Source organism: Oryx dammah, unplaced genomic scaffold (assembly GCF_014754425.2).
Source record: "Oryx dammah isolate SB20612 unplaced genomic scaffold, SCBI_Odam_1.1 HiC_scaffold_19, whole genome shotgun sequence".
NCBI lineage: Eukaryota > Metazoa > Chordata > Mammalia > Artiodactyla > Bovidae > Oryx > Oryx dammah.
The window spans coordinates 36,685,041-36,757,129 of NW_024070203.1; the positions used below are offsets into that span (position 1 = coordinate 36,685,041).

The 72,089-nt window shown below is 41.6% G+C and overlaps 2 protein-coding genes and 1 non-coding gene across 4 annotated transcripts in view; 1 reads left to right on the plus strand and 2 right to left on the minus strand.

Annotated features, from left to right (window-relative positions):
* Nucleotides 1–2,913: 2,913 nt before the first annotated feature.
* Nucleotides 2,914–12,916, minus strand: LOC120878598 (cytochrome P450 7A1). The gene is made up of 6 exons (XM_040261265.1): nucleotides 12,756–12,916; nucleotides 10,356–10,596; nucleotides 8,585–9,162; nucleotides 6,812–6,942; nucleotides 5,204–5,379; nucleotides 2,914–4,389 (listed from the first exon to the last, which is right to left on the minus strand). The coding sequence occupies exons 1-6, from the start codon at nucleotides 12,833–12,835 to the stop codon at nucleotides 4,090–4,092; spliced, it is 1,506 nt and encodes a 501-aa protein (XP_040117199.1). The 5' UTR covers nucleotides 12,836–12,916; the 3' UTR covers nucleotides 2,914–4,089.
* On the minus strand, nucleotides 9,688–9,760 carry TRNAG-CCC. Its single transcript has one exon. It is a non-coding gene; the product is annotated as a tRNA-Gly (tRNA).
* A 49,748-nt stretch (nucleotides 12,917–62,664) lies between the features above and the next one.
* Nucleotides 62,665–72,089, plus strand: part of LOC120878600 (syndecan binding protein) — a 31,568-nt gene continuing 22,143 nt past the window's right edge. The window contains exon 1 of one of the 2 annotated variants that reach the window (XM_040261267.1): nucleotides 62,665–62,777. The gene's annotated coding sequence lies outside the window, so the exon portion shown is untranslated. The remainder of the gene's footprint in view (nucleotides 62,778–72,089) is intronic. The other variant, XM_040261268.1, reaches the window with a different exon arrangement.

Below are 72,089 nucleotides of genomic sequence, written 5' to 3' on the forward strand. Positions count from 1 at the left end.
AAGTAATGTCTCTGCTTTTTAATATGCTGTCTAGATTGGTCATAAATTTTCTTCCAAGGAGTAAACATCTTTTAATTTCATGGCTGCAGTCACCATCTACAGTGATTTTGGAGCCCCCCAAAATAAAGTCTGTCACTATATCCACTGTTTCCCCATCTATTTGCCATGAAGTGATGGGACGAGATGCCATGATCTCAGTTTTCTGAATGTTGAGCTTTAAGCCAACTTTTTCACTCTCCTCTTTCACTTTCATCAAGAGGCTCTTTAGTTCTTCACTTTCTGCCATAAGGGTGGTGTCATCTGCATATCTGAGGTTATTGATATTTCTCCTGGCAATCTTAATTCCAGCTTGTGTTTCTTCCAGCCCAGCATTTCTCATGATGTACCATGCATAGAAGTTAAATAAGCAGTGTGACAATATAAGGCCTTGATGTACTCCTTTTCCTATTTGAAACCAGTGTGTTGTTCCATCTCCAGTTCTAACTGTTGCTTCCTGACCTGCATACACATTTATACCAGTTAGTCAAGATGTAAATGCAAAGGGGAAGTTCTTGAAGGAAATGAAAAGTGCTGTTCCAGTGAACACAGGAACAATAAGACAGTGAAACAGCCTTATTGCTGATATGGAGAAGGTTTTAGTGGCCTGGATAGAAGGTCAAACCAGCCACAACATTCCCTTGCTGCTGCTACTGCTGCTAAGTCGCTTCAGTTGTGTCTGACTCTGTGCGACCCCATAAACGGCAGCTCACCTTAATCAGAGCCTAATCCAGAGCAAGGTCCTAACTCTATTCAGTTCTGTGAAGGCTGAGAGAGGTGTGGAAGCTAGACAAGAAAAGTTTGAAGCCAGCAGAGGTTGGGTCATGAGATTTAAGGAAAGAAGTCATCTGCATAACATTGAAGTGCAAAATGAAGCAGCAAGTGCTGATGTAGAAACTGCAGCAAGTTACCCAGATCTAGCTAATCATAATAATCATAAAGGTGGCTACACTAAGCAACAGGTTTTCAGTGTAGAAGGAACAGCCTTGTGTTGGAAGAAGATGCCATCTCAGGGTTTCCTGGTTAGAGGGGAGAAGTCAATGCATGACTTCAAAACTTCGAAGGACAGCCTGACTCTCTCATCAGGGGCTAATGCAGCTGGTGACTTTAAGTTGAAGCCAATGCTCCTTTACCATTTTGAAAATCCCAGGGCACGTAAGAATTATGCTCAATATACTCTGACTGAGCTCCATAGATGGGACAGAAAAGCCTGGATGACAATACGTATGTTTACAACATGGTTTACTGACTATCCTAAGCCCACTGTTGAGACTTACCACAGTGAAAAAAAAGAGCTGTTTCAAAATATTACTGCTCTTTGACAATGCACCTGGTCACCCAAGAGCTCTGCTGGAGATGAACTATTAGGTAATTGCTCTTCCCATGCCTGCTAACACAACATCTATTTTGCAACCCATGGATCAAGCAGTAATTTTGACTTTCAAGTGTTATTCTTTAAGAAATATGTATTTCATAAGAAATATATATTGCCATAGACAGTGATTCTTCTGCTAGAGCCAGGTAAAGTGATTTGAAAATCTTAGGGAAAGGATTCATTACTCAAGATGCCATTAAAGAACATTCATAAAAAAAAAAAAAAAAGAACATTCATATTTCATGAGAAGAGGTCAAAAATATCAATATTAACAGGAGTTTGGAGAAAGTTGATTCCAAACCCTAATAGATAACTTTGAGAAGCTCAAGACTTCAGTGGAGGAAATAACTGCAGATGTGGTGGAAATAGTGGGGGGAACTAGAAATGGAGTCTGGAGATGTGAGTGAGTTGCTGCCTCCTCAGGATAAAACTTTAACATATGATGAGTTCTTCTGATAAGGGAAGAAAGATTCCATCTGGAGATGGAATCTACTCCTGGTGGAGATGCCGTGAAAGTAGCTGAAATGACGACGAAGAACTGAGAATATGTAAACTTAGTTGCTAAGGCAGTGGCAGGGTTTGAGAGGCCTCCCTGCAATTCTGAAAGAAGTTTTCAAACCATCAGATGATGATTAGCACTTTTTAGCAATTAAGTCTTTTTAATTAAGATATGTACATTGTTTGTTCAGATATAATGCTATTGCACATTTAATAGACTAAAATATACTGTAAAAACATAACTTTTATATTCACTCAGAAACCAAAAAATTCATGTGACTTGCATTATTGGGTTGGTCTGGAACCAAAGGAGATCCAACCAGTCCATTCTAAAGGAGATTGGTCCTGGTGTTCTTGGGAAGGAATGATGCTGAAGCTGAAACTCCAGTACTCTGGCCACCTCATGCAAAGAGTTGACTCATTGGAAAAGACTCTGATGCTGGGAGGGATTGAGGGCAGGAGGAGAAGGGGACGACAGAGGATGAGATGGCTGGATGGCATCACCGACTCGATGGACGTGAGTCTAAGTGAACTCCGGGAGTTGATGATGGACAGGGAGGCCTGGCGTGCTGCGATTCATGGGGTCGCAAAGAGTCGGACACAACTGAGCAACTGAACTGAACTGAACTGGAACCAAACCCATTATATCTCCAGGATGTGTCTATATGAAATATATTAGGGAATCATATTAGAAATTTAGTCTAAAACAAATTTTTTGTAAAAGGGGATTTTGTTAATCTTGGGCCACATGTAAATGAGTTTAATTTTCTTGATATGAAAAATAACTTACACAGGAGATAATCCCATGGTTTATTATTAGTAAACTCAATTACTAATAAATGAAATAAATAGAAAGATTTAAAATCTTTAATGAATTTTATAAAGTATGGAGGAGATTTTTGAGTGAATAATTATTTTGCTTTTCTTATGAGATGAAAAATGAGCAAAATTGTTGTAACTTAGTAGGTGATCACTTTAAACATTTGGAATACTTAAAAATTTAAAACAAAAATTCACACTTTTATTTCTGAAAAGTGAATCATTTCAACATTAGCAAACATTACAATATATCTTGGTATTTGTAGTGCAAGGAAAAAGTTAAATATAATTTACAATATATACATAGAGAAATATCAGTAAAGTATTACAGTTCATAACTCCAGTACTTAAAATATTTCACTAAAGCACTGTTGTACACAGTAGCTGAACACTGTGCTATAGCCTAAACTATATTTCCTTCAATTACAACTTATTTAAAGATAAAAAGTTTTCAAATAAAACACAATGCCAATTTAATGAATTCTTTGCAATTTCATATCCAAAACTTTCAGATGGTCATTATCATCCAATTTTAATTTTAAAATATATCACATGAGAGTTACATTGTTTTCTTAGGTGCATGTTAATAATATCAGAATAAAACCTGCCTTTTCTGGAAAAAAATCTTCCAATTAATATGAAATCTAATAAAAGTGTAGGTAAAATGATTGAAACCTGACACAGATACTAGAGTTTCCAGCAAAAATAAATTAAATATAAAGAGAATATAGTAAAAGCATCTTTAATGTTCTCAAGACATTAAGACAGTCATTTTAAAAGCCATGAATACTAGATATAAGGAAAGCTGAAAAAAATTTTTATTAAAAGGCATGATATAATCCTTTAAAATATCCTCTGTAATATACATCTATACCCAAAGAGCCCCATATCTGATCAGAAAGTCATGCATTTTCACTAAAACGTGAATGTGTACCTTTTGCATAACCATAGGAGGTTTATATAAAAATAAAGCAGTTTCCTTAGGAAAACAAAAAAAGAAGAACTTTTGCCAAATATTCTGGGAAAAAACAAGCAAACAAACAAAAAAAGACTTTTTCCTCTGAAAATAATGAAGTTCAGTCCCTGGCAATGTGAACACTCACAGACTTATTCACATGAAAACAAATTATTGTGCTTCTAGAAACTAGTTTGTTTTGTTTTGTTTTCACTTGCAGAGTCTGAATCAGCATCTGGAAACCGTCACCAAAATGTTAAGATTCACAAGCAAGCACTGGTGAGCAGAACGAGCCTGCTGCACTGTTCCACTGCCACTAAACACGCCTGTCCACAGGGCACTGGTGAGTGGTGGTGCGCCGCAGACTTGTAGCAGCATCAGGGGGCCTCTTTCTCCAAGCATATGTTCACGAATGTTTGAATTTATATCTAAACTCAATATCATGTAATGGTGGTAAAATGCCCAAGCCTGCCCGGGATTGGTCCAAAGGAGGACATTTGACACAGCTCTCCACAAGCTCTAGTTTGAAATAGGAAAGCATCAGGATCAAAAACTGCTTGATTTCCTGGACAGCGAATAATCTTCCAGGACATATAGTGACTCCTGACCCAAAGGGCATGTAGTAATACTTTAACTTGAGTCCATTACTGTAGAAGGTGGTCTTTGTCTTCCCATTTTCATCAAGATAGCGATCATATTTAAAAGTCTGCAATAAACATACAAAGGAAACAAATGCATAAGCTAGTTTAAAAAGAATCTTTTTCTGAATCTGGAAGTTCCAAAGGGTAATTTTCTTTTGTAATCCAATCTATGAATAACATAGCAAATACCCCACCTTGAATCAGAAAGTAATAAGAAATAGGAATTTAAAGAGAACTGAGGGGAATGGGAGAGCTTTATACCTCCCATCCCACCTGGGTGACTAGTTCCTCCCTCCCTTAGGCAGAACGAGAAAGAAGGATTTAGACCAGAAATTAGAGGAGTCAGTATATTAGCCTCTAATTTCCTAGACTTGGGAAGAGGCACTTTTTAAGGAAGGAAGGAGGCAGCTTTATTATTGCAACTGCAGATGTAATATATTAGAGATTGTTGTTGTTGATATTTAGTCACTAAGTCACATCTCACTCTTCTGAAACACCACGGATTGTAGCCCCAAAGGCTCCTCTGCCCATGGGATTTCCCAGGCATGAGTACTGGAGTGGGTTGCCATTTCCTCCTCCAGGGGATCTTCCTGATCCAGGGACTGAGCCTGCCTCTCCTGCACTGGCAGGTGGATTCTTTACGGCTGAGCCACCAGGGAAGCCTCTAGTAGAGATATGACGGCAAATACCAAGAGTAAAAATTAAAATTTCAGCCATCATCCAAATTCTCCAAAATATAATATGAATATTTGGCGTTAATAAAAGAGAGAATCCCTGTGATTTCAATGATCAAATGAATTCTGCAGTGGTAAATTTCCTTTTTATTTCAGTCTGGGTACATATCACTGGGACACTGAACTTTGAAAAACAGTCACTTACCAAAGGGTCTGGGTAGATTTCTGGATCTAAATGCATTAACTGTGGATAAAGAGCTATGATGTCATCTTTGCGGATATTATAGGAACCATCCTGGAGGTGCAAAGTGAAGTCCTCTTTAGCCGTACGGATGTTGAGGGAAGCACTGGAAAGTCTCAGAGACTCCTTGATGATACTGTCTAAAGATTTTAAGAGGAATAAAGGAGGAGAGAAAAGGAAGAAGAAAGAACAAAGTATTTATAAAGGCCATGTAATCTAGAGTCTGATATACCCCTAGCAACCAGTAACACAAACCTAAACAGACTAGGGGAAGCTGGCCAGATCCAAATTTCTCAAACTTTTTTATGTGCTGTGATCAATGATTCAGTTGTGCCTAGTATATTTTTAATCTGATAATCTGAGTTATAATCTCTTGATATAATCTTGATCATCAATGGAAACTAGACTTTCATAATTTTACAGAAAAATAATCTTATTTCTACATGATACTAGACATCTAATAATTGCAAGTAATCAGTAAATAACTTTTATGTGAATTATTCAAAGTTTATCACTTTTGATATTTAATATACTAACATTTTTATATGGAAATATTTGTTCAAGATGCAGCTTCACTTCGGTGTTTATGTTGCTGTTGCTGCTGCTAAGTCGCTTCAGTCATGTCCAATTCTGTGTGACCCCAGAGATGGCAGCCTACCAGGCTCCTCCATCCCTGGGATTCAGTGTTTATAAGAACCTGAACTTATCATTACACTGCCTGGGGTTGTGTGAGTACACCCTGCATTCTCGTAGGGACATAAAGGGACACAAAGAACATGCTGAGAATAGCTTAAATATGATGAGACCTTCCAGTCTCTGTCCTTTTAATTGTCATGCTTTAAGTGCTCATCACACAATTGTGCATAAAATCATAGCATGTTAGCACTTGATTTCACAAATGAGAAAATAAGGCCCCCAAAGAGTCGGACACAACTGAGGGACTGAACTGAACTGAAAGTGAAATGACATGTCCGAGGTTTCCACAGCAAATCAGAGCCCTCCCATGGGGCCCGTGCTTCTTGCCTCCCTGTCCCTTCTGCTAGGACACACTGCCCCTGAAAGCATACACTGGTTTCTTGCCTCTAAAGAAACATAACAAAAGCAAGAGAAAACTTTTTCTTACTTAAAAACATAGTACCTCGGTATTTCTATAAAATCCAGAGAATCAAACATTTTTCAATGAAATAACCGTCCACCCCATCTTCCAGCCCATGCAGCTAATTGTGGTTTCATGGTGGTACCTTTTCCCCTTTCGTTTCATGCACACGAATAATGTACTAACTATCAGAAGAGTGGTAAAAGCAGTAACAAGCGAGGAAGAGCTTGAGAGTATAGGGTCAAGAGCTCCATGTCAGGCTGTCACTGGTTCCTCCATCCCATCCCAGGCTGTGATGTAACCTCTAAATGCCTGTCTCTTCACTTGTTATATAGAAACAGTACTAGTCTCCAGGCATAGGGTTGCTGGAGGGTCAGATTGGACATAACACCTGCAACAAGTAAGTGTGTGATGTGAGCTGACGACCGCTGGTAGGAGGACACAGGAATTAACATGTAACACGCACACAAGCAGACCTAGCACGGGCATGTTGTCCAGCTGTGTCTGATTCAGATGAACAGGACTGTCTTCAAAGCTAACTTTCTGACCAGCGTTCTCTAGTGTTTTATTTACTTCTTCAGTGGCCACTTTCATTGCCTCTGGGTCTCTATGAAAAGTTAAGAGAAAAGAAAAGATGTTCAGAGCATAAGCTTTTTCTCTACCAAAAAGTCTGCAAAAAGACATTTCCCCCTTTTAATCAGATACAGATCAAGATACAGAGAAGGTGATAAAGGGGCATTCCCATTTATTTTTTACTCTTTTATAGTTGTGCCTTTTAAATATTTTTATAGTTACTCCAGGTCTTAGTTGGGGCATGTGAACTCTTAGTTGTGAACTCTTAGTCCCTGACCAAGGATCGAATCTGGGCCCCCTGCACTGAGGAGTATGGAGTCTTAGCCCTGAACCACCAGGGAAATCCCTATAGTTTTTTAAGTCCTTGGATATCAGCAAGAACTGATGGAAGGATCTCGCTACGTAAAAGTAAATCTTTGGCCAGACTTAAATAAGTGATTCTAATAAGGATTAAATGATCAAAGTAGTCATTTCATGGCAAGTGAGAAATTTGCCTCCAAGATAACGATTCTACGTACTAGCTAAACTGCCAAAGGAATTTAAATTTACTCTTAAAATCCCTATGATTCCACATAAAGCAGCTTTTCCACTTGTATGGTAATTTATTCCTCTGACACTTGGACCTCTGAAATGAATGTGACTTCATTTTAGGGCACTGACATTCACTGGATCCTCAGCTCAAGGTGAGGTGTCCATGGAACAGGATCGCAGTTAACTAAGTCTCAGAAACATCTGATTGATGTCTTTGCATGACTATCAGGAAATGGCTACTATTACTATAGGATATAAAATTGCTGTTGTAACCTTGCTGTTAATATATGAATTTACTCCAGACAGAGCTTTCCGAAGTAAACATTTTATAAGACATTTAATCTTTGAGACAGATGAGTTTTTTATCTGAAATTAAAAAAAAATATTTTAAAGACATAAAATTAGCAGCTCTCAACAGAACTTTGGCATTCCCAATCCAATTGAATAGTAATTTTGTGTCTGTGCAACATCCAGTTTAACTGGCATAATTCAATAAAACATTTGAATGTCAAATTCCCAAAAGACTAACCTTTGGGAAAGAAATCACGTTATGCAAAGTTTATGTTGCATCCAAGTTTTTTTAATATACAGTGTTTAAAAGGCAAAATCTAGCTAAATTCCATCAATAACAGTATATTATGATTGATTCATAGGTATTAGAGTTGGTCAAATAGTATTACAGCAACCACTAACTGAGTGAAAAAGCAGTTAATGTAGGCAGGCTGAAGTGGCTTAGCAAGCATGCACGCACTGTCCTTTTTGCTGACAGTACATCAGCAATCACATAGGGATATTTTTATGATTATAAAGACCAAATTCATGCACTTAAAGAGGCGTCGTGAAGAACAACCTGGCCTTAAGGAGAAGGGCTCTGGGTGCAGACAGCCTCATTGACCCTGTACCAGTATGTTCCTTTCCCCAGGACGATCAGTCTCTGCTTCTATAAGATGCGTTTAGCAGTCACAGCTGTTTTTAGAGGATCGGATGAGCCGATGTAACTATTGAACATTTACAAGGGTAAATGCCACATTCATGACTGACAGCATGAGAAGGTACCATGAGTCTTTTTTTTTTTTTTTAGTTACAATGGTTGAATTTCTGCTTCCAACTAAAATAAAGAAATAAATGGATAATCTGCTAATTACCTAATCATTTGAAACAAGCTCCAGAAAGTAGCTGGAATGGTGTTTGCTTGTGATGCCCAGAGGACTGCGAGGAGTGACTTGGCTCTCTCTGTGTCGTCCAAGGTGGCAAATGTGTCATTCAGAAACCTGACCAGCTCTGAGATGTGGTCTCTTTCTCTGAGCTTCTGGAGCCTCAAGCCCTCCGTCAACTTCTCCCGGGCGTAGTGTCCTGTCTTGAACACATGGATGGGGAAGCCAGCCACCAGGGCGGGAAAGATTTTGTCAAATTGCTTGAAGTTGTCCAGGCTGTTTTGAATGAGTGCCTTTTGGGCATCTTGCCCTGCGAGATCACGGCCAAAGAGCGTCAAGTAGCCAGCTTCGAACATGACCCGGTAGCAGAAGGAGTACATCCCCTCGGTCACCCAGGCAGGGGTGGGGGGCTGTGGTGACCCCTGGGGTCTCAGGACAAGCTGGAGGTTTCCCATCATGGCTTCTGTGAGGGAGCTCAAGGCATCACCCTGCAGGGTCTTGATGATAGTTTTGCTTATGTTATCAGTGGTGTTTCCATCACTCGGGTCAATGCTTCTGTGTCCAAATGCCTGATGAGAAATGAAATGTGGGGGAAAAAAGAAATTAAGCCTGACCCAGGACTAGTAAATGAGGATGGCATGGCAACCCACTCCAGTACTCTTGCCTGGAGAATCCCGTAGACAGAGGAGCCTGGCAGGCTACGGTCCATAGGGTCACGCGACTGAAGTGACTTAGCAGCAGGACTAGTAAACAGCGTGATTCTTTCATGATTCTCTACTTGTTAAAAAAGGGGAGGAGAAGGGAACAAGCCTTCCCACCTGAAATTTCATAGCAGTTATATTTGAAATACCACTTCAAATAAATGGCCAAATCACATCCTTCAAGGCCAACTTTAAGTCCCAGATTATCAGTGAAACTTCCTTCACAACTACTCTGCTCTTCTCTTTCTTATTTTTCTATGCTTCTGCATTTATCTGCATGTTAATTTGGTGTTAATCAAGAGTGTTTCTTTAAAATGTTTATTTATTTATTTGGCTGCACTGGGTCTTAGTTAGGGTACTTGGGAACTCTTAGTTGAGGTATTTGTGACCTAGTTCCCTGACTAGGGATCGAACCCAGGCCCTCTGCATTGGGAGTGCAGAGTCTTAGTCACTGGACCACCAGGGAACTCCAAAGAATTTTTTTTTTTAATCATTGGTTCTCTTTCATATTCCTTGTAGATATATCTTAACCAGATTTTAAGTTACTTAGGGGCAGAGACCAGGTCTAATATTTCTTTGCAGAAACTCAGTTAATATTGATTTATTTTTCTCTGTAAAAGAGCCTTTTAAAGTGATGCCAAAATATCTGGACAATTCCTTAACAAAATTAAACAATTGTGTGGCATGGGTGTGGTAAAACAACTATTGAATGTTAAGTTCCCACATGTGCTCTGGGTGTTGTGTAGAAATTATTGACATGAGTGAGTTTTAAAACTGTCTTGTACAGTACCATCTAGTCCAGTAAAACATTTAGTTTTTATTTCACCCTCCTAAACTGGTTAGAAAATGACAAATCTATACCTATTTCAACTTTTTAAATGGTTAGTACCAAGAGATTATGTCCAATTTGGTTTATTGTGTTTCTAAGAATCTTCATGTAAGGGTAGGTCTCTTCAACATCTCTGTCTTTAAATTGGAGTACATCAGAATGATTAAATAGATTGACATAGAAAGGTAGAAAATAAACAAGTCTAATGTTATGTAAATGCAAATCTGGTTACCTTTGCAGAAGCAGTAAAGTGAAATTTTTTCCAATCAAAGTATTTTCCATGGCACAGTACTTTATGATATGACAAGGGATTTGTGATGAAGTGGACATAGTTTCCCATCAGTCTGCAGGTGAAAACATGACCGTGTTTCCTTTGATTCGCTCTGAGGAACTCGAGAGGATTAGCACCAAACTGCAGAGCACAACCCAGATACGGAATCAGTCCGTTCTCCAGAGGTGGTTCGCCCATCTGCCTGTGAGAAACAAGAGATGGTAAATATGGAAAACTGTACATAGTTCTTTGTTTATGTTTATTTATATTAAGTTTACTACCACTGATGTGAAATTTCAAACTCTATTGATATTTTTTTGGTTGGTGAGGCCCTGCTCCTTTACTAAAATAATGAGTCATCTTAACTTAGTAACATGATATGTTGGTTAAAATGATAGATAAATCCATCTATCCATCCATCCATCCATCCATCCATGCATCCATTCAGCAAACACATATGTGTGCACACGTGTATTTGTGTACGGTATGCTCAATCATGTCCAACTCTTTTGCAACTCCATGGACTGTAGTCCGCCAGGCTCCTCTGTCCATGAAGTTTCCCAGGCAAGAACACTAGAGTGGGTTGCCATTTCCATCTCCAGGAGAATCTTCCCGACCCAGAGAATCAAACCCGCATCTCTTGCATCTCCTGCATTGGCAGGGGGATTCTTTACCCCTGCACCACCTGAGAAGCCCTTACTGAATGTCTAATATATGCTGCTCATTCTTCCCAATCATGAGGATAAAAGGGTCAACCAAGGCCAACAAGAATTTTGCTCTCAGTGTAGAAATGAAATTACATTGTAGTGTTTATATTTGTTTCTAAGCATTGTTTGCCTGAGTATCTCAAAATGTTTTATTTTATTGTCTTCTCTAAAGGTATATAGCATACTGAATGACAGAAAGGATTGCAGAATTGAAGTTTTTAAAAATCTTCATAGTTTAAACATTTTATTATTCTGTAATGATAGTTGAAGAGGGAATCTGAGAAATCACATTATAGAATGAAATTGAATAAGATAGGTATTGACATGGTTGTTGATTATAATTTAGTGCTCTTTCTTATAATCTAGCATTATAATTTAATGCTCATGCTATTTTAAATGTTTTCATTTAATCAAATAAACATTTATTTTCCAACAGAAACCACTCTCCCTCTTTGTAGAATAATACAGCATAAAATAATGATTTTTATTTTCATAGTTTGCAGGTAAGTAGTTTAATTAAAAATAGAAATTACCAAGCCTGAATTAAAATCCCGAAAAGGAAAAAAAAAAAAAAACTGTTAAAAGGTGGACAACCCATAGCAGCCTACATAGCTGAAGATATACAGTGGGTAATTCTGTTTTGGAGACTGACATAGTCGAGAATATTTATATGCCCTCCCCCAAATGCTCTTTGAACTAATCAGAAGTTAAATAATTATGGTAGATGTATCTGACTTTATTGTATTTCTTCAACCAGTTGTAAATGATGCACACAAATAAGTGATGTCTCATGTGTTTGGCAGTTTCCCAATTCACCATGATTGATTATCATTAGTAATAGTAATAGATTCTTAACCCTGATGTTAAGGGGACATGGGTTTGATCCCTGGTCTGGGAATATCCCACCTACTGCAGAGCAACTAAGTCCATGTGCCGCAACTACTGAGCCTGTGCTCTGGCACAGCGAGTCACAACCTCTGAGTCCACACATCACAACTCCTGAAGCCCGTGCAGTCTTAGCACCTAGAGCCTGTGCTCCACAACAACCACAGCGATGAGAAGCTTGAGCACTGCAACCGAGAGTAGCCCCCGCTCACCGCAACTAGGGAAAGCCCTCGCAGCAACAAAGACCGAGGGAGGCTAAAACTGAAGAGTAAATACAAGAAAGCTTAAAAAAAAGAATAGGATGATCACTGCAGGCACTTGTCCAGCCTAGCCCGAGTGTATATAGTGCACAAGAACTAGCTGAAAAGAGAACATTTGTTTAGTTGGAGCATCTATTTAATCTACAAGATAGCAACTGCAGATCCCACTTACCACGTCTATCCTTACTCATCCACACTTTATATGCACACATGGGCACACAGACATACGCACACACACAGATCTTACAAAGTTTCTGTCAGTGATGTTTAACAAGTTTGTCCATTTTTACATTAAGACTAATATATTTCAATACTAAAAAGGAAACATTGCCATTATATCTCTTGTGAGATATAATAAAAATGATACTTTCTTTTTTTTTTAATTTAAAAATATTAAGGAAGAAAATGCCAGCATTTGTAAGTACAGAAAACCAACTGTATGGTATAACAATGAAAGTTAAATAACTTTAAATGAATGAACAAAAATGCAATTTAAAGATAAAACTTACCTTCTTCTTATTCCAAGAAGTAGGTATAAACAACAGCACACTACTATAACAATCCCCCAGATCAAAGAGAGGCTCATCATTTTGCAAATATAATGTGAAACCTCGGAGGAGGAGCGTCTGCGATGAGAAAGGTAAGGATGTAACAACAGACTCCAGCTAGACTTTTTATACATGGTAAGATGCTTCACTTGAGTGATCAAAGCAAACAATTAACCATCCCTATTAGGTAAAAAAAATAAAATAAAATAACTGGCCTTGAACTAAGTCCACAAGTATCAGAAGAGGTTCCAAAACAATCAGAGGCCTGCCATACTTGATAAGTTGAAGGTCACTCAAACATATGTTGATTTAACATTCAGACCTGGGAATGACAGCCAGTATTACAAATTTAGTACACTTATGAAAAGAAAATAAACCTGTTCAAGATGAACATATCAAATAGAGATGTAAAATATAATAAGGCAAAGAAAAGTAAGTACAAGTTATCTTTAAGCTAATGATTTGATCTTGTTACCTTCAAAAAGAAATCAATTTAAATGATTTACGAGAGAGAGAGCCGTAAAGTTCAAAGGAAAGAGAACTGAGTGAAACATTTCTGCTGCTTCACGTTTCAGTGCTTTTACAAAAGCACGGGTATTTTACTATATATAGTAACCTGTTACTTACCTATCACCCTCAAGAAAGAAAGTATCCCACAAAAATTCATCCTCCAGCTACACACAGTCTAGTGTTTTAAGTCTTTATTAAATTTATGACAATATTCCTTCTGTTTTATGTTCTAGCTTTTTGGCATGTGGGATCTTATCTCCTGGACCAGGGACTGAATCCACACCCCCTTGCTCTGGAAGGCGAAGTCTCAACCACTGGACCAGCAGGCAAGTTCCCCACAACACAGTTTATCTTAAAGCATCAAAACTTTATCCACCACTTTTTTCTAACTGAAAATAGGTTTATTAATTTTTCTGATTGTTAAAGGAGTATAGCTTAATTTCAAATAATTCAAGACTAACTGAAACATATCTTAGTAGAAAGGGAAAGTCAATTCATAATTTTCCTCTGCCACATCTCCCCACGCAGAACTGTTACCTGTTTGGTGTGTGTATCCTCCCAGACTTCATTTCTTTGCGCACTTATGAGGTAAATGAACATCTATTCTGTACCAAGAACTCTTTAGAGGTATTCTGACTACAGGTATTAATAAGATGGGCTGATTCCCTGCTTTAATGAAGGCACTATTTTAGTCAAGAGATAGATAATAAAATATAAGACATAAAATAAGGCAAAGTGCAGAGAGCTATCAGGGCATGAGAGCAACTGCAGGCGTGGTGACTTGCTCCTCTGAGATCAAGGGATTAGCCAAGGCAAAGCTAGAAGGACGAGAAACCCAAGAAGAAAGAGCAAATGTGGTAGTCCTGAGTTAAGGATGAGCTTGATCTACCTAAGAGCCAGAAAGGATGTAGGACACACTGGAGCAGAGTGAATGAGGGGAAGCTTGGTGATGTAAGTCAAGAGCTCGGTCACGTACAGGACGCTTGAGAGAAGCGAAAGAGAGTTTGGAGGGTGGCAGATCAAAACAGTGTCTTCAGCTACACAGACTGCTGTGTTGTCAGGTTAACAGCTGAACTTGAGTTTGAAACACGGGAGAACAGTCAAAGGTGGAAATAGGAATCACAAGTCATCAGTCTGAATGGTGTTTAGAGCCCAGAGACTATATCATATCACCTTGGGAGACAATGTGAAATTGAAAGTTGTGAGTCGCTCAGTCATGTCAGACTCTTAGCAACCCTATGGACTGTAGCCTGCCAGGTTCCCCTATCCTTGGAATGTTCCAGGCAACAACACTGGAGTGGGCTGCCATTCCCTCCTCCAAGGGATCTTCCTGACCCAGGGTTCAAACCCAGGTCCCCTACATTGCAGGCAGATTCTTTATCATCTGAGCCACAGGAAAGTCCAGGGAGACAATGAAGCCCAAGAAAAGAGTAGAATCCAACACCAGACCCCAGAGCAGTCCATTTCTTGGGATCAGTCAGAGAGCAATGAAGAGAAGATGGGGAAGAAACAGTAGGAATAAAACCGAGAGAATACAGTCACAGGAAGAGGAAGATGCCCTTGAAGAAAGATGAGTACATCACAGGCTACTCTAAGGTCAAGGAGGAGGACAGGGAAAGGACCACTGGATTTGAACACGAGGAGATAGTTGGTGAGTCACACATAGACATACATGCAAAGATGGGATTCCATTAAAGACTTTATATAGCACAAAAAAATGAATATCGTGAATGTTTCCCATGACAACACACATCTGTATGTATTACATTTATATATGTAAGATTTCTTCATTTTTGTTCTGTGTGTATAGTCTGCCATTGACTAAATGTACTATTATTTAGTTAACTGATTCTCTACTGGTGGGTACTTGGTTTCCAGTTCTTGGCTACAGAATCCATAGATTCATTTCATGCTTTTTTGCCTCCTTGAACAGAAACTACAAATATTTTCTCATGGGGGATTTGTGATCATAGTTATGAATATCCACCGTTCTGTGGCAGTACATAGACTTTTCAGTCCATTTAGATATTTTTAGGGCATTACACCCATTAAATACATTTAGACTGGTGTGCCTTTTTGAATTCCTGTGTCTGTTTTCTATGTGACTCATTAAAGGTGAAACCTTTACATTAGCTGGCCTGTCACAACAGCATGTCAAAATCAGAGTAAACAGCAACCTAAGAGCCAACCAGTTTAACCCTTGGGAGTTACCTCTCAAGCAAACAAATGACAAATGTGGAAAAAATGGCACTTGGGGCCTCTAGAAATTATCTGAAGTTTCCAGTGCATTTATAATTTTGTCAAAATTAGAATGTTTTCAAAATGCTAAAGGAGAAGTACATTCACAACTCCAAGAAAATGTTCTTAAGCCTTGTCTTCCCCATCCCCTCTCAGCACACCATGAAACTCCATTCAAGTATAACCTGGATCCCCTTTAGCCTCATCTATTCTTCCTACTTCTTCTCTCACTGTCCCTCTTCTAGACAAAAGAGCCCAGGACACATACCCCTCCTTTTCTTCAGTGGGCTGAGGAAAAGCAGAGACACAGATGTCCATGTTCGTATTTTTCTTTGTGGTTTACATCTTCCTTCTAGGATGTCACTTCTTTCTACTGTCCTGTCCACACGAGGATCCGTCCCACCCCTAACACACTGTCTCTAATCTGCCGAGTGGTGACTGAGATGCCCCTTATGTCATCCCAACTATTCACGGGTTGCAGGTAAATACCTGCAAGGTCTCCTGAAGAGTCAAGCACATTACGTTTCAGGCTTGGGTGCCACAGCATCTCAGTGCGGCTAGCACAGTGATCGGAGTATCAGAAAAAAAGCAAATGCCAGCCGAATTGGAAAGTCATTTACTTATTTTTTTATTCTCTGCTATGTTTCAAACTGTGAATTTTTATTACAAACACACACACACACACATGCTGAGCATGTGTGTCCCACATGGGCTCTGACCTATGGGGTTTCCATAGCAACAAGATAAAAGGTAAGTGCTCTGATCCACAAAGGAGGATGCTTGAGCTGCCAGAAGGCCTAGCATGAACCAAGCTTATATAAACACTCTAATCCCTCTGTAGTCTATCAATTTCCTCTGAATTTATATGGTAGTGAAGGGTCCACACTGATGTTCAGAGGAAGAGCTGATTCTGAGCCTCAGAGAACACAGAGCCCGAGTCTAACACCCCATCCCATGAACAGGAACATACAAAACTTGGGAACTCAGACTAGAGGAAGAGAAAGTAGAGAGAACTGCTCAAGCTATCTGCTTATGTAACCTGATGGCGTAACTGGTTCCTTCTATTGAGAAACGCTGTAAACATAGTTTACATATGTGTGATTGTTCAAAATAAAATAAACTGTCAATATGATTAAACAATTGAGTCAAACCAGTTGTTTTCTTGAATTCACAACTAAGACTAATTCAACAGTGGAATGTGAGTATGTCAAGGCTGAATATTGTCACCCTGCTTATTTAACTTATATGCAAAGTACATCATAAGAAATGCTGGGCTGGATGAAGCACAAGCTGGAATCAAGATTGCTGGGAGAAATATCAATAACCTCAGATATGCAGATGACACCACTCTTATGGCAGAAAGCGAGAAGGAACTAAAGAGCCTCTTGATGAAAGTGAAAGAAGAGAGTGAAAAAGCTGGCTTAAAACTCAACATTCAGAAAACTAAGATCATGGCATCCGGTCCCATCACTTCATGGCAAATAGGGAAACAATGGAAACAGTGGCAGACTTTATTTTGGGGGGCTCCAAAATCACTGTATATGGTGACTGCAGCCATGAAATTAAAAGATGCTTGCTCCTTGGAAGAAAAGTTATGACCAACCTAGATAGCATATTAAAAAGCAGAGACATTACTTTGCCAACAAAGGTCCGTCCAGTCAAAGCTATGGTTTTTCCAGTAGTCATGTATGGATGTGAGAGTTGGACTATAAAGAAAACTGAGCATCAAAGAATTGATGCTTTTGAACTGTGGTGTTGGAGGAGACTCTTGAGAGTCCCTTGGACTGCAAGGAGATCCAACCAGTCCATCCTAAAAGGAATCAGTCCTGAATATTCATTGGAAGGACTGATGCTAAAGCTGAAACTCCAATACTGTGGCCACCTGATGTGAAGAACTGACATTGGAAAAGACTCTGATGCTGGGAAAGATTGAAGGCAGGAGGAGAAGGGGACAACAGAGAATCAGATGGTTGGATGGCATCACTGACTCAATGGGGATGAGTTTGAGTGAACTCCAGGAGTTGGTGATGGACAGGGAGGCTTGGTGTGCTGCAGTCCATGGGGTCATAAAGAGTCAGACACAACTGAACTGAACTGAAGGTTCATGGTAGCCTAAACAAGAGGTTTGTGGGAGTTTTTTTTTCAGGAACGTGTATCCAATTTGAGTTGGAGCCTGTAAAACCCTGGTTGGGACCACAGACCCTCCAACTGCACAGGCTCAAATGTCTGATCATGACCTTGTGACCTGAGATGGCCCAAAACATCAGAGCATCCCACGGAGAAGCAAGCAGCTCAGTTGTACCTGCACAACCAGGACGACTTCACCTTTTTCTTATCCTCAGTCACCTTTTCCCACCCTCCACACCCCAAGGGTTATGCCATAAATAGCCCAAGCCCCTCCCCTCTGGGCAGGTGGGACTGAGGTTTCCTATATGGCTGTCTTGCAGTGCTTTCTTGCAGAAAGCACTTGAATAAGTGCTTTCTCTGAGGGTAAACCTCAGTGTCTCAGCATTTGGCTTGCTGCGAGCTGGGCGAACAAACCTGGTTCTAATACTGTGTTTTTAACTTTTTCGGACAAACTATTTTCCAAAGTGGCTGTGCCACTGTACATTCCCACCAGCAAGGTAAGAGGGTTCCAGTTTCTTTGTGTCCTTGTCAACTGTTACTTTTGTCTCCATGTTTTTAAGTACAACCACCCTGTTTGGTGTGAAATAATACCTTATTCTGGGTTTGATTTGTGTTTCCCTAATGAGTAAAAATGTTTTCATGTGATTATTGGCCCTTTGTAAATCTTTGGAACATGTTTACTCAAACCGTTTGCTCATTTTTTTTACTCAGTATTTGTCTTTTTCTTGTTCACTTTTAAGAGTTCTTTTCATATTCTGGATGCTATACCCTTATCAGACATGATTTTCAAACATTTCCTCCCATTCTGCTGCTTGTCTTTTCATTTTCTTGATAATATCTTTGGATGAACAAAGGTGTTTAATTTTGTTGAAGTTCCATTTACCTATCTTTTAAAAAAATATTTATTTGGCTCTTCTGGGTCTTAGGTGCAGTATGTGGGATCTAGCTTCCTGACCAGGGTTTGAACCCAGACACCTGCACTGGGAGTGCGGAATCTTAGCAACTGGACCAACAGGGAGGTTGTACCTGTCTTTTATTGGTCACTTTGGGTGTCATATCTAAGAAGCATTGCCAAATCCTAGACTTAAGGCTGTGTTTTCTCCTAAGAGTTATATGGTTTTAGCTCTTATACATAGGCACTTGTAGGGAAAGAGCAAATCAGCCAAGTTGGCAGTGGTCACTCTCTCTCTTGCTGCAGCCTCCCACCCCACAGTTTGTGAATATATGATTATGTAACAGCTGAGGTCACTGACAGCATTGCACATGCTTGTCACAATGTACCCACTTGGCCATGGCCACTTTTGTTCTGTCAGCATATATGAGCTCCACCTGGAAAGCCCTTGAGGCTGCATTATGTCTGCATCCGCTGGATCACCCATGAGGATATACAGCGTGTCTGCTGCTATGGCTGTTGTACCAGCCATTAGAGAATGAACAAGTCTTCATACGGCTCCTCCCATCATCTTCCAGCTTCTTCCTATCCACTTTCTAGCTCGTGCCTTGCCTACCCTGAATTCATCGAACCAGTAAGATACAGCAAGACAGTTTTTGATCCATTCTGTGTTATTTTTTCAATATGGTATGAGGTTGGGGAAAATCTCATGGACAGAGGAATCTGGTGGGCTGCAGTCCATGACTTCACAAAGAGTTGGGCATGACTGAGCGACTAACACTTACTTAACACTTACTATGAGGTTGAGGAAGTGTGGCATGCTGCAGTCCATGGGGTCGCAAAGAGTCGGGCATGACTGAGCAACTGAACTGAGGATCCAACTTCACTCTCTTGTATGTGGATATTCAGTGTCCACCACCATTTGGGGAAGTGAATCTCTTGGCTTCCTTTTTGAAAGCCAATTGACCATACAGTTAAGTATTTATTGCTGAACTCCTTTTTTCCCTTGATCAGTAGGTTTATCCTTGGGCTTCCCAGGTGGAGCTAATGGTAAAGAATCCACCTGCCAATGCAGGAGTACAAGAGACAAGGGTTCTATCCCTGGGTTGGGAAGATCCCTTGGAGAAGGGAACAGCTACCCACTCCAGTATTCTTGCCTAGGAAATCCCGTGGACAGAGGAGCCTGGTGGGTTTACAGCCCATGCGGTCGAAAAGAGTCAGACATGACTGAGCATGAGCCTATACACAGGTCTATCCCTATGCCAGGATCAAAGTCTTTTATTTAGTTAGTTAGCTATGCTGGGTCTTCATGTAGCATGCAGGATCTTTAGTTGCAGCATGTGAGATCTAGTTCCCTGACCAGGGATCGTACTCCTGCATTGGGAGTGCTGTGTCTCAGCCACTGGACCACCAGGGAAGTCCCAAGCACAATCTTGATTACTGTAGGCTTGTACTCAGTTTTGAAATCAGGAAATGTTGAGTCCTTCCACTTTGTTCTTTTTAAAGATGTTTTGGCTATTCTGTGTCTTTTAAATTTGTATATGAATTTTAGAATGAAGTTGTAAATTTCTTCAAAAAAAAATAAAAAAACCTGGGATTTTGATAGGGAATGCATTCACTCTATCAAGTTAGAAAGTATTGTTATCTTACCAAAATTAAGTCTTCTGACCCATTAAATGGGTTATCTTCTCATTTATTTCCGTCTTTAAATTTCTTTCAATGATGTTTTGCAGCTTTTACAAATCTTGCACTCTTTTGTTAAATTTATTCCTAAGAGTACATCATGCAAAATGCCAGGCTGGATGAAGCACAAGCTGGAATCAAGATTGCTGGGAGAAATATCAATAACCTCAGATATGCAAATGACACCACCCTTATGGCAGAAAGTGAAGAGGAACTAAAGAGCCTCTTGATGAAAGTGAAAGAGGAGAGTGAACAAGCTGGCTTAAAACTCAACATTCAAATAACGAAGATCATGGCATCCAGTCCCATCACTTCATGGCAAATAGATGGGGAAACAATGGAAACAATGACAGACTATTTTCTTGGGCTCCAAAATGACTGCATATGGTGACTGAAGCCATGAAATTAAAAGACACTTGCTCCTTGGAAGAAAAGCTATGACCAGCCTAGACAGCATATTAAAAAGTAGAGACATTACTTTGCCAACAAATGTCCATCTAGTCAAAGCTATGGTTTTTCCAATAGTCATGTATGGATGTGAGAGTTGAAGTATAAAGAAAGCTGAGTGCCAAAGAATTGATGCTTTTGAACTGTGGTTTTGGAGAAGACTCTTGAGAGTCCCAAGAATTGCAAGGAGGTCCAACCAGTCAATCCTAAAGGAAATCAGTCCTAAATATTCATTGGAAGGATTGGTGGTGAAGCTGAAACTCCAGCTGATGTAACCACCTGATGTGAAGAACTAACTCATTGGAAAAGACCCTGATGCTGGGAAAGATCGAAGGCAGGAGGAGAAGGGGACGACAGAGGATGAGATGGTTGGATGGCATCACTGAGTCAATAAACATGAGTTTAAGTAAACTCTGGGAGTTGGTGATGGACAGGGAGGCCTGGCATGCTGCAGTCCATGGGGTCCAAAAGAGTCAGACACGACTAAGTGACTGAAGTTATTTTATTCTTATTGATGCAATTTACAAGGAATTTTTTTCTCAATTTCATTTATAAATTGTTCATTGTTAATATATAGAAATAAGCTGATTTAGCGGTATTGGTTTCACATTTTCTGAACTTGTTTATTAGCACTCAGAGGTTTTTTTGTGGATTCTTTAGGCTTTTCAGTGTATACAAGAGTATTGTTATTTTAGTCGATAAGTCATGTCCAACTCTTTTGCAGCCCCATGGGCTATAGCCTGCCAGGCTCCTCTGTCCATGAGATTTCCTAGGCAAGAATACTGGAGTGGGTTGCCATTTACTTCTCCAGTTGATCTTCCCGACCCAGGGATCAAACCTGTGTCTCCTACATTACAGGCAAGTTTTTTACCGCTGAGTCACCAGGGAAATGTATACAAGATTATGTCTTTTGAAAAGAGAGAGTTTTCTGTTCAAATGTGCATGTCTTTCCTTTCTTTTTCTTGCCCAGCTGCTCTGTATGTAGCTTCCAGTTGCATGTTGAGTGGTAATGATCTCAGGTGAACTCAGCCCACTGCTGCTTAAAGCTGGAGGTTTCAGTTCCCAGCCAGAGATTAAGGTCAGGTAGAGGTGGTGAGAGCACCAAATCCTAACCACTAGACGAGTGATCAGTGACAAGACCCTGACCTTTCGGCTTTGCAGAAAAGAATTCCCACAAAGACAGAAAGCAGTGAAACCAAAGAAGCATTCATTAGAAGGTAAAAGAGTACCTGTGGGTAGACACATGGGCGGGCTCAGAGCGAGAGTCTGCCCTCGTGGTGGTGGCAGTCAGGTTTCTGGGGCATCTGTTCTGGGTTTCCTTTGGCCAACCATTTTTATTTGCCTGGTACTGAGTCCATATTTCAAACATCTCAGGATCCTCCCTTATATGAATGCAATCTCTCAGCCAAGATGTATTCCTATGAAGAGGCCTATGGGTAGACTTAGCACCATGCCACTTCTGACCTCCAAGGAGTTTTCTAGTCAGGAAGTTTTCCTTGATTTTGAGAATGAGAAATGTGTGGTCTCATCTTTCAGCTGGCTAGGGTCCAGCCTCCTGGGCTCCACAGATATTTTGGAGTTCCTGTCCACATGGAAAGAACTCAAATTGCTTTCCCTGGGAGGAGTGGGGGGAATCTACTTCTGATTTCTTGAGACTTACTTTCTGGCCTAACATATATCTGTCCTAGAGAATGGTGCACACGTACTTGAGGGCACTTTGTATTCTGTTGCTGCCGTGTGACCTGCCCTTTGTACATCTATCAAGTCTAGTTTGCTTATACTGGTGTTCAAGTCTTCTATCCTTGTTGGCCTCCTATCTCACTGTTCTATTATTGAAAATTAGGCATCAAAGGCTCTATAATTGTTGAATCGCCTATTTCTCTCAGATTCTGTCAGTTTTGATTCATGTGTTTTGTAACTTTTAGGTGTATTTATACTTACAACTGTTTTTTCTAGATGGATTAACCCTTTTATCATCCTAGCAATACCATTTACCTTACATGTGCTTGATTTTTCCTCTATTAGTGTGTATTTTTAAGAAATGTTAAAAAAAAATAATAAAATAAATAAATAAATAAAATGTTAAACATGTCCCAACCATAGCACAAACCATAAGGTTTGTGAAAAATTATAAAAAATGAAAATGAATTATGAAAATTTTGAAACATGAAAAATTAGATTTGTGTTAGTTAGGAGTTCATTAATTTTTTCAGTAATGTATGCTTGCTTGTGCTAGAAATCTGTGGCCTCGTGTTTTAAAAACCTAATGCTTATATTGCCCTCTAGTGGAGAACTGTGTGAACTGACACTTCCTCTGTAGTTAAGGAGACCAGAAGAAGCAACACTAACTCTCACCTGAGAGAACTCTGAGCTAGAATTGTAGAAAGCACCGCATAAACCCAATTTACAGAAAGAAAGCCCAGTCTCACACCCCACATTTTGGAGCCAGCAAAACCTAGGCTTGGAGATCCTCCATTCTGTTGTTGTAAGCCAAGGCACTGGTATTCTCAAAAACAAGGTGGTAAGACCATGAAGGTGCAGGACTCTGGAGAAGCTCCAAACCCAGAGATGCCGGGACTAGTCCTCATGAGCTTCTCTGTCTCTGTAGCCTGTGGACAGAGATGAGAAATCCAGCAGTGCATCAGCCTGCCAGTCACTCATGCTGATCAGCCTGTGGTCCTGGATCTCTGTGTAATGTGTTTTCACCTCTGACTCAAGATTTTCCCTTTGAAACTTTGGTTCTCAGCATGTTTTTAGGGTTTTTTCCTTCCTTGAGTTTGTGGCTTCTGTTCTTTCACTGATTTTTGGAAAATTCTTGGCCGTTATATCTTCAAGTAGTCTTCTGCCCTCTCTCACTCTTTCTCTGGAATTCCAGTTACATGTATGTTAGCTTGTCAACCCATTTGTTGTTCAGTCGCTCAGTCGTGTCCGACTCTTTCCAACCCCATGGGCTGTAGCACACCAGGCTTCCCTGTCCTTCACCATCTCCCAGAGCTTGCTCAAACTCATGTCCATTGAGTCAGTGATGCAGCCCTGGAAGGTGGAAAAGGGAGAAGGGAAGAGGAGGGAGAGCTTTCTCTCCTGACAGGAGAGGGAGGCTCTGTGCTGCCCTGGTTGTGTTGTGGGTGACGTCACTGTTGGCCTGTATGTATTTGTAGGGCTGTGGAAAGATTCCACTGAAGATAGTCACTATTCTTCTATGCATGCATGCTAAGTCACTTCAGTGCTATCCAGCTCTTTTTGACCCCGTGGACTGCAGCACGCCAGCCTTCCCTGTCCTTCACTCTCTCCCGGAGCTTGCTCAAACTCATGTCCGTCGAGTCGGTGATGGCATCCAACCATCTTGTCTTCTGTCTTCCCCTTCTCCTCCTGCCCTCAACCTTTCCCAGCGTCAGATTCTTTTCTAATGAGTTGGCTCCTCGCATCAGGTGGCTAAAGTATTGGAGCCTCAGCATCAGTCCTTCCAATAAATATTCAGGGTTGGTTTCCTTTAGGATTGACTGATTTGACCTCCTTGCAATTCAAAGGACTTTTTATTGTTAACCCATAGTTAACAATAACTTTACCGTAACAAGAACATTTTATTTTTAACCCATAGTTGTTCCTTATTTTTTTCTCTTTATGTTTGTATGATCCCTACTGACTTATTTTCAAGTCCGTTGATTTCCTTCTCTAGTTTTCAGGCTGCCAGTAAGCTTATCGAAGAAATTCTTCATCTCTGACCTCATGTTTGTTTCTAGCATCTCCACTTGACTGTTTTATGGTTTCTGTCTTTCTAATGAAAGTTCCCTTTTTCTAATGAAATTCCCCCTTTTCGAATGAAATTCCCCATCTGTTGATGTCTGCTCTCCTTTTATGCCTCTAGATCTGTTAACATTTCTTTCGTGGTTATTTTAAATTCCCTATCAGCGCCAACATCTTGGTCATCTCTGAGTCTGGATCTTTTGAACGCTTTATTTCTTGAAGATGGTTGATTTTTTTTCCCTTTTTGTAGAATCTATTTATGATGAGATTTAAATTCATCCATGTTAGATAGCAGGAACTAAAAACTCACTGTGAGAAAAGAAAGAATCTGTACTGCGGATTGGGCTTCAGTAGGAAGGTTTGGATGTTTCTGGTCAAGAGCTGACTCTGCTTGAATTTGTGACTGAGGCAGAAAATGGAAAATTAGAATGGTGAGGAGGAACCAGAATTTCTCTCTGCAAGCTGGAGCATGCAACCAAAGCATATATACCCAGGACCATTTTCTTACTATCTTTTTCTAGGCATCCAATTGCAATACATTAGTAACTGACCCTCAGAAAGCTGCATCCTAAGAGAAACAACTAACAAAAAATTGCGTAGTTGGACATTAAAAAATTTTTTTTTATTTTATCTAGTATTTTAGGGGTTTTAGTGGAAATGAGAAATTCTTTAAGAGATCAGCAGTACAGTTTCTCTGATATTTTACTAAGTGCTCCCCAGATAATGGAAGAACAAGGGGGAAATTTTCTTCCCTCACCTCAAACTAAACAAGAGGGTTTCAAAGAACTGCTCCAGGAGCCTTCATGTGCCCCCTGGCATTTGGGGGACACAGCTAAGAGACTTGCTGGAGCCAGGGGGCTGACAGAGAAGAGAGCCTCACAGCAAGCAGCCTGTACCTCCAGCATTGGGCAGAGAAAGTCTCCAGCTAAGTCACCTTGACAAGGACACGCCCAGAAGGATGGCCTCGAAGAGAGACAGGGACTCCAGAGGAAGGGTGCAAGTGGGTTAAGACTTCAGAAACCGGAGCTGAAGGTGGTTACAAATAGGGGCTTCCTGGTAGGAGATCCCCCCAGGAACAGGGGCTCTGAGATTAGACAAAGCACATCATCAGAAGTAAAGTGAAAGTCACTCAGTTGTGTCCACTTCTTTGTGACTCCTTGGTCTGTAGCCCGCCAGCCTCCTCTGTCCTTGGGATTCTCCAGGCAAGAATACTGGAGTTGGTTGCCATTTCGTGCTCCGGGGGGCCTGGGGGTGTGGAGGCATGGAAATGGACTTCAGGAGGTCGGGACACCAGATAACCACCATTCCAGTCTATAAAGTCCACCCATAACTCACCCTGCCTGGTCAGGGGTGGGGCGGCAGTGGGGTGGGTGCTGAACTAGCAACAAACATCCAGTGAGGTGGGTGGGGGTCAGGGAGGAGAAAGAAGACTGCCACTGCACCCCTCTTTTCCACTGCAGGTTTCCAAACTTAGGTCAGACATTTTCAGATGGAAGAGGAGAGGCTTAAATTGCACACAAAAATGTCAAACTGAAATCTACAACTAAGAGAGGAACTGTGGGTCTACTGGCAGATGTCCGCAATTCAGGAAAAAAAAGTGAGCTATTTTAAACTATCATTCCTAATATTTGTGCTTACTCGCTCAGGTGTGTTGCATGCTTTGCAAACCCATGGACTCCACCCCACCAGGCTCCTCTGTCCAAGGGGATTCTCTAGGCAAGAATACTGGAATGGGTTGCCATGCCCTCCTCCAGGGGATCTTCCCGACCCAGGAATTGAACCCATGTCTCTTTAGTCTTCTGCACTGGCAGGGAGGTTCTTTATCACTAGTGCCACCTGGGAAGACCTACTAGAAGACAGATTTCTTCCATTTTCTAAAAGATGTGGTCCGAATCATCAAGCAAGTGTGAGTTTTCATGACTTAGAGCATGCTATAATGACTCAGCAACACAACTTGTATTTTTTTTCCTCCTTTGCTATAATTTACATGAATCTCCTCTCAGGAAGGGAATAGTCTCAGATTGTGTGGAATTCAGATGGTAAATAATCTGCCTGCGATGCAGTAGACCTGGGTCAGGAAGATCCCCTGGAGAAGGGAATGACTACCTACTCCAGTATTCTTGCCTGGAGAAGTCCATGGACAGAGGAGCCTGGTGGGCTACAGTCCATGGGGTCACAAAGAGTCGGACACGGCCGAGCAGCGAATCACACACGCACTGTTCTCCTCAGTGACAGTTTATGTGGTCTACCTTTCTTCCCCAAATGAAGGAAGTACTGTGACTTGGCAGATCATCAAGAAACCTTAGCTAGTGAAGTGGTTTCTAAATCTTCCTTATCTTAGTCTAATTTTCAGCATTTATTGATTGGAAATTGTCGGGTGTATTTGGGGCATGATACATCCTTGTATTTAGCCATTAGCCATGATAAATCCTTGTATTTAGCCATTAGTGAAAGTGAAAGACAGCCATTATCTGGTTCAGCTGCAACAGTGAAATAATTATATGCAAGGGCAGGGCTGTCATGCATGGGTGGTTTACCCTGCTGCTTAAATATCACCATTTGAGTTTTAAAACTGGTTACTAATTAGGCAATGTATCCACCCTGTCTTTAGGTTTGTTTAATGAATAACTTTATGGACTCTCTGTATTATATTGATTTTTTAAACAGCAGTAGATGACGTTATTTTATTTTGGTTTAAACTGGACATTTTAAGCCAATGAGCCCAGTGATATTATTTCTGGCTCGAATAGTGTTGATCCACATATCGAATTCTCCTTTCTAGGTGTCTGATTTTCCTTCAGCTGTTAGGGAGGTATTTCCCATAGCTTCTCAGGCTATGATCTTCAAAGCAATTTTGATAATGATATTAATTGCTTTCATTAAATCATCATTCCTTGTTCTTGGGATCAATTGTAAGAACTGCTCAGTAGTGGTATGATGCAGCCCCCACTGCCCCTTAGGCTTGGAGCAAGGCAGATATTTTTCAGAAGTTGCATTGATGGAATGACAGGGTTCCCAAATTGAGCCAGTCAGATCTCCTGTAGGATTAGCTGTGAATCACCAGCAAAAGTCAAAAATCGAAGACGTCTTATTGCAGGGAGGAAGCCAGTTCTGACTCCCTGTTGGAGCTGTTTCTTTGACTTGCTTTTCATTGCTTTTGTTATTATAATCATACAGAATGGTTTGCCTCAGAATCCTGCCCCTCTGCCTGACTGTTAAACTAAAGTGCCTTTCTTCAGAACTTTGTCCACCTGTGGATGGCAGGAAGGAAGAATTAACACATCCCCTGCCTGAGGCTTGCCATTCTAGGAGACATTTGCAAGATTAATAGGCTTTTTCTTTGCTTCCTCACTTCCCGTCATCTCTAATATATAAAAAAAAAATGGTATTCAGACCCTGATAAAATAGTTATTTTGAGGCAGCAGGCTGCCATCTTCTCAGTCTGCTGGTTCCCAGGTTAAAGTCCCTTCCTTGCCTCAACACCTCATCTCTCAGAGTCATTGGCCTATCATGGGGCAAACAGAGCGAGCTTGGCCTCAGTCACACTCTGGCTAGAAGAAAATCAGGACTGATGCTTCTAAGAGTGTGGGAAATTCATGGGCAGATCTCCAATCTTCATATACAGTGGGCCTCTGATATCAGACCCTAGAACTGAGATAGTTTTAATTGTTGTTTAGTTATTAAGTCATGTCTGACTCTTTGCAACCCACTGGACTATAGCCTGCCAAGGCTCCTCTGTCCATAGGATTTCCCAGGCAAGAATACTGGAGTGGGTTGCCGTTTCCTTCTTCAGGGGATCTTCCTGACAAGGGATCGAACACGTGTCTCCTGCATTGGCAGGCGGATTCTTACCACGGAGCCACCTGGGAAGTCCTGCTCTTGATTATCTGGCTTTTACCTCTGCTTCCTTGTGACATGCATATTTAGCGTGCTGTGACGCACTGACACACCGCTGTCTAGTTCATCACTTCAGAGATTCTTTGTACCTGGTCCACCACAGGCATTGATTGGGCACAGGTGTTATGCTGGACAACTTAACCCACAGGGATAACTAAGCACTGAAAACTCTGACTCACTGCATTGTGACCTTGTGCACAGCTGCAGCCCTGCCCAGAGGTTTCCACAGTCCCCTCCCTACCCCTACCCCCCTTACCCCAGCCCTTCTCCAGCCCTGCATCCATTCCCACAGCCAAGTCAGAGTTTATTCCTTAGGCTTCCCTCATGGCTCAGCTGGTAAAGAATCCGCCTGCTATGCGGGAGACCTGGGTTCAATCCCTGGGTTGGGAAGATCCCCTGGAGAAGGGAAAGGCTACCCACTCCAGCATTCTAGTCTGGAGATTCCATGGATGGTATAGTCCATGGGATCGCGAAGGACATGGCTGAGCGACTTTCACGTTCACACATTCTTATTCTGTTGTTTGTTTGCTTGTTTGTTTTATTGTGCTGGGTCTTCGTTGCTGCTCAGACTTTTCTCTAGTTGCAGCAAGCAGGGGCTCCTCTCCCGTTGTGGTGCACAGTTTTCTCATTCTGGTGGCTTCTCTAATTTCGAGGCACAGGCTTTAGGTGAGGAGGCTTCAATAGCTGCAGCCCATGGGCTCAGTAGTAGTGGCTCCTGGGCTCTCGAGCACAGGCTCAGTAGTTGGGGTACATGGACTTAGTTGCTCCATGACATATGGAGTCTTCCCAGATCAGGGATCGAACCCGTGTCTCCTGCATTTGAAGACGGATTCCTATCTACTACACCACCATGGACATCCCCTGGTTCCAGTTTTGCATGTTTCCCTGGCCCACAGAATTTTTAAGGATTCAGTTCAGTTCAGTCACTCAGCTGTGTCCAACTCTTTGCTACTCCATGGACTGCAGAACACCAGGCTTCCCTGTCTATCACCAACTCCCAGAGCTTGCTCAAACTCATGTCCATTGAGTTGGTGATGCCATCTGGACATCTCATGCTCTGTCATCCCCTTCTCCTGCCTTCAGTCTTTCTCAGCATTGGGGTCTTTTCCAGTGAGTCAGTTCTTCGCATCAGGTGGCCAAAGTATTGGAGTTTCAGCTTCAGCATCAGTCCTTCCAATGCATATTCAGGACTGATTTCCTTTAGGATGGACTGGTTGGATCTCCTTGCAGTCCAAGGGACTCTCAAGAGTCTTCTCCAAAACCACAGTTCAAAAGTGTCAATTCTTTGGCACTCAGCTTTCTTTATAGTCCAACTCTCACATTCATACATGACTACTGGAAAAACCATAGCTTTGACTAGAAGGACCTTTGTTGACAAAATAATGTCTCTGCTTTTTAACATGCTGCCTAGGCTGGTCATACCTTTTCTTCCAAGAAGCAAATGTCTTTTAACTTCATGGCTGCAATCACCACCTGCAGTGATTTTGAAGCCCCCAAAAATAAAGTCTGTCATTGTTTCTATTATTTCCCCATCTATTCGCCATGAAGTGATGGGACCAGATGCCATGATCTTCGTTTTCTGAATGCTGAGTTTTAAGCCAGTTTTTTCACTCTCTTTCACTTTTATCAAGAGGCTCTTTAGTTCTTCTTCACTTTCTGCCATAAGAGTGGTATTATTGGTATTTCTCCTGGCAGTCTTGATTCCAGCTTGTGCTTCATCCAACCTGGTATTTCTGATGATGTACTTGTGCATATAAGTTAAATAAGCAGGGTGACATTATATAGCCTTGATGTACTCCTTTCCCAATTTGGAACCAGTCTGTTGTTCCATGTCCAGTTCTAACTGTTGCTTCTTGACCTGCATACAGATTTCTCAGGAGGCAGGTCAGGTGGTCTGGTATTACCATCTCTTTCAGAATTGTCCACAGTTTGTTGTGAGCTACACAGTTAAAGGCTTTGGCATAATCAGTGAAGCAGAAGTATATGTTTTTCTGAAATTCTCTCTTTTTTATGATCCAACAGATGTAAGCAATTTGACCTCTGGTTCCTCTGCCTTTTCTAAATCCAGCTTGAACATCTGGAAGTTCATGGTTCACGTGCTGTTGAAGCCTGGCTTGGAGAATTTTGAGCATTACTTTGCTAGCGTGTGAGAGGAGTACAATTGTGTGGTAGTTTGAGCATTCTTTGGCATTGCCTTTCTTTGGGATTGGAATGAAAACTGACCTCTTCCAGTTCTGTGGCCACTGCTGAGTTTTCCAAATTTGCTGGCATATTGAGTGCAGCACTTACACAGTATCATCTTCTATGATTTGAAGTACCTCAACTGGAATTCCATCATCTCCACTAGCTTTGTTCATAGTGATGCTTCCTGAGGCCCACTTGACTTCACATTCCAGGATGTCTGGCTCTAGGTGAGTGATCACACCATCATGATTATCTGGATCATAGAGATCTTTTTTGTACAGGTCTTCTGTGTATTCTCGCCACCTCTTCTTAATATCTTCTGCTTCTGTTAGGTCCATACCATTTCTGTCATTTATTGTGCCCGTCTTTGCATGAAATGTTCCCTTGATATCTCTGATTTTCTTGAAGAGGTCTCTAGTTTTTCCCATTCTATTGTTTTCCTCTATTTCTTTGCATTGATCACTGAGGAAGGCTTTCTTAGGAGTTTCAAAGAAGAACAAGGAGAGATAAGAAAGCCTCCCTCAGTGATCAATGCAAAGAAATAGAGGAAAACAACAGAATGGGAAAAACTGAGACCTCTTCAAGAAAATCAGAGATACCAAGGGAACATTTCATACAAAGATGGGCACAATAAATGACATAAATGGTATGGACCTAACAGAAGCAGAAGATAATAAGAAGAGGTGGCAAGAATACACTCTTCTTTGAAACTCCTAATTCAAATGGGTATATCTTTCTTTTTATCTTTTGCCTTTCATTACTTTTCTTTTCTTTTCTCAGGTATTTGTAAGGCCTCCTCAGACAACCATTTTGCCTTTTTGCGTTTCTTTTTCTTGGGGATGGTCTTGATCCCTGTCTCCTATACAGTGTCATGAACCTCCATCCATAGTTCTTCAGGCACTCTGTCTATCAGATCTAATCCCTTGAATCTATTCTCACTTCCACTGTATAATTGTAAGGGATTTGATTTAGTTCATACCTGAGTGGTCTAGTGGCTTTCTGTACTTTCTTCAGTTTCAGTCTGAATTTGGCTAAGGAGTTCGTGATCTGAGCCACAGTCAGCCTCCAATCTTGTTTTTGCTGACTGTATAGAGCTTCTCCATCTTTGGCTGCAAAGAATATAATCAATCTGATTTTTATATTGGCCATCTGGTGATGTCCATGTGTAGAGTCTTCTCTTGTGTTGTTGGAAGAGGGTGTTTGCTATGACCAGTACATTCTCTTGGCAAAACTCTGTTAGCCTTGCCCGGCTTCATTTTGTCCTCCAAGGCCAAATTTGTCTGTTACTCGAAGTATCTCGACTTCCTACTTTTCCATTCCAGTCCCCTATGATGAAAAGGACATCTTTTTTTTTTTTTTTTTACTTTATTTTACCTTACAATACTGTATTGGTTTTGCCATACATTGACATGAATCCACCATGGATGTATACAAGCTCCCAATCCTGAATCCCCCTCCCATCTCCCACCCCATATCATCTCTCTGGATCATCCCCATGCACCAGCCCCAAGCATCCTGTATCCTGTATCGAACATAGACTGGCACTTCGTTTCTTACATGATGGTATACATGTTTCAAAGCCATTCTCCCAAATCATCCCACCCTCTCCCTCTCCCTCAGAGTCCAAAAGTCCGTTCTATACATTTGTGTCTCTTTTGCTGTCTTGCATAAAGGGTCATCATTGCCATCTTTCTAAATTCCGTATATATGTGTCAGTATACTGTATTGATGTTTTTCTTTCTGGCTTATTTCACTCTGTATAATCAGCTCCAGTTTCATCCATCTCATTAGAACTGATTCAAATGTATTCTTTTTAATGGCTGAGTAATACTCCATTGTGTATATGTACCACAGCTTTCTTATCCATTCATCTGCTGATGGACATCTAGGTTGTTTCCATGTCCTGGCTATTATAAACAGTGCTGCGATGAACATTGGGGTACATGTGTCTCTTTCAGTTCTGGTTTCCTTGGTGTGTATGCCCAGCAGTGGGATTGCTGGGTCATAAGGCAGCTCTATTTGCAATTTTTTAAGGAATCTTCACACTGTTTTCCATAGTGGCTGTACTAGTTTGCATTCCCACCAACAGTGTAAGAGGGTTCCCTTTTCTCCACATCCTCTCCAGCATTTATTGCTTGTAGACTTTTGGATCGCAGCCATTCTGACTGGTGTGAAATGGTACCTCACTGTGGTCTTGATTTGCATTTCTCTGATAATGAGTGATGTTGAGCATCTTTTTATGTGTTTGTTAGCTATCCGTATGTCTTCTTTGGAGAAATGCCTATTTAGTTCTTTAGGACATCTTTTTAAAGGATTGGCTGCAATGAATTTACCGCTCCACATGAAAGTGAAAGTGGAGAGTGAAAAAGTTGGCTTAAAGCTCAACATTCAGAAAACGAAGATCATGGCATCTGGTCCCATCACTTCATGGCAAATAGATGGGGAAACAGTGGAAACAGTGTCAGACTTTATTTTTGGGGGCTCCAAAATCAGTGCAGATGGTGACTGCAGCCATGAAATTAAAAGACGCTTATTCTTTGGAAGAAAAGTTATGACCAACCTAGAGAGCATATTCAAAAGCAGAGACATTGCTTTGCCAACTAAGGTCCCTTTAAGTCAAGGCTATGGTTTTTCCAGTGGTCATGTATGGATGTGAGAGTTGGACTGTGAAGAAGGCTGAGCGCCGAAGAATTGATGCTTTTGAACTGTGGTGTTGGAGAAGACTCTTGAGAGTCCCTTGGACTGCAAGCAGATCCAACCAGTCCACTCTGAAGGAGATCAGCCCTGGGATTTCTTTGGAGGGAATGATGCTAAAGCTGAAACTCCAGTACTTTGGCCACCTCATGTGAAGAGTAGACTCATTGGAAAAGACTCTGATGCTGGGAGGGACTGGGGGCAGGAGGAGAAGGGGACGACCAAGGATAAGATGGCTAGATGGCATCACTGACTTGATGGATGTGAGTCTGAGTGAACTCTGGGAGTTGGTGATGGACAGGGAGGCCTGGCGTGTTGTGATTCATGGGGTCACAATGAGTCGGACACGACTGAGTGACAGAACTTAACTGAACTGGTGGCATCCCTGTTATACAGCACTAGTTTAAAGTTGAAAACTAATTTCTTTACAGATTCTATCACTCTGAGTTATATTGGTAAACATTTAGCAAATAGTTTGCCTTGCTGGGAGAAATTTATTTATAGTCAAATATTGCTGGATATATTCTGGTATACTTTCTCACTCTGTTCACACACCAGTCATCTAGACATCGCTTTAAAGTTGAATGTGTAGACACCAATTACCAATGTTACTTGTTTCAGTGCATTGATTCCTCTTATCAGTTACTTCAAAGAAAAGTTTGATCACTTCTCTGTAGGTGGGTTTGCTACCATACAGCTCAGCCTCTTCCCACTGGGAGGGAACCTCCTAAACATATTTCCAGGCATTTTTAGTACATAATTAAGAGTCCTTCGTTCCTTCTCCACATAGAGGCCACCCAATGAGGGGAGACCGGTACAAACCCATGCCTCTTGGCAGGTTTCTCCTGCATTGACAGGCAGGTTCTTTAAACAGTAGTGCCTCCTGGGAAACCTGGTAGAAACCTAGTCTTTTCTAAATATAAGGGTTTAATCAGATAGTTATACTATAACTTATCAGTAAAGGAAAAAGTCTCTTCTAGATATAACACAAGGAAGTCCAGCCTTGAAGAGGAGTTGCTATTATCAAATGCAAGAAGATTAGGAAAACATACTGAAAAAAGAAAGTAATATTAAATGATCAATTTAAAAGATTGCCAGTGGTTGTCCAGTGGTTGGTACTCTACAATTACACTGCAGAGGGTGTGGGTTCCATTCTTTGCTGGGGCATGAAAATCCTGCATGCTACTCTGTGTGGCAAAAAAAATTTTAATTGCCAAATCTTAAGATATTTTCACCATATATTCTTTCTTCTTATTATTCAGTATTGCTGCTGCTGCTGCTGCTGCTAAGTCACTTCAGTTGTGTCCGACTCTGTGCGACCCCATAGACGGCAGCCCACCAGGCTCCCCCGTCCCTGGGATTCTTGACTATTACTTTTGCACTTTGGCGCATAGTTCCTAGATAATTCATTTGGACAAAGGTAAGTTTCCCTTTTTACCTAAATCTTTTTGGTACATAGTAAGTTGTGAACTTATATTCTGGTTTATTCAGTCAATTGCTATCAAATTGTTTCCCTGGTTTATGTAAACCAAAATGCATAAGGACTAAACAAAGTGATTTTAATCCAGATAATGAATAATAAAAATCAAGTCCATCAGCTTTGTTAAAAATAGTATCTGTCAATGTTTGGAATGTGTTTTGTTTTTATATTCAATTGATATAGAAAAAATAGCACACTAAGGTAATTTAAAATGCTTATTTATATTTCTTTTTTACCCAAGTGTTTCAGTTGACCCTTGAATAACCAGAGTTTGAACAGCGTGGGGTTCACTCATATGCAGATTCTTTTCAATAACTATACGAAAATAAGCATGGAGATGCTTCCCAGGTGCCTCAGTGGTAAAGAATCTGCCTACCAATGCAGAAGACGTGAATTTGATCTCTGGGTGAGGAAGATGCCCTGGAGGAGGAAATGGCAACCTCCTCCAGTATTCTTGCCTGGAGAATCCCATGGAGAGAGGAGCCTGGTGGGCTACAGTTTATGGGGTCCCGAAAGAGTCGGACATGATACAAAAGGTTAAAAATTATGTTATTCTATTTATTGGACACACATAGTTTAGGCAAATTCATAGAGACAAAGTAGAGCAGTAGTTTCTAGAGACTAAAGAACAGAGATAATATATAGTTATTGTTCAGTTGGGCTGATGAGAAAATTCTGGAGATGGATGATGCTGCTTGCACAACACTGGGAATGCATTTACTCCCTCTGAATTGTATACACTAAAAAATGGTTAAAATGATAATTCCATGTTATACATATCTTACTACAATAAAAACATCGAAGAATAAAAGTCGGACACAGCTTATCGACTAAACAACAAAAACAGTGTGCAAGACTTGAAGTGGATGGCCTATCCTTACAAAGGCATAAGGTTCAGTTCAGTTCAGTTGCTCAGTCGTGTCCGACTCTTTGCGACCCATGAATCGCAGCACGCCAGGCCTCCCTGTCCATCACCAACTTCCGGAGTTCACTCAGACTCACGGCCATCGAGTCCGTGATGCCATCCAGCCATCTCATCCTGGGTCGTCCCCTTCTCCTCCTGCCCCCAATCCCTCCCAGCATCAGAGTCTTTTCCAATGAGTCAACTCTTCTCATGAGGTGGCCAAAGTACTGGAGTTTCAGCTTTAGCATCATTCCTTCCAAAGAAATCCCAGGGCTGATCTTTGGCCACCTCATGAGAAGAGGCATAAGGTAAGTGATGTTTAATATTTTATTACTGGTTTATAACTTTGTTTTCAAAGAATTCCATTACGATGCAGTATGCCTCTCTCTCATAACTGGAAGGACTGCATTTCAGCCTACCATCGCAAGTGTTTTTTAAAGTGTAACATTTCCAGTGCTATATTATGAAATATGACTGTAATACTGGGAGGCATGAAATTTTTATAATGATTCATTCATTAGTGTACAAGCTGAGCTACTGTGAAGCTTTCCTATTGAAGCAGTCATATTGGTGCTTCTTCCTTGAATCATTATACTTGTAAATAATGTGACAAAGAGACATTTATCTTTTATTTGTGACGTCTAGTGTTAGTAATACATATACCATACGGTGTTTTCTATCGTATAAGACAGTGTTGATATAGATACTGGCAGTTGGTTCATTTTCTAAGCATAGGACGTAAACTTACTGTACTTATAAATAGAGTACAGGATACTTCCCTGGTGGTCCAGTGGTTAAGACTCTGCACTTCCACTACAGGGAGGGCTGGTTCAATCTCTGGTCAGAGAACTAAGATCTTGAATGCCTCAAGGCACAGCCAAAAAATATTAAAAAATAAATGTTAAAAAAATACAGTTCAGTTCAGTTGCTCAGTCACGTCCAACTCTTTGTGACTCTATGGACCACAGCATGCCAGGCCTCCCTGTCCATCACCAACTCCTGGAATTTACTCAAACTCATCTCCATTGAGTCGGTGATGCCATCCAACCATCATCCTCTGTCGTCCCCTTCTCCTTCTGCCTTCAATCTTTCCTAGCACCAGGGTCTTTTCAAATGAGTCAGCTCTTCACATCAGATGACCAAAGTATTGAAGTTTTAGGTTCAACATCAGTCCTTCCAATGAACACTCAGGTCTGATCTTTAGGATGGACTGATTGGATCTCCTTGCAGTCAAAGGGACTCTTAAGAGTCTTCTCCAACACCACAGTTCAAAAGCATCAATTCTTCGGTGTGGGGGGCACTCCGCAGAAAGAGAGAGGCAGTGGAACTTCCCTCAGCAAAGCTGAGGGGTCCCGAGGAGAGGTAAGTCTGCTGTCCACCAACCCAGCCCCTCGGCGAGCAAGAGACAATCAGACGCGACAGGGGTTCCGTCTAAGCAGTTCCGGTTTATTGTTATAAGCTCTTGGTTTATAAAGGCAAGCAGGGAGGGGTTTGTGAGGGACTTTCCATAGTTGCACCAATCACATTAAAGGTCAAATCATCATGTGCCATCATTATAACAGGAGTCTATGGTGATCACGCGCTGTCTACATGCACAGAAATCAAGAAAACCAATCAAGAGTTTTGACAGACAACTTAGGCCGCGCCCTCATCTCTTCCGCCAGGCGCCATCTTAGCTCTAAACCGCAAAGCTAGCCCTTCTTTTTTAAGGTTTCCCATTTAGGGCCCCACACTTCGGAGCTCAGCCTTCTTCACAGTCCAACTCTCACATCCATACATGACTACTGGAAAAACCACAGCCTTGACGAGACGGACCTTTGTTGGCAAAGTGATGTCTCTGCTTTTTAATATGCTGTCTAGGTTGGTCATAACTTTCCTTCCAAGGAGTAAGCATCTTTTAATTTCATGGCTGCAGTCCCCATCTGCAGTGACTTTGGAGCCCCCAAAAATACAGTACAGCATTATAAATGTGTTTTTCCTTCCTTATGATTTTCTTAGCACTGTCTCTAGCTTTATTGTAAGAGTACAATATGTCAATATGTAACACATTTGTTTATATTATTGGTAAGTCTCCCCGTCCAGAGAAGGCAATGGCACCCCACTCCAGTACTCTTGCCTGGAAAATCCCATGGACGGAGGAGCCTGGTAGGCTGCAGTCCATGGGGTCGCGAAGAGTCGGACATGACTGAACGACTTCACTTTCACTTTTCACTTTCATGCATTGGAGGAGGAAATGGAAACCCACTCCTGTGTACTTGCCTGGAGGATCCCAGGGATGGTGGAGCCTGGTGGGCTGCTGTCTATGGGGTCGCACAGAGTCGGACACAACTGAAGCAACTTAGCAGCAGCAGCAAGGCTCCCCGTCAATAGCAGGCTATTAGTTGTCAAGTTTTGGGGGTATCAGAAGTTATATGCAGATTTTTTGACTCAATGAGGACCCCTCCCAACATTGTTCAGAAGGTCAACTGTATTTATAAGGGTGATTGTAAAGTTTCAAATGAAGGAAGTATGTTTGTTTTTATTATTATTCTGTTGTGAATTTCCACATTTTTGCATTCTGGTCAGAAAATGTGATCTTCTGTGAACTCTGCTTTTAGGGCTCTTTTTGAAATTTTCAGTGTGACCTAATAATATATTATCAGTTTTTGGTGAGTACTTCATGTGGATTTCACAATTAAGTACTATATATTTTTATACGTTAAGAGTAGGTTTTGGTTTGACAGAAAAAAACAAAATTCTGTAAAGCAATTATCCTTTAATTAAAAATAAATAAATTTATAAAAAATAATTTCTGTATCCCTTTTTAAGGAAGAATTATTACCTATACAAAAAATTTTAATATCCTTTCTGTTCTCAGTTTGATATTTTCATTTCTGAGTTATAATAAACTTTCCTACTATGGTTGAGGATTTGTCAGTTTCTCCTCATGATTCTGTCAGTTTTTTCCTTTTCTTTGTTGTTCACTGTATGTTTGAGGTTGTGATGATAGGCATACACAGTTAGCCCTCAGTGTCTGCGGGATTTGCAGATACTGTAGAACCAACTAGCCTGGAATCAAAAATATTTGAAGAAAAAATTTCCAGAAAAGTTCCAAAAAGCAAAACTTGAGTTTGCATGCCTCATATCACTTACATTGTATTTGCAACTATTTACATATGCAGATGACACCACCGTCATGGCAGAAAATGAGGAACTAAAAAGCCTCTTGATGAAAGTGAAAGTGGATAGTGAAAAAGTTGGCTTAAAGCTCAGCATTCAGAAAACGAAGATCATGGCATCTGGTCCCATCACTTCATGGCAAATAGACAGGGAAACAGTGGAAACAGTGTCAAGACTTTATTTTTCTGGGCTCCAAAATCACTGCAGATGGTGACTGCATCCATGAAATTAAAAGACGCTTACTCCTTGGAAGAAAAGTTATGACCAATCTAGAGAGCACATTCAAAAGCAGAGACATTACTTTGCCAACTAAGGTCCCTTTAAGTCAAGGCTATGGTTTTTCCATTGATCATGTATGGATGCAAGAGTTGGACTGTGAAGAAGGCTGAGCACCGAAGAATTGATGCTTTTGAACTGTGGTGTTGGAGAAGACTCTTGAGAGTCCCTTGGACTGCAAGGAGATCCAACCAGTCCATTCTGAAGGAGATCAGCCCTGGGATTTCTTTGGAGGGAATGATGCTAAAGCTGAAACTCCAGTACTTTGGCCACCTCATGTGAAGAGTAGACTCATTGGAAAAGACTCTGATGCTGGGAGGGATTGAGGGCAGGAGAAGAAGGGGACGACAGAGGATGAGATGGCTGGATGGCATCACGGACTCGATGGACATGAGTCTGAGTGAACTCTGGGAGTTGGTGATGGACAGGGAGGCCTGGCGTGCTGCGGTTCATGGGGTCGCAAAGAGTCGGACACGACTGAGCGACTGAACTGAACTGAACTGAACATAGCATTTATGTTTTATCAGGTATTATAAGTAATTTAGAGGTGATTATGACAACCCACTCTAGTACTCTTGCCTGGAAAATCACACGGACCGAGGAGCCTGGTTAGGCTACAGTCCATGGGGTCACAGAGAGTCGGACACGACTAAGCGACTTCACTTTCTTTTCACTTTCGATAGTATATAAGGGGGCTTCCAGGTGGCACAGTGGTAAAGGAGTCCACCTGCCAATGCAGGAGATGAGGGTTTGATACCTGGGTTGGGGGTCCCTCCTCCCTGGAGAAGGAATGGGCAATCCACTCCAGCATTCTTGCCTGGGAAATCCCATGGACAGTGGAGCCTGGCAGGCTACAGTCCATGGTCTCGCCAAAAAGTCAGATACAGCTGAGCAACTGAGCACACACAAAGTATATTAGAGGAGGTATGTAGGTTATATGCAAATACTATGTCATTTATATGGGACTCGTAATTTTATATGGAATCTACCTGCATTGCAGGAGATCCGGGTTCAATTCCTGGGTGAGCAGTATCCTCTGGAGAAGGAAATGGCAACTCACTCCAGTATTCTTGCCTGTACTCCAGTATTCTTGCATGGACAGAAGAGCCTGCTGGGCTACTGTCCATGGGGTTGCAAAGAGTCAGACATGACTGAACAACTAAACCACCACATGTCATTTTATATGGGACCTGAATATCCACGGATTTTGGCATTTATGAGGGATCTTGGAACCTAGAGGGATAAATGAAGAGCTTCATGATTAAGGAATGACTCTCTCATTAATAAAGCCTTCTGCTGTGTAGTCTAATTAGTTTTATGTTTATGTTATCTTCTATATATTAGTATCTGTCTTGAATATCTTTTCCATTCTTGTAATTTAAAATTTTTTAGTGTGTAGTTTTTAAACACCAAAGAGCTGAAGTTTTTTTTTTTTTATTTCAGTATGAATACATTTTTTAAATGGAATGAAATTATCCTTTTCATGTTCATTTTGCTTTCTTATATCTGTCCATCCTACTTTTTGTTTTCCAGTTATCATTTTCTTATTTCTTATTCCCTTCATACTTCTGTTGGCTTGAGGTTTCTTTCTCTATATATTTAATTTTCATTCTCTTGTGGCATAGAAGATACACATGTATATGTGCACATATATGTATTTGAAATTACATATATTTGAAATAATGTATATATTATTCAAATTATATACAAGGAGAATATATACATAGAAGCAAATCTTCTATGTCCTAATAGTTCTGTAGTCCAGTTCTTATACCTAGAAATAACCTGCTCTCTCAGATAATCAGTTACATTCTAATAGCTAATATATATTAACTGTTAGGGATTAATGCTTCAGTGTCAGTGTGCTCTTTTGCTTCTCATATTCACTTATTTGGGCTTGGAGTTGCTGTGAAAATGAACTTGCCTTCTCATCTGCCTGTCTTCAGGGCTAACATCTCCTTCAGGGCTTTTTTTTCTGGTGGAGCAAAAATCCACCTCAGCACCTGGGCGCACTGTCTAAGTGCTTCTGAGTGGAGGGAGGAGTTGTTCCCCTAGGACCCGCCTCAGTGAGCTCCCAGCAGCAGAGTTGCAGGCTGAATCCCATGAGGCCATGGGGAGTGTGGTGTCCAAGGCAGGAAGCTAAACAATCTCTTGTTTCTTGAGGCCACGTGTGCTAGGGTGGCACTGTAGACAGAATAATGACCTCCCAAAGATGTCCATGTTCTAGTCCCTAGAACTTGAAAACATGTTGACTTACATGGCAAAAGGGACTTGGCAGGGGCAATTAACATTGATCATGAGATGCGAAGGCTGTCCCGTAATCCCAGAGTCCTTGTAAGAGGGAGGGGAAAAGTAGATGCAGAGTTTGGAGGGATGCACTTTGGAGATGAAGGGTCCCTGGGCCAAGAGGAGGAAATGAACTCACTCCTAGAACCTCTAGGAGGGCCACAACTTTGCCAACACCTTGACTTCAGCCCATAAAACCCACCTGTGACTGCTGATCTCCAGAACCTCAAGATGATATATTTGTCCTGGGTAAGTCACTAAGGGCTCCCCTGGCTCAGCGATAAAGAATCCGCCTGCCAGTGCAGGAGACATGGGTTTGATCCTGGGGTTGGGAAGATCCCCTGGAAGAGGAAATGGCAACCCACTCCAGTATTCTTTCCTGGAGAATCCCATGGACAGAGGAGCCTGGTGGGCTACAGTCCATGGGGTCTCAGTCAGACACGACTTAGTGCCTGAACAGTAACAACAACCCTCACTAAGGTTGTTCTACTTTGCTATAGCAGTAGTGGGGGAACAAAGGCAGGTGGTGTCTTTCCCCAGCAATAGTGACTGTCAGGTGTGAGTTTCCTCTTCTCCAAGCTATCTTCAGTGAAGGGCCGTCCCAGCCAAGCCCACCAAAATTCTCTAGGTCTGCTTCCTGCTTCCCTGCCCAGACTCAAGAGAAGGGACAGGCACCAGTCACCTCGCAGGTAGGGAGTGGGTAGGGGGGAGGTTTGCATTTCTGTGGCACAACGCGGTTGTGTTTTGTTGGCTTCTGGGAAGGCAAAATGGTCCAGGCATGGAACGGAGGCTGGTGAAAAGTGAAATATATATTGTTCAGAAACATGGCGGAAACACAGCAAGGAAAAGAAGGGTCCTCTACCCTGATGGAACTGCGCCTGTGCACCAGGAGGAAGGCGTGGCTCGACGCCTCACCCCCCTGCTCTGGCTGCTCCCCTCGAGACTCTTGGCTGTGGCTCTCAGGGGAAGGACATCTCTAGGATTATGACACTACAGTTCTGCACCCCAGCTCTTACATCTAGAAGCAACATGCACTTTCAGATGTTTGAGTACTTCCCAAGCACAAGTTGTTGGCTGGAGACTGGGTGAATTCAGTCTCAGGACTCAAACCTCACCAGCCCCTTCGCGTCTCTCTAGGACTCTGTATCCCCCCAGTCCCTGCTCTAACTTTTAGTGACTCTCTTTGTGTGTGTTAGTCGCTCAGTCATGCCCGACTCTTTGCAACCCCATAGACTATAGCCCACCGGGCTCCTCTGTCGAAGGAATTCTCTAAACAAAAATACTCAAGTGGGTTGCCATGCCTGCCTCCAGGGGATCTTCCCAACCCAAGAATGGAATCTGGGTCTTTTGTGTTACAGGCGGATTCTTTACTCTCTGAGCCACCAGGGAAGCCCTGACTATTTGGGTAGCCCCATTTTACATAGCTAGCCCTGAAATTTTATCTACATCATCCTTTTTGATTCTGGAAGATCTCCATAGCTTCACATCTTAGAGAACTAGACTATAGAGTCCTCTCTTCCAAGAAATCTAACTTCTTTAACCAGAACTGGTTCTTCCTCCTTGTGTAAGAAAAATCTGCTTCTTCAAGATGACTTTTACATCCCTGGCTGTGACTGTAACGCAAGCGGCAATGTCTGTGTGTGTAGTCGTTCAGTCTGACTCTCGGTGACCTCACAGATTTTTTACCATCTGAGCCAAAACTTAAACAAATATGGCTTTTGGTGGTATACCCATATTGGGGCTTGAATCCTTGTCCTGTGACTTACTGTGAATTTATATCACTAAACTTACACATCATTCTTACTATCTCTACTGATAGAAATCAAGTTTTACTTACCTTTGACAGTTTCTGGAGTACTGAAAATTCTCAATACATTTAAAATATTTTGAAATAGTACTGTAAAGAACGCTAATTGCCTGTCAGTATGCATTCTTCCTTCTTCTTTAATATTGAAACCCCAGGAATTGTGCATAGCTAAAGGATGCTATTTCTTAGACCCTTCTTCAACTAGATGTAGCCAGTGAGATACAATATAAGTGATCTCTGAAGCTTCTCAGAAGGTCTCTGCTGGGTAAATGTGCCTCAATGGCATACTGACCATTTTGAATTAAAATTATTTAAGAAATGGGCAACACAAGAGGAACACTCTGACCCTCCCTTCTGTCTCCCCCAAAGCAAGAAATAGATCTCTCCTGTGAAAGATCCTCTCCCTACATCTGGAGATCGAAGGATACTTCTTGTCTACTTCTTCAATTCACTACCCGAAGCCTAGACCAGGTTTAAGTCTTCACAAATTGGGCACCCCGAATCAAGTTTCTTTGTCCTGTCAACTCTTCACAGATTTGTTTCTTTGTCTAAAAAGTATAAAAGCTGCCTGCTTTGATGACTTCTTAGGTCCTATTTCTAGGAAGCCTCTGTGCAGATGATTAAAATATTTTTCTTTTTCTCCCATTAATGTGTCTTGTGCCAATGTTATTATTGTGCCAAGTTCCAGCCACAAGAACTTGGAAAGAAGGGGAAATATCCCCCTCCCCAACAGTTCATTAAAAAAACGGGGAGCTTTCTGGTGCATAGGCTGTTCTTCTTCTTGCTGTCTGGGATGGGGATGTGATGGCTAGAGTGCAGTAGGAATTTTATGTTATGAGACACTCTTCTGAATTTCTTTTTTTTTTTTTAATTTATTTTTTAACAACAAAAACATTTTGTATTGGGGTAAAGCAAATTAACAATGTTGTAGTAGTTTCAGGTGAACAGTGAAGGGACTCAGCCATACATATGTATGTATTCATTCTTGCCCCAACCTCCCTCCCATCTAGGCTGGCATATAACACTGAGCAGAGTTTCATGTGCTTTGTTGGTTATCCATTTTAAATATAGGAGTGTGTGTACAACCTACCCAGTTATCCCTTCTATCCATAACTATCTATTGATAGTCCCTAACTATCCCTTCCCCCTGGCAACCATAAGTTCATTTTCTAAAGTCTGTGAGTCTCTTTCTGTTTTGTAAGTTCATTTGTATCATTTCTTTTTAGATTCCACATATAAGGGATGTCATATGATATTTCTCCTTCTCTGTCTGACTTACTTCATTCAGTATGATGTTCTCCAGGTCCATCCATGTTGTTGCAAGTGGCATGATTTCCTTCTTTTTAATGACTGAGTAATATTCCATTGTATATATGCACCACATCTTCTTTATCCATTCCTCTGTTGACAGACATTCAGGTTGGTACCATGTCTTGGCTACTGTAAACAGTCTGCAATGAACATTGGGGTGCGTGCATCTTTTCAGGCCAAGTTTTTCTCTGGATATATGCCCAGGAGTGGGATTGCAGGGTTATATGGTAGCTCTATTTTTAGTATTTTAGTTTGTTTTAAGGAGCCTCTATACTGTTCTCTATAGTGGCTGTACCAGTTTACATTCCCACCAACAGTGCAGGAGGGTTCCCCTCTCCTAACACCCTCTCCAGCATTTGTTGTTTGTGGATTCTGGATTTCTTTTATGTGAGAAAAACTTTATGTCTGTCTTATTTAAGCTACTTTATTTTAGATTTCTTTTTACAGCTAAACACAATACTACTAAATCAAGCCTATTTTTTCTTGCTTGTTAGAACAAAGAAGAAAAACATGGAGGATTGAGAAAACAGGGATGAAAAAAGCAAAACAATCTTAGGCTTTTAGGGGTGGTGTTTTCCATAAAGTCTTTCAAAGAACAAAATGTTGTGCCATCACATGTGTTTCGTGAATGGGAGTTAGGCCATGCACAGTTGATAAATGGGAGTGATGTCGGTGTAATGATGCTGATATGGGATTTCCAAGAGATTAGGAGCAAACTTTCTCCACAGTTAGAAAGCAAGCCATAGCAGTATACAGACTCCTCATAATATAAAGAAATGCTACTGCAGTACCTTTCTTCAGTGAAAACGAGGACTGGGTTAGTGGCTTCAAGAACTGCTCTACATTTCCCAATATTAAGCTATTTGGTAAAACCATGAAGACAAACAAGGAAGTTGCAAAAGAATTTTCCTTTGTGTTGGGGGAGAAAAAAAGATAAAGATTCCTAGATTAGATTTCCGATTTTGAGAAACTGGTCTCTTAGAAACACATGCCCCTATATCTCACAGTGGAAAATGCAAGCCCCCAAGTTCAAAGGCTGCCTAAGGGGACTTCCTGGTGCTTGGGTGGTTAAGACTCCACGCTGCCAATGCAGGAGGCACAGCTTTGGTCCCTGATTGTGTTAGGGCAAGCACACTGGTTGGAACCGCCCACCCTGGCCAGGTGCCATAGTAACCATTTGCATGAGTTGTTTTATGACAGGAGATCCTGATAAGGAATACAGAACTAATAAGCCACCACCAACCGGACGAGTTCGGAAAGGTCTAAAGGAGACACTGAGTGTCCGTCCACTTCCCAGAATCCCTCTCGCTAGCATCCATCCATGCGCCACCAGGAAAGTCTCTGAATTAGAATGATTGGCCAAAGACCACCTGGAAACTAATCCCATCACCAAAAAACCCAAGACTGCGAGCCACGCGGCAGAGCAGTTCTCCTGGGTTCCCTCACCCTACTGCCCTCATCAAAGGGCACCCAGGTGCCCTTTCCCAATAAAATCTCTTGCTTTGTCAGCACATGTGTCTCCTTGGACAATTGATTTCCAAGTGTTAGACAAGAGCCCAGCTTCGGGCCCTGGAAGGGGTCCTCCTTCCTGCAACAATTAAGATCCTGATGCTGCATGCTGTGGTTAGTTGCTCAGCTGTGTCCGACTCTTTGCGACCATATGGACTGTAGCCCTCCAGGCTCCTGTCCATGGGGATTCTCCAGGCAAGACTACTGGAGTGGGTCGCCATGCCCTCCTCCTGTATCACAGAGTTCACCCAAAATTCACCTGTAATTGGGTAACTGGTAACATCTGTGTTAGCTAATTGCTTTTATCCAAAGGAGAAATAAGGTATCTCTTATCTCTCTGACAAGCATGTTGCTACAACTTGGGGCCAGATGCCTAAGTGAAACTCCCAGGAGACCTGGAGATAGGCGTGCTGCATTGGTGTGGCCAAAAAAAAAAAAAAAACTACTAAGGAGGGGCGGGAACGCTGCATAGGGCAGGCTCTAGTGGAGGTTGACTGAGCATTTTCTTTTAATAGATGTTTATTGTTTTTGTTGTTGCTCCTGTTACAAAGTTGGGTGGTGTGGTCTGCCCCAACCCTGTTTATTCCATGTGCCCTGTAATTTTTAGTGTATGCATTTGGAGAATGAAAAGCTTTAAGTGAATGCATATATGACTTTATAAAGAGCTGGTTGTTTAAAGGAAACAGTAAGAATAGCATCAGGGCAAACTAGAAGCAAAAATACACTCCTCTTTCACATCTTAACACCAATGCTTCAGTAAGGGTTGGCTTTCCAACCTGCCTCTTTGCATAATTTTATTTTCTTTTGTCATTGAGAATAAAATCTTGAAAAATGGAAAGCTTTAAATGTTTTTCCTTTCATGCTCTTCTTATCAGGAAGCTTCTCATGTAGCTCTTCCAAAGAGGAGCCTGAGGGGATTCAGGAGTTGGGGGTACAGGAGACCAAGCAGGTGAGGACCAGATGATGGGGATGGAGAGTCCCCAGGCTGACAGGGGAGCAGATTAGTCAGATGGAGCTCAGGAAGGGAGGTTCCAGGGGAAATGGGGTGGAGAGGATATGATGCATGTGGAAAGGTGACGTCAGTAGGTCTGTTGCAGCTCTGTTGGGGAAACTAGGAAGAATTAGCCGTAAGACCATGCAAAGCCAGTTCTAACTTGATTCAGAAACAAGAAACAAGACAGTTCTTGCACCTCCCACAAGGCAGAGCAGGTCACCTATCCTGCCTCAGCTCGTGGTATTTAAGAATAAGAAAACAGCTGAGTAATATTCCATCGTGTATATGTAACACATCCTCTTTATCCATACCTCTGCTGATGGACATCTAGGTTGTTTGGCTATCATCAATAGCACTGCAATGAACATTGGGGTGCATATGTCTTTTTGAATTATAGTTTTCTCCAGGTTTATGGCCAGGAGTGGTACTGCTTGATCATATGGTAGGCTCTGGTTTTCGTTTTTTTTTTTTTTTCTTAAGGAACCTCCATACTGCTCTCCATAGTGACTGTATCAATTTACATTCCCACCAACTGAACTGAACTGAACAACAGCAAGAGGGTTCCACTTTCTCCACACTCTCTCCAGCATTTATTGTTTGTAGATTTTTCCGATGATGGCCATTCTGACCAGTGTGAAGTGATGCCTTACTGTAGTTTTGATTTGCAATTCTACAAACAAACTAACACAACATTGTAAAGCAACTATACTCCAATAAAATACTATACTAATAATAAAAGAATAAGAAAACAGGATGTCATCCTCTTACTTTTCAAGAGTTCTAGTAACAACCCTGAACTTCAAATAGATTTACTTGCAGCGTTATTGTTGTTCAGTCACCCAGTCATGTCCGACTCTTTGAGACCCCATGGACTGCAGCATGTCAGGCCTCTCTGTCCCTCACCATCTCCCGGAGTGTGCCCAAGTTCATGTCCATTGAATTGGTGATGCCATCCACCCATCTCATCCTCTGATGCCCTCTTCTTCTGCTCTCGGTCTTTCCCAGCATCAGGGACTTATCCAGTGAGTCTGCTGTTTGCGTCAGATGACCAAAATACTGGAGTTTCAACTTCAGCATGAGTCCTTCCAATGAGTATTCAGGATACTGAATTTCCCTTAGGATTGACTGCTTTGATCTCCTTGCTGTCCAAGGGACTCTCAGAAGTCTTCTCCAGCACCATAGTTTGAAGGCATCAATTCTTTGGCACTCTGCCTTCTTTATGGTCCGACTCTCACAACCGTACGTGACCACTGGGAAGACTTGACTGTATGGACCTTTGTTGGCAGAGTAGTGTCCTGCTTTGTCATAGCGTTCCTGCCAAGAAGCAAACATCTGATTTCATGGCTGCAGTCACCATCCGCAGTGATTTTAGAGGTCAAAAAGAGGAAATCTGTCACTATTGCCACCTTTTCCACCTCTATTTGCCATGATCTTGGTTTTTTTACTATTTAGTTTTAAGCCAGCTCTTTCACTCTCCTTCTTCACCCTCAATAGGAGGCTCTTTAGTCCCTCCTCTCTTTCTGCCATTAGCATGGTATCATCCACATGTCTGAGGTGGTTGTTTCTCCCGCCTATTTTGATTCTAGCTTGTAACTCATCCAGTGCAGCAATTCTGATGATGTGCTCAGCATACAGATTAAACAAACAGATGACAGCAGACAGCTGTTCTTTCTCAATCTTGAACCAATCAGTTATTCCATACGGGATTCTAACTGTTGCTTCTTGACCCGCATACAGGTTTCTCTGGAGACAGGTAAGATGGTCTGGTATTCCCATCTCTTTAAGAGCTTTCCACAGTTTATTATGATCCACAGAGTCAAAGGGTTTGGCGTAGTTGATGAAACAGGGGTAGATTTTTTTTTACCTGCAGTAAGCACATGAAATTCTTCCTGCTTTTGTGCTAGTGACTGTTATGCCCAGAGTCCGAGTCCCCAAAACTGAGAGAATAAGACGTCCACAGCAATGCAAAAGCATAAAGGGGTTTATTACAACCTCGAGCCAGGGCCTAGGTTTCATCCAGCACAGTGGAATCTGACAAAGGCCCTGAGCTCTGAATCACATATACTTTTATACAGACGGTTCTTTGTTTCTGTAACAGCATAGCTGATTGGTTAAACCATACGCGCGTGCGGGACTTTTAAACCTCGCATCCCTATCTGGATTGGCTCGGGTCTGGCACAGGCGGGGGCTATGGGGATTTTTCTGATTGGTCGAGCTACACTGCCTGCGGGAGTTCCCAGAGCCTCAGCTTTTCTCCGGCCTAGCCTCCCCCTGAGTCTGTCCTGGATTCTGTTTGGTCCTAACAGTGACCAAGCACAGAGGGGCGCTAGACCTCCCACAATCCTGGTCGGAGAGCCTCATCATTGTACCTTCCTATGGGTGTAAAATTCCAGTCGTTCATGTTGCTCACCTTAGTATCATTATCCAGACCTTTGGCTTCAGATAACAACAGGGGCTTCCCTGGTGGCTCAGTGGTAAAGAATTTGCCTGCAATTCAGGAGACTCAGGTTCAGTCCCTGGGTCTGGAAGATCCTCTGGAGAAGGGAATGGCAACCCACTCCAGTATTCTTGCCTGGAGAATCCCATGGACAGAGAAACCTGGTGGGCTACAGTCCATCAGGTCCTAAAGAGTTGGACACGACTGTGCAAACACACACAACAGCAGAGCACCTCTTTCTCCCAGTTTCCTATGTCAGGTCTGACACCTCAGAGTCCCCTGCTGACCTGATCTACCTCTCTTACAGATGTTAGGTCTACAATCATGTACCCACCTCCCCTCACTCCACGGCCCTAGAGGGTGACCTGCTTAGAGTCAGTCTCCAGAGACTGAGGAAAGGAGGAAAGGAGAACTCCTGAAAACTAGGCAGGGCAATGATAAGAAATTCTGTCTCTCCCCGGTCTTGTGATTTTGCCTTTCATTGCACAAGCCATTTGCTTCCTCCCTCGTGGTTTTGAGTTCATTGCATAACTTTCTGAAGGCAGTTTTCAGTAACAACAAAGAATGCAAGCTTAAGATGAAAGTGTAATAGTTAGAGTGCAAATAAACCAGCTAGGTGACCTCTGTTCATGAGGTTGCTGGGGAGCTGAAAGGAACACTGAGCCTGCAAAGAAGACTGTCTCAACTTCCTCTTCTCCTGACAGCTGAATATTCTACCAAGACCGATTATTATAGAAATCTTTAGTTCTGAGTTGTTAAAATGTGGACAACAACTTGGCTTCTAGAAATAGGAAACTACGGTACATTCTAGAATTCCATAATACTTTTCTGTTCCTCTGGCATTGTGCCAGGCATCAAAGACCATTTAAAGCATAGCTCCAGCCCTTAGGAAGTAATGATTAACACAGAAGAAACCACAGGGAAGAAAAGCAAAGGCCTCTTCTATAAAATACAGTAAGGTGCCTGTCCAAAGGTCAGATGAATACAATTGCCTATTATTCACACACTCCGGAAGCTAAAGGAGTGATAGAAACTCTGGTAATTTTCCATAGGACCAGGCTTCAGAAGTTATCCATTTTCCTGGCTACGTAAACACAGCTAATTGGGTTGATTCTGATCATCTGGAACACTTTTGGCCACGTGTAACTTGGAACCGAGCATTTGGCATCCTTTCTAAGGGTGTGTGTATTCACAGCTTGGTGAGGAATCTCAAATAGAATTCCACAGTTAAAATCAAATACATCTTTTAGCAAACTGAAAAAGTACTCCTGTGTGGAAGAGAAACAGCCAGTGATCAGTGGAACCCAGGGCAACCCAAATGTCCACGTGGCACATCTCCTGTGGAAAATGGGTGTATTCAGAGACGTCAGTGATTTCATGTTCTTAACGCAACCTGATGTACCTAAGTACTCCAGATACTATTAAAAATTAAGCTGAATAGAAGTGGCCACAAAATATGGTAGTTAGTGTTCATATACTAGTTTTGAATATTGATGTGCAAAGAGCTGCATCCTTTCATCAGGATGATTCTTTCAAATCTCTTTAAGTTTTATGTATTATTGATCACTTTTTAATATTTTGTGTTATAAAAATCCTGTATCAATGGGGGTAAGATACATTTAAATTTCTTGCCTTGTAGTTATTAATAATATCATCATGGTCAGTGTAAGAAGGTAGAAAATAGAACCTTGAAAATAACCCAATGGACAATTGAAACTCCCTATTTTTAAAGTCACATGTGATTTTACCTTTGTTTTAAAGTTTTTAAGCAGCCCCACAAATTATTTTGTGGAGGAAAGAAATCTCTAAACATTGTAAAATGTGTTTTAATTTTTAGGAAAGCAGAACTCAACATACACCTTTGAAAGGGGGGCTGAATGCCATACTGTAAGTTAATTTTACTTACATTTGCAAGTTATATTTAACTCAGTGGCATGTCAACCAACTATGTTTTTATCAAATGTTAAGAGACATGGCTCGTGACTATGATGGAATTTTTGTTACAGATAATCACTTAACTGTGGGCAAAAGAACCTCTGATGAAACAACTGTAAAAATAGCTTTGTAAAAATGGTAAACACCTAGGGGAATGGTAATTTAGCATCATTTACACAGGAATGTTCTATTATCAGATAACCACTTTCACTAAATGCAAATGTGAAAAATAATATTTACCAAGGAATAATTATTCACATTTCACCAAAGTTTAGGCTTAACTAAATGATTTCTTTCAATGTTCTTTTTATATATGAAGCCCCCCATAGGCATTTAAAAAGTGATCAAGTTGACAAAATAATCATTAACATTTTTTTTTTTTTTTGGCAAGGACATATTCCCTTTTAAAGTGAGATCTTCTAGAAGGTATATAGACAAATTTGTCCCAGGAAAGTCAGCTGGGGAGTGTGCTGAGTGGCAGTTTCACTCCTCAACAAAGCATTGTTCATAACCTTGTTGATGTAATATAAAACCCTGCAGAGGGAAGCGTATCCGGAATGAAGGCTAATGTCACAAGTTTAGGACAGTCTGGTCTGTCATGTGGCTAGGATTTTTAAAAGGAAGAGGAAGTTACATAATTCAGTAGAGCAAGTGGCCTGCAAGGGTTCGACTATTTTTGTTCTTCAGGGTGAGGTTCAATCTTTAGAAATAACAATACTAATTATGATAGTACTATTCATATTTCAGGGACCTTTAAAAAGACAAAATTCTCAGTGCTGAAAATTGGATAAAAATGCATAGTAATTATTTGCTTCCTTACTTCTTCCTATGAGCAACATTATCAACCAGAAAGATATCTAAGAGGCATCCTTTTAAGTCAGAGCACTCACTGTACTTTAGGTTTCCACTGTACATGGAATACTAAAGAGATTTTAATGTACAGTAATATCTTTGGGTAGAGTAGTCATTGGCCACAGTGTTCCAGGACAGTTTCGGAGACAATATTAAAAAACAGAGACATTACTTTGCCAACAAAGGTCCGTCTAGTCAAGGCTATGGTTTTTCCAGTGGTCATGTATGGATGTGAGAGTTGGACTGTGAAGAAGGCTAAGTGCCGAAGAATTGATGCTTTTGAACTGTGGTGTTGGAGAAGACTCTTGAGAGTCCCTTGGACTGCAAGGAGATCCAACCAGTCCATCCTAAAAGGAGATCAGTCCTGGATGTTCATTGGAAGGACTGATGCTGAAGCTGAAACTCCAATACTTTGGCCACCTCATGTGAAGAGCTGACTCACTGGAAAAGACCCTGATGTTGGGAGGGATTGGGGGCAGGAGGAGAAGGGGACGACAGAGAATGAGATGGCTAGATGGCATCACCGACTCGATGGACACGAGTTTGAGTAAACTCTGGGAGTTGGTGATGGACAGGGAGGCCTGGTGTGCTGCTATTCATGAGGTTGCAAAGAGTTGGACACGACTGAGAGACTGAACTGAACTGAACTGAATATCTTTGGGTAGTCATACCCTACCAAAGTAATTCTTAGCATATACTCATATTTGTGAATCTGTTTTTACATCAGACAACTGAAAGTTCTAAAAAAAAGTAACATGTTCTGGAAAATAGCTATCAATACATTCATGTTATAGCTAATGTATGATCATGGTTTAATCTTAAACCAATGATATTTTGATCTTACTATGTTTTTATAAATATCATTCAAAAAGATAAATCATGTAGAGTGATGTGATTACATTTCTTGGTTAATTTCCCTCACTTCTTTTGCAGTGATTTATACTCTAATTTCTTATCATTTTCACCTCCCCACCCCGAGAAGCAAGAATTCTTCACTATGTTCAAATTACTACTTTTTGAGGAATTCCCTGTGAGGGCCAGTGGCTAAGATTCCACGCTTTCACTGCTGAAGGCATGGGTTCAGTCCTTGGTCAGGGAACTGAGATCCTGTAAGCCACATGGCTCAGCCAAAAAAAAAAAAAAAAACCAGATATGAAAATAAAGCAAGGCAAAACTCCACAGTTAACTACAACTTTTTGTGGAGATACTCATCCTAGAGTGTCTGTCACCCAGTTTTCTCTGGGACTGCATACCCCACATCCCAGCGTCTCCTGCCGACATCATCTGTCAGCTCTCTGGGACTCTCTGCAGTGCTGAAGCCTCTTTGTCATGGGAGCCTTCCCATCCCATTTTCCTTTCTTCTTGTATTCCCATGAAGTGCAGCACAGTGCACGTGTCCTCTGTCATTTACAGGGCGTCCCTGGTGGCTCAGATGGTAAAGAATCAGCCTGCAATGCCGGAGACCTGGTTTCAATCCCTGGGTGGGGAAGATCCCTGGAGGAGGGCATGGCAACCCACTCCAGTATTCTTGCCTGGAGAATCCCCATGGACAGAGGAGCCTGGCGGGCTATAGCCCATGGGGTTGCAAAGCGTTGGACACAACTGAGAGACTAAGCACACAGCACATTTGTCATTTACTTCCTGACAAAGGCAGCTTGGGAGAGAAGCTTGTAGATTCTTGCTGGTGTCAGAATGTCTTCATTCTATCATACAGGAATGATCTTGTTTGGCCCAGTTAGATATCACTTTCCTTTATCATTTTGAAGGCATTGTTCCATTGCTTTCTAGCTTCAGGCATTTCTGTTGAGAAGTCCAGTCTCTTCTGATTCTCAATCATGGGTATATGACCTGTTTCTTCTTCCTGGGAATTTATAGGACCTTATCTTTAACGTTTCAAAATATTGCATTGTGCTGTCTTTCTGATGATGAATTGTTCTGGGTTCCTAGTGGTGCTGGTGGCGGTTTAGTTGCTAAGTTGTGTCCAACTCTTTGCAACCCCATGGACTGTAACCTGCCAGGCTCCTCTGTTTGTGGAATTCTTCTGGAAAGAATACTGGAGTGGGTTGCCATGCCCTCCTCCAGGGGACTTTCCCAACCCAGGAATCAGACTCGTGTCTCCTGCCTTGGCAGGTGGATTCTTTACCACTGAGCCATCAGCTGCTGCTGCTGCTAAATCACTTCAGTCATGTCCGACTCTGTGCGACCCCATAGATGGCAGCCCACCAGGCTCCCCCATCCCTGGGATTCTCCAGGCAAGAACACTGGAGTGGGTTGACATTTCCTTCTCCAATGCATGAAAGTGAAAAGTGAAAGTGAAGTTGCTCAGTCATGTCCAACTCTTCATGACCCCATGGACTGTAGCCCACCAGGCTCCTCCATGCATGGGATTTTCCAGGCAAGAGTACTGGAGTGGGGTGCCATCGCCTTCAGGAAGCCCCAAAACAAAGATGGGGCTTGTTAACTGAGGGCCTACATTACAGAGTAATTAGGTCAACTGTGGGTATTTTTAGGTCTTTCCTCCTGAGTTTCTCCTAAGAGGAATCTCTCAATCAAATGCATACTGGAGGGCAGGGATGGCTTCAAGTCTGACTGTGGGTGTTCTTGAAGCCAATGGACAGATGGACAGGGGGCCTGGAGGTTTCACTAGTTGGTATATAGATTTCCATTCCCTCTCCCTTCATTCACTAGAGAGCAAGTCTTCAGTTTCTCCAGACTCAGATAGTGGACACATCAAGATCTGTGTAATAAGATGTTGACAGGGCTGATTCCTTGTGGAGCCTCCAGAGAAGAATGTGTTCTTTATCTTTTCTGGGGTCTAGAGGCTACCCACATGAGTCCTCTGACCCACAACCACATAGTTTCAATCTTTACTCTCTTCCTTGTATCATCTACTGCCAACTTTGATCCTCTAGCCACTCCCTCACCCCACCAAAGGACCCTTGTGATTATAACAGACCCAAGTGGATAATACAGAAAGATCTCCCTATCTCAAAATGCTTAACCTAATCTGCAAAGTCCCTTTACTTTATAAGGTAGCATATTTACAGGTCGGGGGTTAGGACATGGGCATCTTTGGGGAGGGGTCGTTATTCAGCCTACCACCACTGGGAGCTCACGTCACTTCAACTTTAACAAGGGCAAAAACAGTCCTCCCATCTTCCCACCTTCTAAGTCAGCTCATCTTACTGTGCCACCTCAGCACATATTTGCTCATCCCACCAACAACTAAGTCTTCCTGATTTTCTTTATCCTAACATTTTTTGGGATTTCTCTGGTTTTCTCCGTCTCTTCTGTAGTTGACATCAGGACTACTGCAATAGTGTCTGAGTGTGACTTTGCACATTCCAGACTTTTCCACACATCCTGTCCATCCTCAAGCAGTGAGCAGCGTAGTAGTCATTTAAAAGACCAAAGACCCTGATGCTGGGAAAGATTGAAGGCTGGAGAAGGGGATGACAGAGGACGAGATGGTTGGATGGCATAACCGACTCATTAGACATGAGTTTTAGCAAACTCCAGGAGATAGTGAAGGACAGGGAGGCATGGTGTGATGAAATCCATGGGGTTACAAAGAGTCTGACATGGACACAACTGAACATCTGAACAACAACAACAAAATCATTTAAATGCAAATCTAATCACCTCTTTTTCCGGAGCTTCTGAACATCCCTGCCTCCTTCTCCAGCTTCATCATAAGCCATCCTTCTCTTCCTGTTGTGTGATGGCCAAAATGGCCTTTCAGCTCCTGAAATGCATCAAGCTTCATTTTAACGAAAGTGCTTTTTTGATTGATCTTCTCTTTGCCTGAAACACTCCCTCCATTTGTCACTTGGCATACTCTTACTCTTCAGCTTAAGACACATCTTCAAAGATGGCTTCTTTGAACTCTTAAGACTAATTTTCATTCCCTTATAATATATTTCCTTGACCTCTTTCTTTTCAAAATTTATCGATGTATAGATGATTTACAGTGATGCATTAATTCGAACCTACAGCAAAGTGATTCAGTTCAGTTCAGTTCAGTCGCTCAGTCATGTCTGACTCTGTGACCTCATGGACTGCAACACGCCAGGCCTCCCTGTCCATCACCAACTCCCTGAGCTTACTCAAACTCATGTCCATCAAGTTGGTGATGCCATCCAACCGTCTCATCCTTATCCCCTTCTCCTCCTTCCTTCAATATTTCCCAACATCAGGGTCTTTTCCAATGAGTCAGTTTTTTGCATCAAGTGGCCAAAGTATTAGAGTTTCAGCTTCATCATCAGTCCTTCCAATGAATATTCAGGACTGATTTCCTTTAGGATGGACTAGTTTGATCTCCTTGCAGTCCAAGGGACTCTCAAGAGTCTTCTCCAACACCACAATTCAAAAGCATCAATTCTTTGGCTGGTTCTAAATCGAGAAAGGGGTACATCAAGGCTGTACATTGTCACCCTGCTTATTTAACTTATATGCAGAGTACATCATGCAAAATACCAGGCTGGATGAAGCACAAGCTGGAATCAAGATTGCCAGGAGAAACACCCAATAACCTCAGATATGCAGATGATACCACCCTTATGGCAGAAAGTGAAGAGGAACAAAAGAGCCTCTTGATAAAAGTGAGAGAGGAGAAGAAAAAGTTGGCTTAAAACTCAACATTCAAAAAACTAAGATCATGGCATGCAGTCCCATCACTTCATGACAAATAGATGAAGAAACAATGGGAACAGTGAGAGACTTTATTTTGGCAGGGGGCTCCAAAATCACTGCCAATGGTGACTGCAGCCATTAAATTAAAAGACGCTTGCTCCTTGGAAGAAAAACTATGGCCAACCTAGACAGCATACTAAAAAGCAGAGACATTACTTTGCCAATAAAGGTTCGTCTAGTCAAAGCTGTGGTTGAGAGTTGGACTATAAAGAAAACTGAGCAAAGTGATTCAGTTGTACATAAATATATTTTTCATATTCTTTGCCTTTATCATAGGATATTGAATATACTTCCCTATGCTATACAGTAGGACCTTGTTGTTTATCATTCTGTATAAACCCTTGAGCTTTTTCTTAAACACTCATCACCATTCTATTTGTGTAATTATTATATTTTAAATTAATTTTTTACAACAGTTTTAGGTTTGTGGAAAAACTGAGCAAATAGCACAGATTGTTTTCATGTACTTCCATCTCCCTAATCACAATTTACCCTCTTCCTATCCTATAGAATTAGTGGTGACTGCAGCCATGAAATTAAAAGACGCTTGCCCCTTGGAAGAAAAGCTATGACCAACCTAGATAGCATATTAAAAAGCAGAGACAGAATTTTGTCGACAAAGTCCCGTCTAGTCAAAGCTTTGGTTTTTCCAGTAGTCATGTATGGATGTGAGATTTGGACTATAAAGAAAGCTGAGCACTGAAGAATTGATACTTTTGAACTGTGGTGTTGGAGAAGACTCTTGAGAGTCCCTTGGACTACAAGGAGATCCTACCAGTCTAGCCTAAAGGGAATCAGTCCTGAGTGTTCATTGGAAGGACTGATGTTGAAGCTGAAACTCCAATACTTTGGCCACCTGATGAGAAAAACTGACTCATTGGAAAAGACCCTGATGCTGGGAAAGACTGAAGGCGGGAAGAGAACGGGACAACAGAGGATGAGATGGTTGGATGGCATCACTGACTCAATGGACATGAGTTTGCATAAGCTCTAGGAATTGGTGATGGACAGGGAAGCCTGGCATGCTACAGTCCATGGGATCACAAAGAGTTGGATGCAACTGAACTGAACTGAACTATTAGTATTGTACATCTGTCACAAATGATGGGCCAGTACTGATACATCACTGCACATCAGGGTTCTTGCCCATTGTACAGCGAGTTCCATTCCATCAACAATTATTTGACACCAACTGGGTGTCCTGTGGTTTCATTCAACCTGACCCTAACTACCCAGAGTTATTGTTAGATCCTACAAGTCAAAGGACAAGATCTCTAACAAGACTGCATTCACATCACACAAGAGCCCAAATGGCATCCTCAGGAGGTCGGCACTTCTGTCCAGCTGGTTACACATTCAGATTCCCACAGTGCACCTTCAAGTTTGGTACCTAGCTACTAGTCACTGGAAGCACTGTACTTTGGATTGTGGTTTTATTATAAAGTACACAAATAAATTGCCAGGTAGAGAGATACATAGAGCAAGGTCTGGAAGACTCCCCAGGGCAGGAGGCTCTAGCTGTAGACTTGGAGGTGCTTCACTCTCCTGGTACTTTGATATGCTCACTAACCAGGAAACTCCATCAAGCCCTGGTGTTTAGATTTTTTATTTGGGGTTTTGTTACATAGGTACGATGGATAATGTTACTGGCCCATAGATGAACTCACTCTTCAGCACCCTCCCCTTGCCAAAGGTTGGAGAGTGGTGCTGAAAGCACCAACCCTCTAATCTCAGGCTTGTTCTTTCTGGTGATCAGCTTCCACCATGAAGTTTTCCAGGGCCCCTTTTCACCGGAGCCCTGCTCCAATCAGGAGCCACCTTATTAGCATAACAAGGGCACATTGGTCACGCATGAAACTCCAAGGGTTCTTAATGCTCCAATCACGGAACTGGGAATGAAGACTTAATATATATACATACATGATTACACCACCTGCTGTCCAGAATGTCATGGGTCTGCCATTACAGTAGCATACAGAATAGCTTCATCATCCTAAAAAAACATTTCCCTCTGCTTCACATTCCTCATCCTTCTCCTTATTTTCCAAACCACTGGCAATTGCTGATATGTTTACTGCCTTCATCATTTTAGTTTTTTCCACAACATCATATAGTTGGAATCATATAGGATGTAACCATTTTAGACTATCTTCTTGCACATACAATGTGCATTTAAGTGCTTCCCAGGTGGCTCAGAGGTAAAGAACCTGCCTGCCAATGCAGGAGACCTGGGTTTGATCCCTGGATCAGGAAGATCCCCTGGAGAAGGAAATGGCAACATGCATTTAAGATTCCTCCCTGTTCTCCATGGCTTGGTAGTTCATTTTCATTTTATTGCTGAATAATATTTCATTTATGGATGTAGCATGGTTTATGTATTCCTTTACCTATTGAAGGATATCACACGTGTTTCTAATTTTGGATGATTATGAATAAAGCTGCTATGAATATTCCTGTGCAGAGTTTTGCATGGTCTTAAGCTCATTTGAGCAAATATCCATGAGCATGATAATTGGCTGATATGTTGAGAATATGTTGAGCTTTGTGAGAACTTCCAAATTGCCTTCCAACATGGTTGTACCATTTTGCATTTCCATCAGCAACTGATGAGAGGTCCTGTTGCTCCACATCCTCCTTAGGTTTTGGTGTTGTCAGTGTTGTGAATTGTAGCCATTCTAAAAAGGTGTGCAGTAGTGTATTTCAAAGTGTTGCTTTAATTTGCAATTCCCTAATGTCATGCTGTGGACCCTCTTTTCATACACTCAGTTGCTATCTGTGTGTAATCTATGGTGAAGTGTCTGTTCAGCTCTTTTGCCTAGTTTTAAACTGGGCTCTTATTGTTGAAGTTTAGGTGTTCTTTAAATATTTTAGGTGCAAGTCTTTGATTAGATGTGTAATCAGATTTTTAATTTGCGAATATCTTCTCTGTTTGTGGTTTGTCTTTTCATTCTTTATAAGAGCTTCCTTTGTGATTCAGATGGTAAAGAATCTGCCTGCAATGCAGAAGACCTGGGTTCAATCCCTGGGTCAAGAAGATTCCCCGGAGAAGGAAATGGCAACCCACCCCAGTATTCTTGTCTGGAGAATTCCATGAACAGAGGAGCCTGGCAGGCTACAGTCCATGGGATAGCATAGAGTTGGTGCCTTTTAATTCTCTAAACACTGTCTATCACAAAGAAGAATTTTTAAGTTTTAATGAAGTCTAACTTATTAATTTGTTCTGTCATGGATTGTGCTTTTGGTGGTGTATCTAAAAATTTATGACCAAACCAAATGTCACCTAGATTTTCTCTTATGTTACCTTACATAAGTTTTATTGTTTTGAGTTATAAATGTAGATCTATGGTCTATTTCAAGTTAATTTTTGTGAATGGTGTAAAGTCTCATCTAGATTAATTTTTTGTATATGGAGGTCCAGTTGCCCCAGTACCATCTGTTGAAAAGACTACCCTTTGTCTGTTGAATACCTTTGCTCCTTTGTTAAAGATCCATTGAATGTACTTGTGTGTCTGTTTCTGGGTTCTATATTCTGTTCCATTGATCTACATTTTTAGTCTTTTGCTGTTACCATACTGCCTTGATTGAGTGAGTGAATGAGTGAAATCACTCAGTCGTGTCTGACTTTTTCGACCCCATGGACTGTAGCCTACCAGGCTCCTCTGTCCATGGGATTTTCCAGGCAAGAGTACTGGAGTGGGTTGCCATTTCCTTCTCCAGGGGATCTTCCTGACCCAGGGATCGAACCCAGGTCTCCATTGTAGGCTTTACCCTCTGAGCCACCAAGGAAGTCACTGCCTTGATTACTCTTGTTGTTGTTCAGTTGCTAAGTCAAGTCCAACTTTTTGTGACACTGAGGATGGCAGCATGCCAGGCTTCTCTGTCCTTCATGATCTCCCGGAGTTTGCTCAGATTCATGACCATTGAGTCTGTGATGCCATCTAACCATCTCTTCCTCTGTCGTCCCCTTCTTCTGCCCTTAATCTTTCCCAGCATCAGGGACTTTTCCAGTGAGTCATCTCTTTGCATCAGTTGGAGAAAGTATTGGTGCTTCAGCACCAGTCCTTTCAGTGAATATTCAGGGTTGATTTCCTTTAGGATTGACTGATTTGGTCTCCTTGTTGTCCAAGGGACTCTCAAGAGTCTTCTCCAGCACCGCAATATTAAAGCATCAATTTTTCGGTGCTCAGCCTTCTTTATGGTCCACCTTTCTCATCCATACCTGACTACATGATTACTATAGCTTTATAATACTTTTTGATGTTGGCACACACAAGCCTGTGGCTTTGTTGTTCTTCCATTTTGGGTTGGCTCGTCTGAGACTTTTGCCTTCCCAAAGAAACTTCTAGATCATTTTCTTGACGTTCAAAAAATACCTTGTTGGGATTTTGACTGAGATTTTGTCAAATCTATTCAGTTGGGGAAAACTGATGTCTTGACAATAGGGATTCTTCCTATTCATGAATACAGACTTTCTTTCCATTTATTTGTATCTTCTTTGATTCATTTCATTAGAATTTTAGCTTTTTCCATATGGATTTTTTACATATTTCGTTAGTTATATCTAAGTATTGTTTCATTCTTTGTGCTGAGTGATATTGTGTCTTTAATTTCAAATTCCAGTTGTTTATTGCTATCATATAGGAAAACAATTGGCTCGTATGTTAACCTTGAATCCTGCAACCCTGCTGTAATTGCTTATTAGTTTTAGGTTATTTTTGTGTGTGTGGGTCAGTTCTTTGGGAGTTTCTAAGTAACTATGTCACCAGTGAACAAAAGCAATTTTCTTTCTTTCCGTTGCAGTTGTTTTTACATGTCTGTTACTCTCTGAAGTCTTAAGTTTTCATCTCATTGTCATCTCTTTTATGCTCAGATTTTTACTTAACCATAGGTTAAATTATCATTGCACTAAATAAATCAGCTAGAAATAAACTGCTTCTAAGTTAATGCTCTTTTTTCAAGTACTGCTACTCCATGCTAAGTATGGAAAACGTAGGTAAAATGTGCCTCAGTGTCTTTGCCCCCTAAAGAAGATGGTGTATCTACCTTTGATGTAAGCACCAAATTAAGACTACCGCAATGACACCCCACTCCAGTACTCTTGCCTGGGAAATCCCATGGACGGAGGAGCCTGGTAGGTTACAGTCCATGGGGTCGCTAAGAGTCGGACACGACTGAGCGACTTCACTTTCACCTTTCACTTTCATGCATTGGAGTAGGAAATGGCAACTCACTCCAGAGTTCTTGCCTGGAGAATCCCAGGGACAGAGGAGCCTGGTGGGCTGCCGTCTATGGGTCGCACAGAGTCGAACATGACTGACGCGACTTGGCAGCAGCAGCATACCTTATGTTCTTAGGACAGTTCCTAATAGTTTTTCAGTTTTTGATTAGGATACAGGTATTACTTTTGTGCACTACGACACATAACCTTCAACAACCAGCAAACTTAGATCAGACAGACAAAGAGTAATAAAAACCAAAGAGAAATGTAGCGCCAAGAAGGCAGGAGTCCAGAAGGGTTAGTGGGAGGAATGTTTAACAGCCTGTGAGTGTGGTGGAAGTCTAAGGCTGGCCAGGAAATCGCCGAACGACAGGTTCTCGGGACTCTGTGTTGGAGGCGATGGGAACCAAGTGAGCATGTGCGGAGGTGAACAACAGTAGGCGGGTGGCACAGGGCCGAAGTGCAGGAGCTGTGGGGAGAGAAGAGCAGGTGGGCTAGAGCGGCAGGAGGCGAGAGCCGCCCCCCGCCCTGTTACCATAGGGACCTGGTCACCTGACCGGGCTCCGCGCGCCTGCGCGGGCGGAAGGCGGGGGCGGCGCGGTGACGCGCGGCGCGGGCGGTCCTCGGGAGCGCGCCGCCCTCCTCCCTTTGGGTTTCAGAAGTCCGAGCTAGTGACCGGCGGCGGAGAGCGGGTCTCAGCGGCCTCGGTGAGCAGCCCTGCGGGGCTCCGGGGGACGCTCGCGCGGCGTACCGGGCGCGGGGACGAGGAGCGGGAAACCTGGGGGACTCGGGACCGCTGGGCGGAGGGCATTTCGGCGGCGGCCTTTCCCCAGTGGGCTCCGCTCCGCGCCCCTCGCGGCGCCCAGCCGGCCCGGGGGCGTAAGTTTGCGTGACGGCGCCCCTTTGCCCGCCCGCGGCCTTGAGGGATTCGGGGTTCCCGTCCGGAGAGAGGGGCGGGGAGGGAGCCTGAGGCCCGGCCGGGGACGATGCAGGCAGCCCCCCGTCCGCCGCGACCCTTTTTGTTCGTGTTGGGTGGGCCTGGGGCCGGTGCGGGGGCACCCTCCAGCTCTGGCCCCGGTGCCGCGATCCCTGTGTGCGGAGTCGCCCGCGGCGGCGGCCGCGTCCGAACGTCCGGAGTTGGAGGGAGGTGTTCGGCCGGCGCAGCCTTGACTTTCTGGAAGGGGGTGGGGAGGCGGCTCGCGGCGCTAGTTTGTGGAGAAGTTGGAGGAAGGGAGAAGAGCTCCCGGCTGGGTGAGCGCGGCAGGAAATGTTCCCAGAGGGCTCGCCTTTCAGAGCCTTCCGAGCTTTCCTTGCAGGATTTCCCTGTAATCACGGGAAGGAGGAAACTTACAGCTACGGAAAGTTTCCCCTTTCACCAAAACGGGCTTATTTCATCGTGGAGTCTTGTATGATGCCGATTTTAAAAAGAAATGTCTAGGTTTATCTAGTCTGTGTTGTGTATGTGGTCCGCATATCATGTACATTTACTGTTATTTTAAATATCGTGTGCACTTCCTAGGAAGTAGGTTTGGTTTACCAAACTCATAACATCCAGTGTTTCGAAGAAAAAAGTCCTGGCTAAAAAGGAAAATTACAGGGAAGAAGAGCCACAGGCTGGTTAGCTGTATCTCAAATGTATATAAATGGTCAGTTTAAAGTTTGTCTGTTCCTTTAAGTTTTTCTGTTTGAGATTGAGGGCAAACAGTAAAAATGTATGTTTTCATTTGCTCTGTTACCAACTTAATTCTACAAACTTCTGTTCTTTAAATGGTATGTAAACATTATAAATCAGATTGTGCTACAGAATTAAAATAAGGGAATGTCGTTTAATAGGTTCAGGAAATAGTCATCCTGTTACAGTACATATTTAACTTTGGCAGCATTAATTTTTCGTTATGTTTAGGCATTTTAAGAAAGGATGTGAAAATCGTGACTACAAGAGGAAGCATTTACTAATAGTCGGCGGTTGAACCTACTTTTCAGTAAACAGTTCCCTAAATTGAGCATGACTCAACTATATTTTTTCCTGTTTTTGCCGGATTTAGGTACTTTTAGATAGCAAATGCCAAAAGTCTCTAAAAAGATTCCCACCCCTGCAACTGTTATATGCAGTAATAGATATATTCACAATTATTAATGTTTCCAAGTGCTGCCAAGATTTTTTTTGTGTGTATTTAGTCTTTGAGGAAGTAATCAGTTAACGTGACTCAACATTTAAGTAAAGAAAAACAGGGTCCATAGTGTGTACAGTTCCCTTCTTTCGAGGTCCTCTAGCCAGCCAAATTCTCTTACTGTAGGAAACAGCTGTTTTCCATTTCTTAGGTATCTTTATAGGGATATTTTATACCTTAGAAATATATATTTTCCCCCTTCTGTTACTTTTCTTTTTTTAATTGCGGTAAAGGACACAACTTGATGACTAAACAGCAGGCATCCCAAGTGCATGTAACATTACCATCTTAACCATTTTTAAGTGTACAGTTCAGAGGTATTAAATATACTGAACGTTGTCATGCAACCATCACCACTGTCCATTCCCTCAGCTCTTTTCATCTTGTTCTCATTAAACAGGAATGCCCCATTCTCTCTTCCTCTCAGCCCCTGGCAACCATTTTGGTACTTTGTGTCTCTTATGATTTTGACTAGTGCAGCAACCTCATGTAAGTGGGATCAGGGTGTTTTGTCTTTTTTATATTTGGTTTATTTCACTTAGTGTAATGTTTTCAAAGTTCATCCATGTTATATATTGCAGAATCTCCTTCCACTTTAAGGCAGGGTAAAATTCCATTGTGTATTTGTGCGCGGGCATACATTTATATACACAGTTATACCACATTTTGCTTATCCATTCATCTGTTGATGGACACTTGGGTTGATTCCAAGGTTGAGCTAATTTGGGGGGGGTGTCTCCTATCCTGTTTTTATAGCACCTGGAGTCTGAGTGAACTCCGGGAGATGGTGATGGACAGGGAGGACTGGCGTGCTGAACTCCGGGAGATGGTGATGGACAGGGAGGACTGGCGTGCTGCGATTCATGGGGTCACAAAGAGTCGGACACGACTGAGCAACTGAACTGAACTAAACTGTACCCAGGGGATGCAGTAGTGAAGAGTCTGCCTGCCAGTGCAGGAGATCTGGATTCCATCTCTGGGTCGGAAGATCCCCTGGAGTAAGGAAGGCAACCCACTCCAGTATTCTGGACTGGAGAATCCCATGGACAGAGGAGCCTGGTGGGCTACAGTCCATGGGTAGCAAAGAGTCAGACATGACCAAGCAGCTGAACACGCACATGTGAACACACACCATTTTACATTCCCACAAACAGCAAATTAAGAGTTCTAAATTTTCCACACCCTCAGCAAAACTTGTTTGTTTGGTTTTTTTGGGTAGTTGTCACTCTTGTGGATGTGAGGTGTATCTCATAGTTTTGATTTGCATTTCCGTAATGATTAGTCCATGGGAAATAGATGGAGAAACAATGGAAACAGTGTCAGACTTTATTTTTGGGGGCTCCAAAATCACTGCAGATGGTGATTGCAGCCATGAAATTAAAAGATGCTTACTCCATGGAAGGAAAATTATGACCAACCTAGATAGCATATTCAAAAGCAGAGACATTATTTTGCTGACTGAGGTCCATCTAGTCAAGGCTGTGGTTTTTCCAGTAGTCGTGTATGGATGTGAGAGTTGGACTGTGAAGAAGGCTGAGCGCCGAAGAATTGATGCTTTTGAGCTGTGGTGTTGGAGAAGACTCTTGAGAGTCCCTTGGACTGCAAGGAGACCCAACCAGTCCATCCTAAAGGAGATCAGTCCTGGATGTTCATTGGAAGGACTGATGCTGAAGCTGAAACTCCAATACTTTGGCCACCTCATGTGAAGAGTTGACTCATTGGTAAAGACTTTGATGCTGGGAGGGATTGGGGGCACGAGAATAAGGGGATGACTGAGGATGAGATGGCTGGAGGGCATCACGGACTCGATAGAGGCGAGTCTGAGTGAACTCCGGGAGTTGGTGATGGACAGGGAAGCCTGGCATGCTGCGGTTCATGGGGCCGCAAAGAGTCGGAGGTGACTGAGCGACTGAACTGAACTGAACTGAACGATTAGTGATGTTGAGCATCCTTTCTTGTGATTATTGCCTTTTCCTCTATATTCTTTGGAGGAATGATTATTCATGTTTTTGGCCAATTTTGTTTTTGTTGTTTTAGGACTTCTTTAAATATTCTGGATATTAGTCCCTTATCAGGTATGATTTACAAATATTTTTGCCCATTCGATGAGTTACCTTTTTATGCTATTGATAACATTCTTTGACACAAAAAGTTTTTTCGTCTTCATGAAGTCCAGTATGTCAGTTTTTCCTTTGTGACCTGTGCCTTCGGTGTCATGTCCAAGAAGTCATTTTCAAATTGAATGTCAGGAATGTGTTGTCCCATGTTTTCTTCTAAGAGTTTTATTGTTTTAGGTCTTAGGTGTAGATCTTTGATCCATTTTGAGTTTATATATATATGTGTGCACACACATATATATTTATATGGTGTTAGATAAGGGTCCATCATCATCTGTGTGTGGCTTTCCAGTTTTCCCAGTGCCATTTGTTGTAAAGATTGTTTTTTTCCATTGAATGGTCTTTAGACCCTTGTCAGAGATCATTTGACCATGTATATGAGGGTTTATTTTAAGCTATCTCTTCATTGGTCTGTGTTTGTCTTTGTGCCAATACTATACCATTTTGAATACCATAGCTTTATAGTAAGTTTTGAAATCAGGATATGCGATTTCTCCAGTTTTGTTTCTACGATTGGTTTTAATTTCTTTCAGCAGCATTTTGTGGTTTCCATTGTACAAGTTTTTTACTTCCTTGATTAAATAAATTCCTAAGTAGTATATTATTTTTGATGCTCTTGAAAATGGAATTGTCTCTGTGTTTTTTCCTGATTGTTCACTATTTATGTGTAGAATTGCAATTGATTTTTGTGCCCTGACTATCCTGTTTCATTGGTGAATTTATTAGTTCTAATGCTTTTTTGTGGAGTTGTTAAGGTTTGCTAAACTCTAAGCATATAAGGTCATATCTGAAAATGTAGATAATTTTACTTCTTTTCAGAGAAGGAAATGGGAACCCACTCCAGTATCCTTGCCTGGAAAGTCTCATGGACACAGGAGCCTGGTGGGCTGCAGTCCGTGGAGTCACAGAGTCGGGCACGACTGAGCGACTAACACTTAACACTGACTTCTTTTCTAATCTGGATATCTTTTATTTCTTTTTCTTACCTAATTGCTCTGGCTAGAACTTCCAGTACTATGTGTGGAAGAGTAGTGTTGAAAGTGGGCATTCTTGCCTTGTTCATGATCCCAGAGGAAAAATAATTAATCTTTCACCTTTGAGTATAACGTTTGCTGAGGGTTTTGCATTATATGGCTTTTATTATGTGGCCCTTGCTTCCTTCTTTGCCTGTTGTGTCTTTATCATAAAAGGTGCTGAATTTTGTCAAGTGCTTTTTATGTATTAATGAGATGATTGTGTTTTTTTCCACTTCATTTTCTTGATATGATGTATTGCTTTGAACAGTTCTTATATGTTGAACTAACTTTCTCTCCCAATAATGAATGCTATTTGTTAAGAAGTGTCTAATCCGTTTAATAGGCTGTTAAGTTCTGTTCGTTAGTACTTTGTTTAGGATCGCATCAGTGTTCATATTGGTTTGTAGTTGTCTGGCTTTGGTATCAGGGTAATACTGTCCTCATAGAATGAAAGTGTTCCTTCTTCAACGGTTAGCAAAATTTTGAGGATTTATACCAATCCTCTTTTATATATTTAGTAGAGTTCACCAAAGATGCCATCAGATCCAGGGTTTTTCTTTGTTGAGAGACTTGACTACTGATTCAGTCTCTTCACTAGTTACTGGGCCTATTCAGATTTTCTGCTTCCTTGTGATTCTTAGTAGGTTTTGTGTTTCTAAGAATTTGTCCATTTCATCTAGGTTATTCAGTTTTTTAGTGTCCATTTGTTCATAGTGCACTCTTTATATAGTCTGTTTTATTTCTGTAGAAACAGTTCATTTTAACAGATATTTCTTTTTTTTCCCCTTAGTCCATTTAGCTAAAGGTTTGTCAATTTTGTTGATCTTTTTGTAGAACCAAATTTAGGTTTCAGTAATTATAATTTATTTTTTCTGTTCTCTATTTCATTTATTTCTGTTCTCATCTCTGCTACTTCCTTCTGCTAGCTTTGGGTTTAGTTTGTGTTTTCTTTTCTGGTTGTTTATTCCCCCTTATTTTATCACAGATTTGAGCGTGCTTTATATACTGGCCTAAATAGGGCTGTATTTTTTCTAGTTAGTGATAATATTTTGGATCTCTTTCACTATCTTGTCTGTTCAGTACTTCCTCCTTTGTTTCAAGAATTTTGCTATTACAGTTGGTGCTTCAGTGAATAAAATTCTACATATGTTGCTTTTTGTATGTAGATATATTTATAGACTAAAACCTGAAGTGGTATTTGTGGGTTGGAGAGTATCTGCATTTACAGTTTTGGTAGATACTGCAAACTCACTCTTTATGGAAATTGTACTACTTTATACTTTTACCAGTAATATATGTGTTTCTCAAAGCCTCATTACCAGAGAGCATTGTCAGACTTTGTATTTTTGTCTGTTCAGTGGGTGGGAAATGGGTAAAAAGAAGTTATTCTATTTAGAGTAGATGTCATATGACCATATTTCTCAATGGCTTATCATAACAATCTCCCTGGATATTTATTGAAAGAATTCCTAAATTCCTAAGCCCTTTCATGAAATCTGTGTCTGTATTTTTAACTAGTGCTCAAATACTTCTGATTTGGTGATTTGCCAGGTTTAGAAACATAGCTGTGGAAGACTGCATCAAACTGTGTTCCTTGACACCATCTGGAGTCATCTGGAATGTATGATCGTATGATTCATTGTATGAATCAACTTGAACATAAGAACCCCAAAATCTTATTCTAAACTTTTGTAGCATTTAAAGGTATATGTAGATGAAATGGCATTGTCTTTGAGGACAACTAATTGCTCATCAGATGTCATCCATAAAGTTGAGAGATAACATATTTTATAAATACTCTTCCAGGTTTCAGTCACATTTCTAATACAGCTTATTAGTGCGTTTAGTTCTTCCTGCAGTTGGTTCTCAAAACACATTACTGGTTTTAGATTTCATATCCATTTCTAATAGGTTCTAACATTACCGTCTGGTAACTTTTGTACCTGCGTTGTCAAAAAGCAATATTTTTTGTGGGGATGACAATTTATATTTGCAGAGAATTTTTGTGTGTGGAATTCTGTGGGGATGACTGTCTATTTCTGTATTATCAGAGAATTTTCACTTATACTTTTATAAACACCAATTAAAATAGTCAGTGCAACACAGTTTTAAAAATTTCTCTACCTTGCTGTTGTAAGGCGCATGTGGAGAAAAAGAGTGAGTCGGGCAGTCAGGCAAGAGAAGGAAATTTATTAGAGGGAAAACGAGAGGGTGACTGGCCTTTAAGGAAGTCCAGTGTCCTCCCTTTCTGATGGGGTCTTTCTTACACCCTGCCAATGAAAAAATTCTCTAATAAGAAGGACCCTGTCAGACTATGGTAGTACTTTGGGCTACTTTTCTATACAGCATTTCAATTGTTTCCTGTGCTGTGAGGTGATACCTCATTGTGGTTTTGATTTGCATTTCCCTGATGGTGTTGAACACCTTTTCATGTATCTGTTGGTTGTCTTTGTGAAAATGTCTGTCCAGCTCCTCTGCCCAGTTTTTAATTGGATTCAGTGTACAGGTCTTTCAGCTTCTTATTTAAATTGATACCTCTGTTTGATGCAATTGTACGTGGAATTGTTTTCTCAATTTCTCTTTCTAATAGTGTATTTTTAGTGTATAGAAATGCAACAGTTTTGTGTATTGATTTTGTATCTTGCAGCTTTACTGATTTTATTAGTTCTAATAGTTTTTTGGTGAATCTTAGGTTTTCTTCATATTCATAATATAAATAGTAACAGTTTTACTTCTTCCCTTCCTTTTGGAAGGGTGCCTTTTCTAACTTTTGCCTGCCTAGTTGTTCTGGCTAGGACGTCTAGTAGTGTATTGAGTAAAAGTGGCAAGGTGGGATTCTTCTCACTGCATTTTACAGCTGCCCCCCCTTCCTCCCCACCCCCCCACCCCCCCATTATGCTTTTGATGTCACAGTTTACATCTTTTATCTGTGTTGCCCTTAACAAATGAGTGTAGTTATAGGTGTTTTTTGTGTGTGTGTCTTCAGTGGTTATCCTAGCTTTATAAGTAATTAGTCCACTATCTTTATAGCTTTAAGCTATTCTAAGTTTTCTATATTTACTTTTACCATTGGGATTTAAACTTTGTTTTCCCGTTACTAATTAGCATCTTTTTGTTTCAACTTAAATCTCTTTAAAATTTCTCTTGAGGCTGGTCTAGTGGTGATAAACTCCCTTATTTGCTTGTCTGGGAAATTCTTTACCTCACCTCCAAATCTGAAGGACTTTTCTGGGTGGAGTGTTCTTTCAGCTGTTAGTCCCTTCTGTCCTGGAGTTTCTGCTGATGAACTGCTTAGAGTCTTTTGGGGGTTCTCTTGTGCATAACAAGTTGTTGTTCTCTTGTTAGTTTTTAAGATTCTTTCCTCGTCTTGACGTTTGAGTTATAACATGTCATGGTGTGGGTGTCTTCATCTCTTTTTGGAACTCCCTGAGCTTCTGGATCTGAATGTCTATTTTCTTCCTCGAGTTAGGGAAACTTTCAGCCATTGTTTCTTCAAATTTTTTACCTCTTTTCCTTCCGAGACCCTTACGCTGCGAATGTTGGTGGCATGGTGGTGTCTCGTAAGTCCTCTCAGCTCTTTTCATCCTTTTTTCTTTCTGCTGCTCCGACTTGCACCGCCCCGTCCACTGGTTTGTTTCTTCTCTTCTTCAGGTTCGTTTCTTCCTGCATTCTGCTTCCTCTAGTCTGCTGGTGAACCCTCTGTCATGTTTTTTCAGTTTTCATATTTTTTAGTTTTAAGATTTCTGCTTGCTTACATTTTCTGTATCTTTTGAAATTCTTTGTTCATATGTTGTTCTCCTGAACTTAGCCTCTATTGTAACTTAAAACCGTATTGGGTAAATCACTTGTGTGTACTAAGTCCCTTCAGTCATGTCTGACTCTTTGTGACCTCTGTCCATGGGATTCTCCAGGCAAGAATACTGGCATGGGTTGCCATGCCCTCCTCCAGGGCATCTTCCTGACCCAGGGATCAAACCAGGGTTTCTTACGTCTCCTACATTGGCAGGCAGGTTCTTTACCAGTAGTGCCATCTGGGAAGCCCAATTTTTTTATTGAGGCTTTATCTTGGTCTTTTGTTTGGATTCTGTTCTTTTGTTTCTTCATTTTTCTTGACACCCTTTGTTTAGATAAAACAGGCGCCTCATCTGATCTTGAATGACTAGTCTCATAGAGGAGATGAGCTTTCTCATTTAGCCCTGCCCTTGTACCTTGTTGTATCTCATACTCTTTTAATTTTCCAAGCAGCCTACTTTATTGCTTTTGGCTCTCAGTAGCTGAGGCTGTGCCAGGGTCTGTCACTGACCCAAAGGGGAGGATCCCAGTTAGCACCTAAATTCAGGTTGGTGCGAAGCCAGACCCAGACCCTCAGGCAGTAGCTTTTAAAGTATACAAATGTTCCCTCTGCACTGAGCCTGGCAGGAGAGCCCGTTACCTGTGTCTTTGTTTGCTGCAGTCCTGTTGAGCTGAGGAAGACAAGCCCTGCTGACTTCCGGAGCGAGGCTGTCCAGGGATGTTCCCTGTGGGTGGCAGACAACTGCCTTGGCACTGGGTCCTTTCTCAGAGACACTGGCTACCTCGGATGGAGCAGAGGGAGATGCAGAGATGGGGCCTGCTGGCCGTTCCAGTCTTTGGAGAGAATTATAGCCCCTGGGTGTATATTTAATTAGCAGCCCGCTTGCTCTTCAGGCCACAGCTATGAAGATCGGGTAATAGAT

Bases quoted from the DNA above. Each gene is read 5' to 3' on its own strand.
- LOC120878598 (XM_040261265.1), bottom strand. From the start codon at position 12,835: ATGATGAGCCTCTCTTTGATCTGGGGGATTGTTATAGTAGTGTGCTGT. The intron at 10,597-12,755 runs GTAAGTTTTATC...TGTTTCTCACAG, and splicing joins CTTCTTGGAATAAGAAGAAG to GCAGATGGGCGAACCACCTC. The intron at 4,390-5,203 runs GTAAGTGACTGT...TGTTTATTGCAG, and splicing joins AAATCTACCCAGACCCTTTG to ACTTTTAAATATGATCGCTA.